Genomic DNA, 62,791 nt, shown 5'->3' on the forward strand with positions numbered 1-62,791 from the left:
AACTGAATTTATACAAGCAAGTTAAACTTTTAGTTAATTTAACTAAAATTAAAGTAATTCATAAATTGAATGAAAAAGTATAAAATTATTCTTATGAATTTTTATAAGGAAAATCAACTTTTTGTTTGATTTAATCGAAAGCATGCAATACATAAGTTATTTGATGAAAAATAAAATATTTATCCACAAATAATGTAACTAAACAACAAGTCAACTTCGTTGTTAACTTTTTAATAGAGAAGTGCAAAAGGATAAAACTTATAATATATAGGAATGAAAGTGAGAAACTCATAATCATTAAGATCAGAATTGATTAGGACTTAAGTTATGGGAAGAAAAATTATAGTTTTGGGGTAAATGTAATTTTCATTGAAAGAAAAAATATAGTACAACAGTGCTTCTCATCAGACATCTCCCTCGACAGGCCAAGGGATGCGCCACAGTCTATATAATGCACACATACTAACAGAGCTAGACAACGTAATACTGAGAATACGTTGACGGACGTCTTCCACAATTAAGTTAGCCACAACAATCGAATGCCTATCCTCATGCTCAAAACGTCTCAGGTTTCTCTCCCTCCAAATATGATAGGCGCACGAACCAACCAGGGCACGGTAGGCTACGTTGATGATGTGCTTCCCTCGCCATTTCCTCGCTCTCCATCCAATATCTCTAGCCCAATCCCGATCAGGCCATTGGAATCATACAATACGCCGAACAGAGCTGAGGCAACGTCTACTGTAGCTGCAATGGAAGAATAGGTGGTTATGAGACTCCACCATGTTGTCATTGCACAACACACAACACCCAAGGTGGGATAGCCATAGTTTATCCATCGTGGCTAACTTCTCCAAGATAGCAAGACAAAGAATGAACATATGGCGAGGAATCTTTAAAGGACCCGAAAGTAGAGAAGTCCATTCTACTTTCGGTCCTGCTGGTATCATAAGCCGATAGAGCTCCTGGGTAGTGGTCTCCTGCTCGAACACCTCCAAACAATACGGTCATTCCCTACATGGATCGTCGGTAATGCCTCTGTAATCTCTAAGCACTCAATGTCAATGATAATAGGCCAGTGCCATTCCCCTTCCCTGATAACACTGCTAAGTTCTGCTTCGCCCGGTAGCTCAAGGAGCTCAGGTCCATGTGGGAATCTATCAATGAGGGGTCCACGGTGGTGTCATGGGTCCTTCCACAGATAATACCTCCGTTCATCTCCAATCTAATAGTCAACCGTTGGTCGAAGTACACAACGTAATCTTAACAACTTCCTCCAGCCCCATGATCCCCCACGATCAATAACAGTCCAGACTAAAGTATCCCGTAACCTCCCATGGTAAAAGCCACTCCACCCAAATAGAGGTCCTGTCGCACTGGATGACGTTACACAATTTTTTGCACATCAGAACGCGATTAAGAGTACCAATATCTCTAAGCCCAAGTCCACCCTCCTCCTTTGGCTTACATGCCTCCTTCCACGCTACTTTAGCATAGGCACTAGTTCCCGTTCCTTTTCAAAGAAAAGCCCGCACACGCTTCTCGATTTTCTTAATGACCCCTTTAGGCAATATGAATGCAGATGCCCAATAGAGGCTCAGAGCCATAAGAATGAATTTAATTATTTGCACCCTCCCTGCATAAGAGAGTGCCCATCCCTCCCAACCATTAATACGTGCAGCAATCTTAGTCAATAATGGATGTCAATCAGAGATAGATAGTCTAGAACAGATCAAGGGGAGACACAAGTACCTCATCGAGAGAATACCCTCATGGAATCCCAGTACCGCTAACATCTCTTCTTTGACACCCTGGGCGGACCGTGATATGATAAGATGGCTCTTCTCAACATTGAGTCGTAGCCCCGACCAATAAGCAAACCGATCCAACCCACGCTTTAGGACCCGAATGGATTCAATATTGGCTCTGCAGAACAATAGTAAATCGTCCGCAAAACCCAACTGGAAAATCCTAGTAGCCTCACATTTCTAATGGAATGTGAAATACATATCCTGCTCAATCAGCTGCAAGAATCCCATATGCAGGACCTCCATCACAAGTACAAAGAGATACAGCGATAGAGGATTGCGCTGCCGAAGCCCTCTAGCACTCCCAAAAAAACTATGAGGCTTTCCATTCATTCCCATCGAGAACGAGGGTGTCATGACACACTCCTCGATCCATCTATTAAAAACCTCTGGAAACCCGAATAACTGCAGTACCGAAAGCAGTAAATCGCACTCTATCGTATCATAAGCCTTGCGAATGTCAACTTTCAGTGCACGTCTAGGTGGCAACCGGGACTGATTATAGCCGGTGAACAGTTCCTGTGCCAACATAATGTTGTCCTCTATGCTCCGACCAGGGACAAAGGCTCCTTGACAGGGGCTTACAATCTTGTCCAACACCATACTCAATCTTTTGACAATTAGCTTCGCAATAATTTTGTACAGTATATTGCAACAAGAAATAGGATGAAAATCACCAACTGACATGGGAGAATGTACCTTAGGGATGAGAGCCAAAAGTGTGCTGTTGATTTACTTAAGAATTCTCCCCGTAGAAAAGAACTCCAACACTGCCTTCATGACCACCTAACTGACAACCGACCAAGCAACTTTATAAAAGCCTAAGGAGTACCCATCCGGTCCCGGCGCTTTATCTTTGTCAATATCGAATACTACAATTTTAACATCATTCACTACGAATGGCTCAACTAGCTGGGTCGCCTCCACCTCCGTCAAGATATGCCGTGCCCAAGGCCTCAGAAAGCGTAAATCCATCACCTGCTCGCGCCTGTCTCCACCTAAGAGGGAGTGATAATAGGACACAAATTCATGAATGACCGCGTCCTGCTCCATGTGTGTCACTCCTTGGGCATCATTATTTGCATGATCCGACGTGCCACCCGTCTCTAGGCTATCTTGCGAAAGAAAACCTTGGAGCACTGGTCTCCCCCCTTCATCTATTCCATCTTAGCTCGCTACTGTAACATAATTTGTTCGAGCTTCGCCACTTTAGCATAGACAATCCGACAGCAGTGCTCGAATAAGAGGAATAGCTTATCTTGTCTGTTAGAGCTAATCAAGATTTGAGCCGCCTCCAGAAAACCCTTCGCCAACTGAATATTATGCGTCAAATCCCCTCTTCTCCACCTCTACTCCTGGAGAATAAGCTTCAGTGCCTTTAATTTTCGAGTTACTGAGAACATAGGCGCTCCAACTATCTCATGCTGCCAAATACTCTACACAGCTGGAATAAAATTCGGTGAGAGAGTAAGGTAGTTGTCAAATCGAAACACACCTCCAAATTATTGCTGATTGTCACCATGAATCACCAATGGCGAGTGGTCCGACATACAAGGGGTGAGGCATGAATAGAAAGCTCACAGAAACCTCGTTGTCCAAGTATCATTAGTGAGCATCCTATCGAGCCGTTTCCATAAATTGCTTGCGCTCACACTCCGATTCTGCTAAGTATACCACTCTCCCTACATAGGTAATGGCAACAGAGCAGCATTTTGGATACACGTGTTAAACTCATCCATAGCCGACCTTATATCTCCAGATGTATCACAGACCTCGCTCATATCCCTGACCGCATTGAAATCACCCCCAATCAGCCATGGAATATCCACACACTATGAAGCAAACGCTTCTAGAGTACCCAATAACTCCCGTCTATCAGGGACCTCAGTGGCACCATACACGACAGTAAGCATAACAATTCATGCAATGTTCTAATATTGACATGACAATGTATAAATTGGTGCCCAACCTCAATAATATCCACATCAACAAAATTCTCATCCCAATCAATCCAAATACGATTCTCCACCAATACAGGATCCATAAACCATTTTCAGTGAGGCAGCAAAAATGATTGAACACATGCAATATTATTCAAACGAACACGAGTTTCCAGGAGACCAATAAAATGCAATCTGAACTCAGCTACAAGATCTTTAACAGCTAGCTGATGGTCTCTTTTGTTCAAGCCACACACATTCCATACTACCACGTTCAACATGGTTCTCCTGTCCTGGGGCTACGTGACTTAGGACCCTGTGGCGAAACGTCTGTATCATCAAGTAATTGTAAAGCATCAGAGGTGTTATAAATAACAAGAGCCTTACCCTTATCATCCCGGCTTGGTCCAACATTAGATATAGGGGTATCACGACCCATAGTCTGCTTCTCCGTTCTGCGTACTGGTGGTCTCATGTCCTCACCTTGTTCTGGCATCGAAGGTGCTCGAGGTGCACTCGTTTTGGCTATGTATACAGCAATCAGTGGTTTGACGTGTTTGGATGCTTTGTTGATTGGACACTCCTTAATTGCATGTCCAAGCATCATACAATGAGTGCATTTCGGGGGTAACCATTCATACTCCACGTCTACCTTGTACGGTGTTTCACCCTCCTTCTCGTCCAGTGTCATGATAATTATGTATTTTGGCAGTTTGAGGTCATATCCAGCATCACGCATACACGAGTAAAATCCAGTCTCGTGCATGCTCTCGTTATCGCATCCGGGTGAAAGGGTTTACCCACTCCACTTGCAGCAGTACTCAATCCTTCCATTGTCCAGTATTCCATTAGAAGGTGCCGAAGTTTAATCCACATGGGCACTTGTGTATGCTTCAACTCCCTCATAGTCATACGCGGTTCCCACTTCTATTGGCTGCCCTTGGAAAAGCCACAGTCGCCCTTCTATCACATCCTCCATATCAATGACTGTTTTAAATTGAAAGAAGAAAAATCCATGAACTGTCGTTGTTACCTCATTTTAAGCTGGCCAAACCGAATGAGCATATTCCATCAGGTAATGATAATACGGCCGTTCCCCAGAAAGTATCCAACTGCAGTAGATTTCAAGCGTTTAGACCCATCACGTACAGTGTCCAAACAAGGACGAACCATAATCTCCTCATTTTGTATTGTGGGGGCAACAAATGATAGCATTTTCCATGTCGAATTATTAAATGTATGGGCGATTTTATCATCGATAATCGGATCTGGATATGCATGCAACTTGATATTTTCTAACGAACAATCCCGTAGGGGCACGAGCCACATTTGGAGAAGCCTATTTCGGTATGCCCACGTCAGCAATGACATCAGCATCTGACGCAATGAAGATAACATCAACAGTGACGTGAGCATCCATCTCACTCGCCACGTCACCCTCCTTGTCACTTGCCATGTCACATTCCACCTCACGCAAGGCTGCCATGTCACCAGTCGATGGTTTCAACCCTGGTACTGGACTTGAAGTCGTTTGTCCTCCCACCACCGGCGCCACCACGTTTGGACCACCACTTGCTGGCGAAAAATCAGAAACAGTCATTATACCCTCGGAAAAACGAGAAAAATCGATCGTCGGCGCTGCAAAAACTGTCTGTTGCAAAGCTGTCTGTTGTGTAGCGTTTTCTGATGAACTAACCAACGGAACCGAAGGCAAAAGCCTCCTCCACACCTGGCGAAGATCACCCAGATGTGGAGGTGCGTTACCCACCTGAAAACTTTCAAAAGAACCACGCAGCGCTGGCCTCTCTCCAAAACGCGCCGCCCATTTAGTTTTTATGTCTTTAAGCGCCACCAGGGCCTTCTCGTCACCATCGTCAACCACGGCATGGGCTAGATGCAAGAACTCATCAATGTTTAGTGGTTCCTCTAAGTGTCCGCCATTGTAGGGTTTGGAAGATGCGCCGCCAAACCCTAGTAGAGGGCGGCGCACCAAAGTTTCTTCGTTACCGGCCAAGATGGAGTCCTTTTGAGTCCCTATGGCGTCAACAGTCTCCCCGATGCCCACAGTCATCGTCTCCATTGCCAAATCATCGGTGATTGCTGGCGACTTTTCACCTTCCGCCCTCGGGAAGACGCAAGTTTTGTGACCAGGCGAAAAGTCGTCGGAAAAACCATCGAGAATAGCCTCTCTATGCTGTTGGCCATCTTCCCCGTGAGTTTCAATGTCTATCTGCAAGTCTTTACCACCATCTTCATCGCCGGCCATGCATGGAGTGCTAGTGTGTGTGTTTCAGTATGTGCTAATGTGTCAGAGAGAAGAGAGAGAACTTGGAGAGTCCATAATTAAGAGTTTGGTGGTATTAAAAAAATTATGTTTTACTAATGGAGCTTCTTTGTATGAGGTCACTATCTAGGTTTTACATGTAGGTTAAAGTGATACATTTTGGGTCTCGTTTACTTTCTTGTATAGGATAAGTTTGGATATCATGAGAAATTGCGATAAAATTAATGCTATTATTAGGCAAGGATTACATGTAGCATGTTTACTTGCTTCGATCAAAATTGGTTAGATAACAATTAATTCAACATTTACTATCCTAGATAAAAAGATAGACAAAAATTATCAGTCCATCGGCCCCGAGTGTATCCCACTTACTATTCACTAATGATGCCTTGCTATTCTGCAAAGTGATGGAGGCACAAATTAAGGAGATAAGGTGGATATTGGCTTTTTATGCAAGGGCATTGAGGTAAGAAGTCAATTTTTCTAAGTCTAGCATGCTTGTGAGCAGGGGTATTTGGGAAGATGTTAAGAGGAGGTTGGCTAGTCAATTGGGGGTGAGCTTGGTGTGTGCCCATAATCACTATTTAGGGTTTCCTGCAGTGGCAGGCTGGTCGAGGAGTGTGCTATTGCACAACATTCAAGATCATTTTTATGGATGGGTTATTGGATGGAATGGTAAGCTCCTATCACAAGCCAGCAAAAGGGTACTAATTAAGTCAGTGTTTCAGTCTTTACCAACCTATGTGATGTCGTGCTTCCTATTGCCGGATTATATGTAGAAAAACTTGGAGAAGGTGATGAGGGATTTTTAGTGGTATACTAGAGGCAACAAAGTGAGGCATTGCATAGCATGGCAGAAGATGTACCGACCATTGTTGGAATGAGGGTTGGGGTTTTGAGATTTGAAAGCCTTTAACATTACACTTTTAGCAAAGTAAGAGTGACGTCTCATTACGCAACCGGGTTCACTCCTAGTCAAGTACTGAATGCTAGATATTTCCCTTAGTGTTCATTTTAGCATAACCCCAATTGAATTTCAGCCATCTCTCACGTGGAGGGATTTTCTTCTGGCAAGGGAAATTTTGGCTTTGGGGTGCGAAGAACAAGCAGATTTGAATTCTCGGGGAGGGGTTCGACTAATGTGGAAGCTAAGTAACTTGTTCAGATAAAAAGTGCATACAAAGCAGTGCTAGGATTGGAGGCTCGTTCAATGGCGTCTTCATCTCGGTCGTTCCCACTATTAGGCAAGGGGTGAGGTCACCTCTAAGCTCGATTGTGGTCTTTGGCAATGCCTCCACGAGTTCGAGTCCAAACCTTGAGTTTCTGCTATGAAGCTGACCCTATGATTGATAATTTGGCTTAAAGGAGGGCGAAGGTGGAGACACTGTGCATGCTGCGTGAGGCCGAGGTGGAGACGCTACAACATCTTCTGTTGGAGTGTCCTTTAACTAGGATCGCATAGGTATTGTCTAACATACCATGGAGACATCTTGGCAACTTGGTGGGGGGTGCTACAACTTGGATCTCAACAGCGGTTAAAAGGCTGGATAGGGAGTAGAAGTCACAGTTTGCATGATATGTAGGGCACTTAAGAGAGATAGAAATAAAAAGTGTATGGAAGGCATAGTGCAGGATCCTCAAAGAGTGATACAAGATGCTCTATTTTTTCTGTAGGAGTATTTGGATGCCTGAAACAAGGTGAATTTGGGTTCATTACATCAAGGCTACTTGGTTGCTTTTGTATCATTAAGGCTGCTTGGTGGTGGTTCTTGTTTCTGTTAAATGTAGTAGGTTTCGATGTTTAGTATATCGGATCTTTGTGTTAATACTTTTTGGTGTGCTGGTGTTTAGTGGCTTTTAGTGTTGATATTTTTTATGTTAATGTTTAGTGGCTTTCAGTGTTAGTGATTTTATTTTGTGTCTTATCGGTGGCTGGTTTGTCAGTTGGTAATACAAATTTCATCATTTTCTTCCTCAGAAACAAAATTATTAAAATAGATATAGAAATTAATAATTCATACTTTCACTTTGACAATCGATGAAATCCCTCTTTCCATAAACATCTCTTACATCTAAGCACTACCATTCCCAAATCCGACGTATTATTCGTAAGATCGAAGATTTCTTGCAGAAAGGTTGTAAAACTAAGTGAAGAAGTTTTAAGTTCAGGACTATGCGGGTTTGCTTTTACATTTTAGTGAGCAATAGACTCATTTTCTAAAATTAGTTGAGATACTGGATAACTACTTTATCCACCCAATCTAACATGAGTCTAAGTAAATTTGCACTTTTATTTGGTTTTGTTTTTTGTTTAATTTTGTTGATAATTCATATTATCATATTTTCTCCTTGTTAATCATGCTACAATATTTTTGAATTTTGTTGATTATATATTTTTAACATATATATTTATTATTTGGATCCTATTTAAGCAAGTACATATACATATATTAATGATCAATTTATTTATCAATATTATTTATATATGTTAATTCCTATATATCTTTGAATTTGTGTCTTTCATACATGGTCATATTCAGGATAGAAATTTCAAAATTTTTCTTAAATTCCGCTTGATCATCCATCTATATGCAAGCAACAACAATTTAATTTTTTTTTGCTATTTTTACTGTTTCGAAATATAATAGTAATTATCTTACGATTCACGTCTACTATCTATCGTACACATTCATATTGTAGTTCTTTTAATGGTGATGAATATATATTGGTTGGTCTATTGTCTTTTGGTATAGAAATATAACAAAACCTTATATATTTGACATGATTAGTTTTTGGTGGGAACGCAAATGAAATGAGGCAAAATTGTTTATGTCAAGACAAATGTGGTTAATAAATCTTTCGGTGATATTTCATCAAACTCTAACGGCTCGTTCTACCTAACCAACTCTGATAACAGGACTTAGAGTAGATGGAGGGCAAATATTGACTCTGATAATATAGTAATACAATATAACTGATGTGGTCATGACATAGTATTAAAGGCATTTTGGCTAAATAATAATCCAAGTAGAAGGTTTCGCGAGTACCCTAGTTATAATGTCAATTAAGATTAGAATTCAATATGTTATGCAAATTGGTTTGCTGGTTATGTATAATTTGGTTAATGTCATATTATGTTGTATAGGGATACTACAATGATACATGCTAATTGAATACCCTACTATATAGAACGATTGGGGTAAGTCATTCATAGCATGTCTTTTAAAAAATCGCAATTCGTAGGACAACGAATTGAAGGGCCATACAACTACAGGTGTCCAATTGGAGGCTAGAAAGAAGAACAAACACATTGAATAGTTATAACCACTTTCTTGGATAATCACATGCTATGTTTTGTCCTGATGTTTCCCACATAGGTGTTGGTACCCCTAAAAATACATGGGCTAGCAAGGGGCTCATATGGACCCAAGCAAGGGATAGGGAGGCTTGGGCCCAAGCGTAGGTGACAGGATTGGAGTCCCTGGCCTAAGGCAAAGGCCTAGCTGGATAGCTTAATAGTTTGCTCGTGATTCAAACACTTCAACATACAGGGAGTCCTTTCCAAGGCCAAGCCCACGCCCAAGTGACGCCCTACTTCGGTGCCTGACCCTAGTGTCCACATTAGCAAAGGGACCCACGTGCCTAGAAGCACCCTAGGCCAACTTAGTTGAGGTATTGATCGCTACCAGTTGGATAACCCAAGTTGAGGAATCTTAGTTGGACGCGCTATCCTAACTACTACACTGAAGACTCGGGCAATCTTATCGCCTTGCAGGCTTAACTCTAAGAAACGACCCTTATCTAATAGGACAACTATGTCCGTTGGAGACGACTCTTTCAAGGGGGCACTAACGGAATCCGAATGAAGTCTAAGGAAGAATGGCCTCCTCACAAACGGCTGGGAGATTGCTTATAAACGTCGGTACCCCCACTTTGAATGGTAACTTTTAAGTTACATGCACATACGATATTGCTGCATATTTATCAACTTACTCTTATTTTACTATCTTTCATCGTTTTCAATTGTTTTTAGTTACAAACAGTTAGTTTTTCATTTCTCATACTGACTTGGGTGTTGGAACTCTAACTTGTTTCTGCAGGTCCCTGTTCTAGAGATTTCAAAACCAATGCGCCAAAATCTAGAGTTGGTCCTTCTCCAACGAGCAACTTTCTGCTCGCATCAAGTGATTGTTATAACTTAATTAGATAAAAATAAAGGTCCGTTATGAATACAATATAACTTGATAATTTTAACTATGTTGAACATAGCGTTTTTATGAGTTTTATACTTATGTGCGGTTTACTGGACACATAAACCTACATGTTCACCACAAATGAGTGTCCATAAAATATTTGTATAAATTATTATTACTAATGTCAATTTTACTTAATTTTCTTCCCCCAATTGTGAAATGAGTATACTAATTATCTTATCTTATGTAATTTTTCTTGCAATGACCTTAAGGAATCATTAATCTAATTCACTTACTTTTCCTATACACACTCTTGGGTTACGATGAATAAATTCCAATAAATTTCCATTACATATATACACACATCATCAAATATATATTGTTCTACGATTATATACTTATTTTTTATATATGGTGTTAATAGAATATGGGAGTTGGCACATTATGAATACATATTATTATCCATATTTAGAAGAAACTATTATAAACATGTAATAACTATATTAGCTGAATTAGAACTATATGTTAGTTGAATATTTAATGAAAATGAGTGTTTAGGTATATATAACCATAAAACATACATGCATCATATTAAAGTAAGATCCACAAATCTATCTGTAACAATTTCTTTTTCTTGGAATACAAAGTGTTGGATGTAAGGAAATATTATAATTGAAGGTGAGTGGTGAATTTGACGAGTGACTAGAAAATCGAACAGAGGCTAATTCTTTTACTACAACGGTTTGTTCAAGCATTTGCACCCACTAATAATGGAAGGCATATTAGAATCCAAAATGACATTTCTGTTCATTATGCACTCATTCAAATAAGAACAAGCAAGACAAATAAATTCGTCCATGAATCTATACCCGAATTTCCTTCTTCATGACTATAAATAGCTAATCTGAAGAGTTGCTTAATGTTTCGTCTATCACCCTCTCAACTTGAACAAATATTCATATATTTGTAAAATCATGGCTAAGCCCTCGCCTAAAGAACAAAAATAGTATCTGTATGCCCATATTTAGATAGAGGAACGTGGCGTCCTCCACAACTTTTGTAAGAGAGTCCTTGCAATGGACAATGAGAATTAATACTCATTAAAAGTACAATAGACGTGCAACCAAGCATGAACCAGGGAATGGTCATTTATCATTTTCCTATATTGTGTGTTTCGTTCTATTGCATGCTCTTCTATAACATGAATAAATGCATTATTACGATACATTATTTTGCTTTCTAGGCAAGGACTAAACAACAATTTTCAACAAACACACACACACACACACACACACACACACACACACACACATATATATATATTGACTGAAGCTTGATACGAGTATTCATAGACGATGCATTGAACAACTGTTCAAATTTAGCTTTTTATAGTGAAGAAAAATGATTGTTCATATATGGGTGCACACTGAGGCTGGCCACCATTTTGCATTTTAATATGCCATCTATTATTAGTGCAAATTCCTAAACAAATGATTGCAACAAATGCGTTGGTCTTTGTTCAATTTTTTGCCCACCCATCAAATTTTACCATCGAAATCCATTTATAATTAATTCTAATACTTCGAGAAAGAAATTATTATAGGTAGGTCTGAGAACCTCCTTTGGATTATGATACATTTATAATTTATGACTATATATACCTATATGTGGTCTCTAAACTACACAGAAATGCAAAAACCCATACAAACACAATAATCAACATATCAAAAATTATCAAAGTACAAGGTTTCGGAAATGATCTTTATGTGTATCTACTGAAGTTGCGGAAAAGATAAAGAGGTATTGGACCTACACAAAAATATTTCAAAAAAATATACGGTGTGAATATTGAAAAAGTGTGGCTATAACCATCTGATATCACTACAAAAAGATGGCCTTATTGGGATGGTTAAATATTTGTCCCAAAATCCATCCCGAATTGGGATGACTTTGGGACGACTTCAAACAAAATTGGGATGGAACATCTCGCTCTAGTACGCACCGTTCCAACATAACAAGGTCATCCCAACATCCATCCTAAAAACGAACAAAAAATAGTAACCGTCCAAAATTGTCCCAAATGTTATTCTAAAATTTTGATGGGTAATAGTTTGGGACGATATTTGTGACGACGGCAAAATCGTCCCTCATTTGGGACGACAATAAGAACGACATTTGGGATGCGCTGAAGATGTCTAATTTTCTAATGGAATGTTCTCCCATATGTCGTCCCAATAAGCCGGCCATAATTCAGTTCCACAATTTCAACAACTAAATTCTATCGCTAATTTTATGTTGTCCCATATTTCATTCCAAATTCAATATTTGAACTCTTCCTAAAAAAGTATATTTTCAAATATTTGGCATGAAAATTGGAACAAATTGTTCAAATAATTTTCAGATTCCCACTACAACCTGAAAACTGTGAAAAATTTGAATTCAAATTAGATTCAATTTTCCTAAAGTGCATCCCAAATTTAAATTCTGGCGGGTTAAAATTTCAAAAATCTCAAAAATTTGAGACTACGTTTGGGATGGAGTTTGGGACAATTGTTTCTCTCCTGACCCAAATTTTGTCCAAACGTGGCATCTCGTTTCGTCTTTTAATAATAGTCTAATTTTTCAAATACAATATATCGATATTCGTAATCTGAATTGGCTTGAAAGTTTAAGTACAGTAATATAACATGAATGTGATCATATCTAATGATCAGATCTAAAATCGGCTGCTTCAATCGAATGATTTAGTGTAATGATGGTATATTATAAAAACAATCATATAAGTATGAACATTGAATTATTATATTCCTTTTTAGTAAAGATATGATATAAATTTTTTAATTTTTATGCAATTCAATTAAGTTGTAATAAAAATAATTTCGGGTTGTAGATGTTTTCTTATAATTTTTTCAAATTGATCAATAATTTTAATAAATTATTTTGGGACAGAATTTGGGATGATTTTATTATAGTTGGGACGGCTATTGTTAAATACAACATCATTTTATTAAGCTACTAGGTTTGGGACGACAATTGGAACTACTATTGCCGTTCAAAATTTCGTGCCCAAACCACTAATATATAATTGGGACTTAGCCTCAAATTCCTAATCCCCTTTCCATCTTACCACTTCTCTCTCTCTCTCTCTCTCTCTCTCTCTCCCCCCCCCCCTCTTCAAGGTGTGTGTCTATGTGTATAATTTTGATTGTGGGATGTGGTGAGATTTGAATAGGAAGATTATTGCTTAGTTGAGTTCAAGTATTTAAAAGAAACTATGTAGAAGTATTTTGGTTTATGGATGTGGCTTTTCTGGATTGCTTTTCCTTTGTTGTGTAAGTATCATATTTGTACTAGAACAGGGCTGGCTTTTCTATTACTTCTATGACTCTTTCTTTATATATATATTAAACAATGACACAACTGTCACAACTACCTCGTTATGCTTGTTCTTGTTTGATTTGCACCACTTGATAGTCACTAGTGTCTATGAATTTGATGCTTTTGGGGAAGCACTACCGAGTCACACCATGAAATGAGCATGTGATATATATGAATTTCCATAGAAGACTACTGGACTAGTTTGCCCCCTCAAGTAATCTTATGTGGCAAAGTGGCCCATTTGGTAATTGGATGTTGATAATGACAATTTCTCCATCACTTACCTGGTCTAGCTGGAACTATATTATCATATGTAATGGTGCCTGTTGAACTCTTTTTTTGATCTTTGGTTGTCAATGCTATCCTTATTGGTTATACATTGCTTCTAGTTGTTTCTATTTTCCTCATGAATTTATCACTTTTGGCTAAATCTCAATGTCATTAATTTTCTATGTTTGTATGCATATCATAGAAGTATTTCATTATAATTATTGTGGTAAGTTTCATTAATAAACCACCTATGCATACCTGGCCCTTAAGCATAGACTCTTCCCAGTTTATCAACCTGAACATCAGTAAAAAGGATAGGGATGTGGTCCTGAACCACATAAATAGAAACTGAAAACAAATGAAAGAAGGTAATTATATTTCGTACAGCTTCAAAATTTTTGCAATTTGAATTGGGACCTCCAAGCACTATAGAACTTTTAGTCATAGGATGCAGTTATGCGACTGAAATAGCTGCAATTTTTTATGCATCACCTTAGAAGGTGTAATGGATCCGAGGTTGCTCTTTATTGATCTTATAATCCCTTGTTACGCTTCTTAAATTTATATTTTATATTTATTCAAGTATTAAATAATAGTAATGCTATAATAACAGACTAGCCAGCTTGATTTTTGTTTCTTTCCTTAGTAACATAATGACTTTTTTTCAACTTTATTTTTATCAATTTGTGGATTATGTATGCTTTTAGACCTTTGTAAAAAGTTGAGTAATAATTGAGCCATCTCAAAAGAATAATTGAACTAATTTGTCCTCAAAAGCAAACCACACTCAAAGTTCTGGGTAATGAAATCCTGTGAATATCCAAATTATCTTTGTTATCACATGGAAATCTGATCTTTTTATGATATTCCAAATACTAAGGATAATATTCATTCAAACAACGTACCATTTGATGTGGTCTATAATAAAAATGCAATTTCAGTTCTGTCTTAATCAAGACAATCCTAACGTGTACATTTGTCTAGCCTTTATCTCAGTCCACTGTTTAGTTTCTTCGGGGAGGAAGCTTTCATTTATGTTAGTTTCTTCGACGGCAGCTAGAGTGGTACGCGAGCAGAAGAGGTAGCGGAAAGTTACATTTCTTCTTTTTTTTCCGTAAAATAAAAAATTTAGTTATTTACTAACGTATTATATTTTACTTAATCTTAGGAGCATATCAGAAGATGCTTGAGGAGTGTGCTTTGTAGCCGACACCACCGGATGAGGGTGGCTCATCTGCTCCCAATGTCACAACTTTAGAGGAGGAACAACTTTGGACCGAGGCGGACGGGGGGAGTAAACGGGGCTGCGCCTTTGGTATTGGGTCCGAGGCTTTGACATCAAATGCCGCTCGCCTGTGGACCAAAGACCATAGAGCATCGACATCCAATGCCTCCTCACCGCCAGAACCTCCTGTCTCAACACAGCTTCGGGAAATCAAACTTATATTGGGTATGCTCTTCGACAAGATACGGATCCAGAGGTGGTTACTGATTCCCAGCTGAGGAGTTCACGCAACAACACGCCGAAGACGCTGCAGACTCTCAACCAACCGGCCAGCATTCGCCCTAGCCATTACATTACGATTTAAACGTAATGTTTCTGTTTTGAAATTAGAATTGTGAACTATACATTGAATTTAAATTATTTTGGCTAATTTTAATTTCTTTTGTATGAAAAATATTGTCTTCAATCATAAATGTAATCCACTAAAATTTCGCCCAGTAAAAAATATAAAACAAAAAATGGAAATTAATTTTTTTAAAAAATTAACTAAAAATAGGGATGGAATTTTTTTACCAGATTCCGTCCCAAATAAAAAGAAATACGTCCTAAAGGCTGTCCCCAATTTAAAAGTTACATGCCAAATCATCTGTAAGTCTGTCCTAAATTTAGATTTTAATTAGGCGTCCCAAATTTTAGTTGGAATGACATTTCATCCCAAATAAAAAAGAAAACACTTTATTGAGGTTATCCCATACGCCATCCAAAACCGTCCGTAAGGCGGTCCCAAACTTATATTTCAATTATTCATCCTTTGGATTGATTTTCGGACGACTTTTATAGGTTGTCCCAAATTTCGTCCCAAATTGTGGGATGCTTTAGCAAAATATCTTAAAACTGTCCGAAATATTTCCCGACAGGGTGTTTTCAGACAGACATCACTTCATCCCAAAATCGTCCGTCCTAAAAATGAAATGGGACTTCAGTCCATCCCAAAATTCATCCCAATAAAACCTTTTTTTATAGTGTATGTCAAGTTCTTTTGAGCATCCTCCAATTCGACACTTACATAGCCTCCTCGACCTAGATAAGTCATAACTACCTTATTCCTATCACAAATAGGGTCAATCCATTGGAATAAATCACATTAGTATCTTGCACAATATAATGTAATGATAGTATAATAATAGAGGACTAGCAAGCCAATGTCCGAAAACATATTGAATTCTAATCTTAATTAACTGACATTTATAACTTGGCACCCATGAATCCTTTTGCCCCAATTATTATTTTACCATGAAGTCTTCAACTGTATGTCATAACCATATGAGCAATATCGCATTACACTACCATGGGAACCACTATTACCTTCAGCCTATTTGAAGTTCTACAGAGAAATTGGTTGGGTCGAACAAACTGTTGGAGTTTAATAAAGTGTTGTTGGAAGATTTATCTATTGTGGTTGCCTTTCATAAGCAACTTTACCCTGTTATGTTTACATGCACACCGAAAACTAATTATGTCAAATATGTAAGTCTTTGTTCTATTTCTATACTACAAAGACAATAGACCGACATAAATCCATTCATCATAATAAGAAACTATGGTCGAATGTTAAACGCAATCTCTACTATTATATATTTAAACCTTGAAAACATAATCTGGTGCATTACACACATATTAGTGCAAATTAAATTCAATTGATCAATCATGAAATCCACATCTTAACTCTACAGCAACTATGAAAGCAAAAAGCCAAAGACTATGCAGGAATAAGCACGTACAATATATTGCACTTGTAAAATCCAACAATTTTATTTTTAAATTTTGCCAAGCAAAATCGTATCATCACCAACACGATTATCAATGTGTATGCAACAACTTTGGAAAACCTCCCTAATATTAACATTTACACAATGCATTGAAAATATATACAATATTGCGACACAAAATCGACCATTAATATACAACCGTATACAAGATTCAAATAGAAAATATACATGCCAATAATAATTAAGCAACCAAAATTCAAGAACATTGTAGCATGATAAACAATTTTCAAAATGTATAATAAAGATTACTAATGAAAACAAACCAAAAAAAAAAAAAGGATATTTGCAGGTTTACCTGATCCTATGTCAAATTGGGTGGATGAAGAAGTATTTTTTTAATACCTCAAGTAATTTGAGAATATTAGTCTATTACCCACAAAAATGGATCGAGAGAAAAACTGATGTATTCCTCAACTCTAAAACTTCTTCTATACATATCTACTGCAAGAAATATTTCGATTAGGGAATCACAGGTCGAATTTGGGAGTGGCAGTGTTCAGAAGCGAGATGTATTTAAGAATGAGGGAATATTATTGATTTTCATAAGTGAATAACATCAATTATTAAATATTCTTATTAATGAGGCTTTTTCTAAATATTGTCTCAATTTATCGTATCAGTCACTTATTACGTACAAAAAATAAAGGAGGCCTTAAAGTTCACTCTAAATGATAGACGTTCTACTAAAATGATTAATATGACATCTAGTGATCATATGACATAAATTTGGTATTTAATTTTATAGATATATTTTTAAGAAGATGACTAAATATGTAAGTATGAGGATGTTTTGAAGAACTTAATTGTGACCACATTGTGTACACTTCATACCATATATATAATGTTTATCCTAAAGTATGCATTACGACTATTTGGTCATATAATAACTTTAGTTACTATTGTATGAGAATGCTTGTTTATGTTCTTGTATAACATGATTGGGGTGCATAGCAATTTATCCCCTATGATATTGAAAATAAGCACATCTCTTTTGAAAAAACTATTGTAATTTACCTTCCTGTTTTTTTTAAAATGAAGCAATTTATCTCCTTATACAGGGAGGTTAATTGCTTTCATTTTAAAAATTATAGGGGATAATTTATTCTATTTTAAAAAGTAGAGGGAGGTAAATCACTATTTATTTTTTCATAACGGGGTAATTTGCTCATTTGCGATATCACAAGGGGATTGCGTGAATTTTCCCAACATGATTGTGTATTATGCAATTAACTGAGAGCTTTGGATTTAAAGAAATTATATTTTTTCCAATTCAAAATTAATAATTTTGTTTCTCTAAAACTAAATTTATGATAGTGTAACGTAGATACTGTAAATCATCGGTCACCCCTGCCACTCTGGTGACTTTGAAGTGGGAATGACACCTTAATTAGGCTGCTCTAAAATCCATTCAATTGAGTCCTTGATATCATTGATCTAAGGAAGGGTTTTTGTGTTGTTGATGGAGAAAATTGGTGTCACAATAGAAACAATGGAATCAAAAGGTGTTCGAGGGATTTTATTCATCATGTAACGGGGAGTCGAATGCTAGAAAATAGCAAGGATAAAGAGGGAGAAAATAGATTTATAAATATAGAAAAAATTGTGTGTGGCGTGTATAGATACGTGAAAGGTTGGGTTCATGGCCCGTTCATCAATGAGTGGTCGGCCGAAGGTGAGAAGGAATTTACCCCCGGGGTTCACTGGTGATAGTAACTGCAAATTTGAGGTAGTTGTTTGGAGAGGTCATATTTGTTTACTCTGTGAATCTGGCATGCTTCTCTAGGTCACTTGGGCGGATTTTAACTAGGAATAGCCTTTTACTTTTTTTCTTGTCTACTGATGTGGTTGTGATTTTACAAAGGATGAAATGGAGATTTTGTCCATGATATGATTGCGCATCACGTAAAATCAATGTCGATTTTCAGAGAGATTTTTTATGCGTGTGAAAGGTCAAATCAATGAATAGTCCCTCCCTTTAAAACATAATATTTTTGGTATTTATAATGGTGTTGGAATTTATATAGTATGGTAGGGTGTATCTATTTATTATATGAGTTATACATATAAAAATTACCTTTTTGCGCTTATAACTAATTGTGTATTAGCCATATATACATCATCTACCAAAAAGAAAATGTTAAATAGTAAATTTATTAATCAATACCAAATTCAACGCTCTTAAAAAATTTTACATTTGCCGCTCATGAGCTCTGACTTCCCCTCCTACTTTATGTGACTTAAAGTATAACAGAAGTTTTATAATGATTCATACATGATAAATTTTAAAGACAAAAGTAAACACATGAATCATATTTTGAAATCTGTCTATATATAGAGAGTTAACGTAACATATTATTTCTTAATAATTTTGAGAAAATACAACGATTCATACAAAAATAGTTACTTAATCAACTTTATTGGTCCTAGTCGAAAATCTATAAAGTTATTTTTAATTAGTGAATTTTGCATTCGTGAAACTAATACTTTTAGGAAACCCATACGAGATTCGGCATCATTCTTTGTACTACTGCTAAAAGTTTGTATAATAAGGTCGTTAAGACATAAAAAAAAAAAAACAAAAAAGTCGTTAAGACATATGTGTTTTTGATTGTATGCACATTGCAGTTTTTCCGTGCAATGATTGTGCAATTGCAAGTGAATTCTAAAACTCTGTGCACAACAGTGCTGTCTCTCATGCAATGATTGTGCAACTGTAGAACATTAGTGAATTTAATTATGTCAGAAGGCCTTATAATTTTCATTCCCTAGAAAAATAGGTTGTGTGGTTTTTGAAATTTGCATTCTAAATATTTTTTTATTTTTAATTTTTGGTGTACCTTTGGGCTGCATACATTCAATTTTCTCACTTCCTAAGGAGAAAAAGGCGTACAGATTGATATTAATTATCAAAGAACTCAACTTGCAAGTGCACGTTTGCAAATTCGATGTTTAAGTACGATTTTTATTAGGAAGTGAGTAATACTACCAATGATGTCTTACTATATTGTCGAGGTTTTATAAATAAATTTGATGTCATGTGTTTGAATTCTACTCGACGTGTGCGTATTTGTTTCATTTTTGTATAAGTGTTTGTTTCACTTTGTTTGAGTTATTGTAATTTATTCGTACTGATATATTGTTCAATTTATTGAAATATTGATGTAATCATTATGTGACCACTTAAGAAAAGTCGTGATTGTCGAAAGAAAAAAGGTGAAACATAATTTGCTACCATGTACTTCTGCCTAACGTATGGCTAACCCAACATGGGGTTTGTGCTTAGTAACTTGTGTGCGATATTTGTTCAAGAAAAAGGTTGCTAGAGCTAGGGGTTCTATGTAGATTCAAGACCCAATATCTCAATACTAGAGCAAATATATATTAACGACAAACTGTTGAGCGACTATCCTAACATTATTACAAAAAATTAATACACATTAAGTGATAATAATTTTGATCTTACTGCACAGTATAAATTTAATAGCAATAATTTTATATAAAGTGTCAATTTATAAAATTAATGATGCATTATAAACACTATAATTATTATATATCGCTAGGTACACTACAAGAAATAATTTCAATAGTAACAATATCTATTCCTTGTAATACAATGGTGGTCAGTATACTTTATATTACTAATTATTTTAATAATAAATTTATACAGTCTTTTTAATTATTAATTCTTGCTAGTGGCAATTTCTACGAAATAATTTTCATTAATAGAATTATGAAACTCATTATTATGAAAAAATAATAATTTATTATATAATACATATAATAAATGATAATATATATTAAGATTGTCATTCGATTTTTTTGTACCTGATGTTATCTTTTTCTCTAATGCCAGTGCATATAGAGAGTACAAACTGAGAGTTTATGATATTCCTCATGGAATCTAATTACACAAGAAAAAAATACAATTTTTTATTACAATTAATTACTATCGTCAAAATAAAAAAATTATAGCAAATACAAACTAACCACAGTACCACAAAGATCATTAGTTGTTGTTTCTACAACTGATGCTGAAAACATGGCAAATGTTTGGCTATAGTTAAAAAATCAAGAAAAATACAATGATTTTAATTGATTGTGGTTAATAGTATTGATTTACAACAGTTTTTAAGTTGTGGTGTTACCATGGCCACTTGCAATTAATGGATTAAATGAATTTTTAGTCCCGTAACTCTTTGCTATTTGCCTTTTCGTTCTTTAACTTTCTTGAGTAGCAATTTTGTCCTATATCTTTTTAATTTTTGCAATCTTTTTGCTCGTTGGCTCCACCGGGAAAAAGAGTGAATTCCGGTAAAAAAAAGAAACGAAATCTCGAAAATTAAAAAGATATAAGACCAAAATGCTACCTAGAAAGTTAAAGGACCAAAAATACTAGCAGAAAAGGACTAATATGAATAAGAGCCCCAATTTTAAAATGTCAAGTGACAAGCACATGCCATTTTCCTACAAGAAGGGGAAATTTCGGCAAAAAAAAAAAAACTAAAATCATGAAAATTAAAAATATGCAAAACCAAAATACAAATCTTATAAAGTTAAAAGAACGAAAACATGGTCTGACTTTTTTTTACTGACTCCCATTTCTCTTTCCTCCATTTAATGTTGTCCAATCTTGATTTAGGAAGAGGAGAGGAAAAATTAATGGTCATATTTGGCACTGTATTTTGCTTATATGTAGGCACAAAGGCAAAGTTCACATTTTAATTCGGAATGTGATTCATGAAAATAAACAGGCCAAGCAAATAATTAATCAATTTGTCCTAGACATTATCCCAAGAAGTAAACAAATTTTTAGTTGATCCTATCCCGATATATCACAATTCTAATCACGATTTAATCTATTTATCCCATCATAGGTGTTGATGAATTTTTCTCAAAAAATTTGTGCTAATTATTAGGATTGTAAGGTGAGTGTTTCTGGGTTCACTAACTTTTCAGACATCGGGACCCAATACCGTTTTCTATTCTTCGATCCTGAAGTGGAAGAATTCAGGCACCAGTGTGGGGTCCTGTTCTCCACCAGCCTGGGCACTGCCCTTCCGCGACCACCTTATGTTGTTCTCCACTACCCCAAACCTACGTTGCTTGAAAATCGCCCTTCCCCCCAAGCTATCTCGACCTTCCTCCAAACCAACGTTTATTATTTTCATCATGGTATCTAATTACACTAGAAAATATATAATTTTTTATTATAATTAATTATTATGTTAAAAAAAAATCGTAGCAAATACAAATTAATCATGATTTTACAACAGTCATTAATTGTTATTTCTACAAGTAATGCTAAAAATATTCGGATATTGAATAATCGTGGTAAATATTAAAGCTTAAGCATTAATTTTATTTGACTGTGATTAATAGTATTGAATAACAACATTTTTAAGTCGTGGTCAATTACCATGGGCACTTGTAATTAATGCATTCAATGCATTTTTGTCCTTTAACTTTTTTTAGTATCATTTTTGTCTTATATCTTTTAATTTTTGCAATCCTTTTTTTCGCTGGAGTTCACCTCCCCTCCAGTACAAAAAGGATGGAGATCTCAAAAACTAAAAAGATACAAGACCAAAATGCTATCTTAGAAAGTTAAAGGACCAAAAATGCTAGAAGAAATGGACCAATATGAACAAAATCTCCAATTTTAAAATGTCACGTGACAAGCACATGCCATTTTCAAAAGAGAAGGGTGAACTTTGGCAAAAGAAGGACTAAATAACGAAAGAGGGTCGGTCAGAGAATGCGTGAGCGAAAGTGCCGGAGAATTAAAGAAGCGCCAGTAAAATATACGCATAATTCAAATTATCCTATGACTATCCAAGGGGTGTACCCTTGGTGTTCCCCGACATTCGATGTAGTATGTGAATTTAAAGATAAAACAAAAATAACAAAATTCAATCATACAAAGGCTATAGATAAATCGAGAGATGGGGTACTTAAGTGAAACTTTACCTCGTTTATTTTTCAACCGGCAATCTGCATTCGCCCCTTTATTCACCCTAGGCTCCAATGTAGGAGCCCTCTAAAAATGGTCCGCACCACACCATGGTAAGAAAGTTTTGATCTCTTTGCTAGAAGAAATCAAAATAAATTTGAAAATGACAAAAGAGAACTACACTATTGATTAGTTTATTCTCTTCATAAAAAATTCGTTACAACTCTACATTTGATCCTGTATCAAGGAGAGATGGAGAATTAGAGGGATGAGAGGTTGAGAACGCGGGGATCGTCATATGAAAATCTTGGAGGCTTGATTGGTATGGCACGCATCCCTAACTCCGATTGTACGGGAGTAGTCCTCAGACTTGAGGAATCACGATAGTCACATGCATACGATGATTGTATCTTGGATCTGTGTGAGAGGTGATTGTGTTACAGACATGATTATTATAGGTCTTTTCCATTGTAGTCGCAGTATGTAGCGAAGACGGTGAGTTTCAAGACGAGGATCCATCCCCTGTCAGTATGTGACAGAGGTATCTCCTATGCACTTGAAAATTCATTCATGCTCTATAAACCTAAGGCCACAGTCATGGATTGAATAGGAAAAGAGGTTCCTATGTCGAGAAACTTGACGTAACGTGATCTCAAGTATTAAGCATAGATGCCTATTCTAGGATGGAAACCCACACCTAATTTCATGCCCGAAACTAAGGTCGGGAGATGGTAGACGGAAGAACCGTACCAGTATGGACTCGAGAGCCTAAATGTTCACACGGACATTCACCTAGTCTCTAGTGCCATGGACCGTTACTAGACAGCCACCCATGGTGATGGATTTTCTTGATTAAGGGTTAATCAAGAATTATTAATTAAATTAAATTTTAATTAATAATAGTATTAGACACTAGCCCAAGTCTACAAGAAAGGTGAATCTAAAGAGTCACACACAAATCACCGAAAAGGAACAAGGAATAAGTAGTTCCACAAGTAATTGGATTACCTACAAAAGCGGGATTCATTGGATGAAAAGAGACCCAAGAATAAATTAATGGTATTAGTTTATATTGGGCTTGTCCTTATTATTTAATAAGTTGGATCTTATTAATTAATAAAGACAATTTGGGCTTATGTATTTGATTAGATTAAATACAAGTTGGGCTCAAGTAAATGGATTTTGATTAAATATGGATTTAAATAAAAATTCATTGGGCTTGTATATTTATTTGATAAAAATCGGCCAACATAAATTATTTTGAGCCCATAGAAAATTACATCGAAGGAAATAAATGGCTAGCAAATTGTAATTTTGAAAAGTGCAATTTTACCTATTATTGGGGATGTCTTTATTTGGAATAAAGAGAAATATACCTTAGAGATATAAATAATGTATCTAGACACATTCTTAATTATCTATGCAAGATATATATATGATACATAATTATTTGGAAAACAATTATGATCATTATTACACAACAAAAAAAATACCCCTCCTTCAACCTAGCTCTCGACCGCCCCCTCTCTCCTGCACACTTGGTGAGTTTTTTCTCTTGTTCTTTTCCACCAAAGAGAATGTTGAGATCCTGACTCCGATGTGGTATGATGAATTAGAGGGTTCCTGTATTAGAGTCTCAAGTGAAGAACATTTCAACCAAATGCTAGAAAACGAAGGTATCGTTTTTCTACCTTTTTATTTTCGGTTCTTGTGTTTTCGCCTCAGCCCCATTTATATTTTATTTTATTATACATCGAACATCAGGAAAATCCAAGGATACACCCCTTGAATTCATTATTTTTAGCGCTGTAATTTTTGTTATTATTCATTTGTTATTTACCACTTCTGCTAGCGCGTTCTCGAGCCCATACCACGCGATCTTTCAAGTGGTATTAGAGTTCGATTTGATGTATGGGTTGATGGTTTTGTGATATTTGTATGTTAATGTGCTTTTACAGCTTTTGAAACATATTTTAATGCTTTTAGTTAAGTAATTATATGATGAAAATAGCTCATTTGATTTTTGCAATTTATTGGATGATTCAAGCATTTGAAAATTTGAAATTTTCTGTATTTATTCTTGCTGTTGTTGTTTTATGTTAAAGAAAAAAGAAAAAGAAAAGAAAAAAGGGAAGAAAAACGCAGCAGCACTGTCGCTGCCGGTGCGCAAGCAAGGGTGCCTGCGCACAGCCTATGCCCGGGCAGGGGCCGCACGGGCATGCTGGCAGAGGGCCAGCGATGGCAGTGCGCTCTGTAGTGCCAACGACCGACGACTGGGCCTTTTTTCGAAATTTTGATTTTTTAGAATTTTTCTTCAATAGTAATTATGTTGTTTTAATTTTTGGATAAAATTAGATTTTTTATAAAATTAAAATTACATAATTAATTCAATTTATTATGCGCATTGGATGCACATATTTTTCGATCACCCTTTTGATTGCAAATTTTGGTCTTGTGTTTTTTTTCTTTGTATGGTTAATTTTTGTGATATTGGATACCATGGATTATAATATTACATGTGATGTATATTATGAGATGTATGGATGGATGATCACGGAGCCCACAACGTCTTAAATGTTTATGTTTATGGTTGGACTCATATGCCTTTGTAATGTTTTCTTCTCTCTCCCTCTCGTTTTTAGCCTTGGAATAATAAGGCTTGCTATCTCTTTTATTATGTATTCCCCCGATTTCTGGTTGGGGTTTCTTTTCAATTGTAATGAGAGTAGCATACTATATTTTGATAAGGATTTTATTTTTGTAATAAGGAAAACCCGTGGAGAACAAGGTCCATGCAGGAGGAGGCCCATAGAGAAGGAAACCCACGAAAAGTTACAAGGCCCTTCTACATGTTGATGTATAAATGACTTTGTAATAGCATAGGACCACCTTAGACTGACCATAACCTCACTGCGGGCTCAGTAGGTTGGGCTTGTGATCATCCTAGAGGGGTATGTTTCATGCGACACATTTAATGCTTTTATTTAAAATGTTTTTAAGTATTTGATATTTATGCATGCAAACATTAATGTGATGACGTCTCGATTAACACTCAAATTTAACTTTCACTTGGTTGGACCAAGTTAAAGTGTTAGGCCCAAATGGACTTGTATCAAAATAGTTTGATCTGTCCAAGGTTTCCTTCCATAATAATGTGGTGAGGAGGCTACCACTACCTAAGTATTAGGGATGGACATCCGATGGGGTAGTTCGGGTCGGGTACCCGACACGTCGGGTTTGAAAAAAATAAATCCGAACCCGAACCCGAACCCAAACTCGACTAAGTCGGATACCCGACCAATCGGGTACCCGTCGGGTTCAGGTACCCGACAGTCGGGTTCGAGTTTTTTAGCTTCATTGATCTGCAGACTCTGAACAGATCTAAAAATCATTGACAAAGCTTACCTTTCCATCAACAATCCCCGCAAGGCTTGATAAAAACATTTAACATGAGGTTAAACCTTATGACAATAATAAGGACACCATGCAATGTGACTGCCAAGCAATCAAAAACCAAAAGCAATTGTTCCAAACTATCAAGTAGAGCATCTGACTAAAATATTGATCCAATTTCAATCATTAATTCAAAAGATGGGCACATACATTGCAAATTTGCAGACTTAAAGTGCAATGAATATGTATCTTCCATCGAACTCTTGTACACACTTGTTGAAATTCTGTAGTTATAGATAATGTAAAGCATCCATTAACTAAAACTCCATGCCTACAGACTGAAAAAACAACTAGCTCATATCACATTTTCATCCTCGAGTCCTCGATCTGTGAAGCATTAAACATACAAAGTGGAAGAACTATTAGAGAAAGTCAAACAGATTAAAAATTTAATATTACACAATGAGGTTCTACCGTTCTAATACCTTGTCAAAAATTTACAAGTACCAGTTAGCACCATTAAATGTCAATAATTGTTGAATCAACCCCCAACTTAGTCAACTCTACAACAAAATAGAAAGTAGTTAGACAAGTAAAATATATAAGTAGAATACATAGAATTGAACAATAATCAAAATACAAGAAAAAAAATAAATAAGTACCTTTCTCAACCACTTCAAGTTCACTCAAATCCTCCTCAATGCTAATTGGTTTGGAATCTTTTCGTATCCAATCTTGAGTACAAATAAGCGCTTGCACTATTTTAGGAGACAAAGAGCTCCTAAAAGTGTCAAGAACACGACCACCGGTACTAAATACGAATTCCGAGGCAACAGTTGAGACTGGAACTGCTAATATACCCCGAGCCATTTTGGAAAGAATGGGAAACCTTTGGGCGTTTACTCTCCACTAATTTAGTATGTCAAATTTGTCTCTACGCATTTCAACATCCTCACCAAGATATTTTAATTCTGATTTCACACGATCCCCTTTTCCACCTGACTTGTACATACTGAACTCTTGTTCTATGGTGAACGTACGAGTCACTTCATAATCAGTGTATTGCGTAGATGTCCCAACTGAAGAGGAAGATGATGAAGAAACACGACTAAATGATGATCCCGGGCTTTCTAGCGTTCCTTGAAGACTATGACCGTATCTCAACTTATAATCATTAAACAACTCGTAAAGTCCATCTTTCACTTGTTCTTTCATCACATTTCTTTGTTCGGGACCACCATACAATTTATCAAAGCTAAATTCAATGAACTCCAATTTATGACGTGGATCAAGGATCACAGCATAATATAAAATCATATTCATCTTCTCAATTGATCCCCAATATTTGTCATACTTTTCTTTCATCTTTCTTGCCATCTCATTTAATTCAACATCATTACTACTTAACCAATATCTGAGAAGCAAGTCAACTTCACATATTTCACGAAAAACCAGATTAGATGTGACATACAAAGCACCAGAAATGCGCATAGTGAGACTGTAAAAGTGCCTTAAAAATTTCACCGATACCTTTGCCCTCTCCCAATCATAATCAGTCGGTATCCCATCAAATGGTTGTCTCGAAAGATCAGTCTTATAGGCAAGATCTACATATGGTTGTCTCGAAAGATCAGTCTTATAGGCAAGATCTACATCTTCATAAGCATCAAATGCGAGCTTAAGGCTTATAGCCGTCTCCAACATCAAGTAGGTAGAGTTCCATCTAGTAGGTACATCAAGAGATAACAATTTTTTCATTTCCAATTTTTTAAATTCAACACACTCTTGAAATTTCTTGTACCTAGCTGGAGAATTCCTAATATACCTGATGGCCCCTCTAATACGAGAGATAGTATCATGTTCACCCTTTAAACCATCCTGCACAACGAGGTTAACTGTATGTGCCATACACCTCATGTGCACATATCTCCCACCTAAGATGTTTTGCCCCCAATTTTCAAAGTTCTTTTTCAAGTAAACGATAGCCCCATCATTGGAAGACGCATTATCAACAGTGATAGAGAAAACCCTGTCATCATTGGAAGACGCATTATCAACAGTGATAGAGAAAACCCTGTCAACACCCCAATCAAGCAAGCATTTTTTTACTCCTTTACCTATTTCTTCACTTTTATGCTCGATAATTGGACAAAAGTTCAAAATTCTTTTGTGCAAGTTCCAATCATCATCAATAAAGTGAGCAGTGAGACACATATAATTGACTTTTTGAATGGATGTCCAAGTGTCTGTAGTGATGCAAACCCGTTGAGCATGATCTTTAATGAACGACTTCAATCTTGCTCTTTCATGCACATATATATTGCAAACATCGGGCATGCAACAGACAAGAAATGCCTAAATCCAGGATGTTCGACTAACTTAAATGGAAGTTCATCCACAACCAGCATGTGACACAAAGCTTCTTTAGTTTTGTCTTGCTCAAATCTCCAATTAACAAGAGGGGCATCTCTATCACCAATGCGAGTTGGTTGGAAAGACAATCTATTTTGATTTCTGGTGATTTCTTGGGGTTTTTTCTTGCAAGATTCATAATGATTCTTCAAAGATCTAGTTCCATGTGCTTTTGGATCGGCTTTGATCTCTCTACTACAATATTTGCACCTAGCCTTTTGGACATTATCCTTTTCACAATAAAATTTAATGAAATGATCTCACCACGGTGATCTGGAAGTCACTACCCTCTTTTTTCTTTTTTTAGAATCACCTAAAAGATCTTCCTCCTCATCCTCTCCCTCCAACTCCTTATCAATATTATCATCTATATAATGCTCAAGATGATCACCACTAACCTGATTTTCCAATCCATCCATATTTACAGTTTGGGCATTCGGTGACGAGTTAGACTGAGATTGAGAGTGACTTCTAATTCCGTCCATTGAGAAATCAATATTTCCAATCTGCAAAGTATAAGAACGAAAAAGTAAAGCTTCGTCCAATATACATATATATATATATATAAAGCAGATGATATTTCAGATTGTTTCATGCACTCTCATATAAGAGGTATGAGCAATCAAATTCAGATAAAAAAACCGCATCCAATCTACATATATTGAATTCTCACCAACTAAGTCGTCCAACTGCCAGAGAAAAGAACATGAATTTCATTTAATCGAGAATGAATATTGTTGCACCAAGCATGTAAAATTCCATTGCACAAACAAATGCAGGAGGCAACATTGATAAATTTTGGAGTATACCAGCATTCAACTTATGGTTATGTTAGATTATATATCTTAATGAAACATACATAGAAGAAAAGATTAACATTGTAGAAACTCACACCCAGGATTCAGTGGAACTTTATTTTGTCAAAGATCTGTATTCTTGAAAGAGAGGGTAAAGTTTACAATTTCCAGTACTCAACATGGGGAATAAAGATGGACCTATCAAATACTTGAAATGCAGTTATAACTCTATTTCATAAAGCTATATCACAACAGAAACCAGAGAACAGTAATAGAAAATAGCGAGAACCTCTATAGCAAAGCAATTTTCTGTTTGTGCATACAAATTACAATGATGTTCCTCCAATTGGATACCAACTACTAGCAATTTTTTGAGAAAAGGATTACAAATGGGTGTGGATGCATATAACCAAAAAGAAGAAAAAGTTCTTCATTCACGGCACAATGTTCATTTCACCAAAGATCCATGATCAATTTAGAGCATTTCAAATTTTCAAGCATAATCAATAAACACTTCAATTTGGCATTTCAACAAACACTTAACATTCATAGAAAGATAAGAAATGTACCTTCAAATTAAAATGCAAGACAAACCCAACAACTAACCAAAAATCTAATCTAATTTCACAAAATATGCATAATCATTAGATCCATATTATAACTTCATTATTAAAAAATTACCTAGAAAAATAGCGACGACGAACTCTATCGGCGAAGAAGGAGAAGTCGCGGACTCGCGGTGGTGGCTCGTTCGCGGTGGTGGCTCGGTCGTCGGAGAAGGGAAGAAGAAGATTGGACCGTTGGACTTGGAGACTTGGAGGAAGAAGAGAAAGAAGAACCCCGAGGAACCCGTCTGTGATTTGTGAAGAGTAAAGACAAAATTGACTTATTTCTCTTTTATCCTGATCGGGTACCCGATCAGGTTCTTCGGGTAGCATCCTACAATCCGAACCCGAACCCGAACCCGACTACTCTTAGACGGGTTCGGGTTAACCCGAAACCGTGAAAATACCCGATAGACCCGATCCGATTCGTTGCTATCCGATTGGGTCAGGTCGGCTCCCGAACAACCCGACCCATTCGCCCACCCCTACTAAGTATGGTCTAACGAGTCGTGGTACATTTAGAATAGAGGCAAGCTGCACCATTATTGTGAACAAAGAAACACGGTCACTATTTTCTTGTCTCACGAGTCGTGGGGGGCGACAGTTGAGGTGTGATTTGGTTTATGGGATTGAGGTCGACACTAAGTAAATAATAAGCCAAAATAGACTTTGATCTAAATGGTATTTTGATATGTCCAAGCCTTCCATCTATAACAATATCATGAGAAAGCTACCACTATTTAAATGTGATCTCATGAGTCGTGGTACATTTGGAATATAAGGCAAGCTTCATTATTGTTATGAACAAAAGAAACATGCACATTGTTTTTCTGTCTGACGAGTCATGGGGGGCGATAATTAAGGTGTGATTTGGTTGATAGGTCAGGCTTAACACCAAGTAGCATGATTCACTTGGAGTCTTTTGGATCATATGAAGAGGTAAGGCAAAATATCTTCGAAATCTCATGGAATGAGAATGGCATTGGTTGCCTCGCACAAGGCATTTTCCATGTGAATCGTAAAAGCGAGGCATGATAAATTGTTCTTGTGAATCCCAAGCCAACTAGGAAAGGATTTTTTGAAACTTCACTTGAGAGTGGTGGGATTTTGTAGAAATAGTCGGAGGGGTTAACAACTAAAAGACCAAGCTTTAGCTCAAACACGATATTACAATAATCTACTTATTTTTCTGCTTTACGTTTTGAATGCATGTCTATGATTCGCTTTCCAATTTCTATTCATTTTTTAGATTTATCTCATGGAACACAATCAATAAATTGGCTGCAAAAATTGGAGGATTGTCATCGATTTCCAAACCTGCCTTATGTTATGTATAAGCCACTTCCATCGAACTTGTAAAAGGAGTCCTTAATTAAAGAACGCTTGATGTTTGGGATCAAGGCATGAGGACAAGCGCAAGGTCTGCAGCATCATACCTGCTTGCATCATCCATGAGCAGTATGACAGGCTGGATGTTATTAGCTCAATAATGCTCCACATAACTCAAATTTATGCGACATCAAACCAGCATAATGGATATGTCGTGAGGGAAGCATTTTTTCAAGCCAAGATGACTGAGGGTCTTCTGTACATAAACATGGGGTTAAGATGATGTCCAATGTGGAGAAGCTTGATGGCCTCAATGTGGTTCTTGAAAAAGAAATATACGTTGACGTAATCCTTCAGTCCCTTCAACCCTCCTTCGACCTATTTATCAAGAACTCTGAATGGGCTTGTAAAGACAATTTCGTGAGTTGATAAAAAAAATGGACGAACTAATACAAGACAACGATTAAAGAATCTGCTATCAGTATCAAATTTTGAGGCTTCAACCTCAAGAGCGAAAGGCAAGAATGCCGAATGCCGAATTAGGAAGAAAGATAGAGCAAGGTCAGCCGTTGTAAGCACTTTGAGCGCTCCTGTTGCCTGGATGAGCGAGGGTGAAGAGAAATGGAAAAATGGTACGCCAGTCAATATTTACTCATGACATTTCATAAATTGCCAAAGGAGATTGGAAGAGGGGGTATCGCGAACTCCTCTCCACCCAAGCTATGGCATTTGTTGAGCAAACATAATTACCATTTCTATTCTCAAGTATTGGACACTTGCTCTAGGAGCACATTTCTGCAAATGGTTGCAGGAATGTAAAGGAGTAGAATGCTAAGACATATAGTCTTAAAGCTAGACGATGGCTAGACCATCACTGCAAAAGCTGTAAGACTAAGTGGTCTTAGTAATTAGTATTTATGTTGAGATAGTATACAATTATGTATCTAGCATGATCAAGTTTTTATTAGTCATTTGTTGGAAAAATTAGACTATAAACTTGATCAATAGAAGATTCTTTTGTTTTGGTTCTGCTGAGTTATGAATTACATACTCCATGTCATAATTAGATTATGCATGCTCAAAACAAACGGCTAAATGGATAGTCAAGAACAAAAACTTACAGAGAATGGCATGCATAAGCGACCATATCTCACTAGTTAGGATAAGTAGTCTGATAGATTCAAAGAGTCTAGTAACATATGATTTGAGTTTACTAACTTATGAATCATTCCTAAGAAGGAAGAAAGACATGAAAACACTTTGTGGGACAAAGAAATGCTTGTCAAACAACCTGTTGGATTGGATCCAAATAGACATCTGTGGGCAACTAAAAACACAAAGACCACTAAAGGGTTCACAAGTCAAAGGACTTCTGGAAAGTTCGAACAATTACACTTGAAGTAGAGAACCAAACTAGTTACGGAGACAAAGCCTTCGATTGGATTGAGGTGGTATGTATTTAGTGGAAGTTCTTGAAATATCCAAATGAGAATGAGATTCTCATTCAGTGAAATTCTTCCTAAAGAGATAATGCTGAAATATCTCTGGTTCGGAAGAACTCGAACCTTGATTCGACATGGTTCAGTCAGTGTTTTACTGAATTACCTGGGCATCTGGACATGGACTTTCGAAAATAATCAAGATGAAAAACATGGCATTTTCTTAAGGTCGTGGTCTGGACACAATATTTAATATGGATTAGCAAGCCTGTATCCTACAAAAGGTCTTAAGCATGAGGAATGGTCTTGCATATGCTAAGAGACTAATGGGAGGCTAATTAGACTAGGGGTCTGATTTATACAGGTTCATTATCAAATAATGCAAATATCATTTGTAATCAAAACTTCACTAACCAGTATTCCGTTGTGTCCATGTAGACCATAGGATCATAAATGGTACCAAAGTGTGAATATGCAAATCTGAGTAAAACGCAGTGAAGTAACGCCAGAGTGCACCATACGAAGAAGGTTCCACATTTCACAAAGCCGAAGGCCAAACGTTAGCAAAGTGCTGCTACACATCCTGCACTGTTGTACCTTCAACAAATAGGTGCGGAGTGGTCTCCACTTCATGCCTGCCTCTACAGGAATCCAGTCCTGGAATAGCCACCATAAGAAAACGGACATCGTTGGCAGCAAGGAATAGTGTCATATATCTGTAAAGAGTTGCCGCCGAGTAGAAGCCACTTGAATAGCCTCCCAAGCTGACGTCGTGGAAAACATCCCGTTACTGGCTACAGTCCACACAATTCGTCCCTCTGCCCCTCTGCAATAGGAATTTAGCAAATAACATGTGCAATCTGTGATGGGATTGTTCTGAAGATTCAGGGTACATTCCATTCTTCCTTATGCCAATAATAGCATACCGATTGCATAGTATCGGGAGCTTCATGCACAAGTTGCGCTAGAGGTTTCTCACCAAACCAGTTATCATGCCAGAAAGACACTGGCCCATGGCCCAAAGTCCAGAAGATGAGAGATTCCACCACATCCCTAATGCGACACAGGCAGTGCCAAACAGAGGAATGGTTGCGATTATACAGCACATGAGTAGGATGAAGGGTCCTATAGTAGCGGTCATGCAAAAAAATTCCGACCATAAGGATGATTTTAGCCAAAATCGCCACCAAAGCTTCATGGAAGAAGCCCGAACATAATCCGCCAAACTCCGAATACCCAAATCACCTTCTGCCACTAGACGACACATCTTGTCGCATGAAGACCAATGAATATGCCGGCGGTCATTGTACGAGCCCTAAAAGAAACCATTGAATATGCGCTCAATGATTATCAAGACAGACTTAGGCAGATCAATTACTTGAAGCAGATTTAAGGGCTTGGCCTGCAACACACTTCGAATCAAGGTCAGCCTCCCTCCATGGGATAGATTCGTCATTGCCCACCCCGTAGCATGTCACGTAATTGGGAGATGAGCGAACCAAACAAGCATGCCTTCCTATTGCCCTTGTACAGAGGGACTCCCAAATATGTTACTAGGAGATATTTCAACCGGTAACCATAACTTGCTACACGTCCTGCAACTGTGACGACAGCACCCGCCGGCCGATAAGAAAAGAACTCTTTGAGCTATTTGTAAAACACATTCATTAACAAGGATAAAAAAGTAATTTTTATACATATAAGTCATGCAATATGTAGACTCTACTACATTATATAACTTTCAACACCACTATAAATACCCAAAACATTATTATTTTTTATACAAGTGACTATTCAATGATTTGACTACACATAACCCACTCTCTGTCAAAAAATATCTCTCTAGAATTAATTTCACATGGTGAATATTATTTTGAGAATAAAATTCCCTTTCCATCTCTTAGCCCAAAATCACAACCACTTCACAGACCAATATTTATGTGAATCTGAAATAGTAGGTGGGGTTCCATATAAAATCTTAAAACTTTAATTTTATGAGTTGAAGAAAGATGCATTATACTGACCAATATTTATGTGAATCTTACATAAATATGTGATAGATGAATCATCTGAGTCAAATCTATTACAAAATAAAAATATATAAATCAAAAAGTTGTTAGTATTTGCTAAAATATGTGGTTGCATGGTGCAAATACAAGAATAATTAGAATATAATACAATACAAAATGTCGGAAATAGTAATACATGTCAAAAAAATTTACAAAGATGACGCGTTTGATATATGGGCAATGGAGCGGATTGAGAGACTTCCTCGCCCTGCTATAAAATGAGTCGGGGCAGGTCTAATCCTGTAAAGCAGAGTAGTTTTTCTTTTCTTGAAAATTCAATTATTAATTTCATAAATATGTATTAAAAATCGATATACCATTTACAGATAAAATTGTTTCACCACCTAACTCAAATATTCAAGTTTAAAAAAAAAATCTCAATTACAAATAAAATTCTTAACACCAACCCATACAAATTTAAATTTATAACAGTTTTTAAATTCAAATAATTCATATCAATCACACATTAGTAAGACCTTCTTCGTCTTCCTCCTCGTCAAGCATTGTCAAATTGGTTAAATTTAGGGTTTGGGTCCTTGCGAAGGCTACGAAAATTAGTTAAATTACATACAAAATTTTAAAAAATATATATCTATTAAATTAACTCTTCAAGGGTGGGTCTCAATGCGGCTCCTCATGGACTCAAGATTTACCCCGTACTTGGGTGTGTTCTAATTTTTAGGACCAGCTATATGCTCCGATCTCCTTTTTTTATATCCGAACTCGCCCTATTAGAGGGGGGTCCGATGTGAATTTTTTCGGTCTCCAATTGCCACTCTAGATACGTAACATCTTTCATATTTTTTTTCTAAACAAAATTAATACAGCAGGAGATTATATTTAAGAGTATCCATACTTTATAAAGACTAGCAAAAGCACTTTAGAAGTAGCTCAATATGTCAATAACTCCTAGCTCAAGAATCTATCCATCCTTACTGCATTTATTGTCATACATGCTCCGATTTATTAATTTAGCAGTTCAATTAACTCATAGCTCTCTTGATTTCTCAACAAGCTTTTAGTCGAGTCTTCAACTGCTTATAGATAATGTGAACTTTGCTCTTAATTCTCCGAAAGGGGTAATGAAAGCTCGTTATTAAGTTAGAGCTATTGAGCTACTAAATGAGGCTAGGGAGCCCTACCATTTACGACATTACATCCAATAAGGGCTCCTAGGAGTTTCATAAAGGCCAAAGCTGTCGAGACTCTAAATACATTGAAACCATATTCAGAATCTTTCCTCATTTAAATATAAAAAATGGTCAACTCGCGATCGATCAATTTGTTAGAAGGAATTAATGGGTCGAATTTATATAAAATAAATTCAAGGCTAAATGAATTTTAAGTATATCCAATTTAATAAAATCTTACAAATTAAGCCCAATAGATATTTAATTCAATTAAGTACACAAGCCCAAAATGTCTCTTATTAATTAATAAATCCAATTCCTTAATTAATAAAGATATTCCAATTAAATTAATTCAATTAATTTAATCTTACTGTGTGAGTAATCAATTAGTTACACCTTACGGAATTAATTCCAAATTACTTTCTTGTTTTTATCGATGATTTGTGTGTGACTTTTTAGGTTCATCTTTCAGCTAGACTTTGGCTAGTTTCAAAAGTATCAATTAATTAAATCTAATTTAATTAGTCGCTCTGGATAAACCCTTGATCAAATAAAGCTCGCTACCATGGGTGGCCGTTTAAGAACGGTCCATGACACTCGAGACTAGGTGATAGTCCATGTCAACATTTAGGCTCCCGAGTCCATATGGATATTATTCTTCCATTTATCATCTTCTGGCCTTAGTATATGGCATGAAATTAGGCGTCTATGCTTAATATTTGAGATCGATGCTAGAACTTAGATTATCCACCTGAAAACTATTTTTGCCATAGTTATAAACCATAGCACACGTTTTGCTATAGTTTTTAGCCACTACAAATATTTTAACTGCACTCGCAAAAAACCACTATCAATAATTGTTATGTGGCCGTGATCAATGAATATTTGCTATAATTATTTATTTTTAACCAAGGTAATTAGCAGTTATTAACTATTATACTTCTTCGAGTGTAATAAGCATAATTCTACAAACACACTAATCATATATTAAATCATGGTCATCATAATTTTACAAAAGTAGAGTGCACTTATGTATTTTTATGTATAACGTATTTTAAAACGTAAAAATTACTTAATTAATATATACACGTAAAAAAGTCATCCGAAATCGTACGGGTAGATGGTGTATTTTCTTCATCCCTCTTGCTTCTGTTAGCAAACTCAAGCGTGCAAAAATGTACTAGCAACGACACGAAATATTACCTAACTTCATAAATGAACACACCAATATGCAAGCAACCATCGCTTCAAATTCTTGAAAAATAATCTAGCTACAAAAGGGTTGTCAACCATTAAAAAATTATGTATGTTGAATTTTAATAGACATGATTAAATAATATAAAGATATATGGGATCAAGCATTTGGTTGGGAAATTATAAAAAACAAATATTTTTATCGAATATTCTATTGTACTTTATAAGTTATCAAATATTTTGAAAAATATTTTAAAACCGCAACATGTCAAGCATTTTTAAGGAAATAATGCAGAGTATAGTACGAGAATGCATTTCTGGAGTGCTTGATGTACAAAAGTCAAAAGGATATTGTTTGGAGTGGTTTGGCGCTGGAGTTTCAAACAATCATAACGTTTGATCAGCGAGGAGTCATAAAGCGATTTACCTATGCAGGGACCGTGTTTTCCAAGATAATCTAATCCTGCAAGACTATCGTGGTGAGAGGTCACTGTAATATTTTCGATCACTGTCAGAATGCTTATTTATTTATTTATTTTATTTTTAAGCAGACTTCAGTTAATTTATATATTTTTTTGTTAGTTGTCGTCTGGGTCACATATCTTACCAAATTATTCTTAGGTTTTAAGGTGTTTTTTAGATCGAATTTTATAATTTTTTGAGACTGTCCAAAATTAACCTGTTCTACTAAATTAGAACTATTTCTTCCAAATACCTGTAAGTTCTATTGAGGGAATTCATTAAATAATAAACTTTTTTTTTTTCCAATATCAAACTCTTTAAAAATTGAAGACGAGTCTCTTCAATTATTCTCTCAAATTCTATCACTTCCACTCCATCGTAAAATCATTATAAACAAATGATTTTAAAGTAACATAACTTAAATCAACCACTAAATAATTTCAAAATTTTCATATGACTTATTCTTTCCCCTTCTCCGGCTATGATATATAAGGGATGGTGGGGGCTGTGGGCGTTGGTGCTTCACTTGTCCATGAAATATTGATCATATGGGGCTTATAAGATACTTTTTTAAAAAGAAAAAAAAAAGTTAGGTAAAAAAGTTAGATTTTTTAAAGTTTTCAGGGTAAATGTTATATTTAGTCCTTTAAGTTTTTATTTAAAATCATTTTAGTCCCTCAAGTTTATTTTTTGACTTTAGCGTTTCTAAACTTTAATTTCTGTTTCAGTTTGGTTCTTTGAACATTTTTTGGCGAAAATGTGGCCGGAGTTTGACTTTTTACAAGTAAAATGGTCAATTTAAGTTTGATTTTATTATTTTAATCCACTAAATTTGTATAATTATCAAATCAGTCTTTTTTTAGGAAAAAAATCAATTTTTTTATATTTTTATATGGTGAAATATGATGTAATTATCTTACATGAAAAATGAGAACTTTGAACCCTTGTGAACATAATAATCATATTGTTTAACATAAAATAACATAGTCTCTCTCTCTCTCTTTTTGTTCTTTTTCAAAGGTGACCAAAAACAGTGAATAATTTTTATAAAACTTATGTACCTTGAAAATATAATTAAAAATTTTAAGTCGATTTTTTAATTTTAGGAGTTAAAGATAACTCTAATGAAATTAAATCTTAACAATATTTATTAATACTAACAATTATAATTTTGAATAAGAAATTGGTGAAATGTACGTTTAACTAGATTAAAATAGGAAAGTTTCAAATATGTGTAAATTCATTTTAAAAGGTTATTATAAAACTTAACTATATATTTAGAAAATCTCTAAATGAGTTAGATATATATGAGATCCAACAAAAAATTTAGTTAAAAAGTATAATATATGCCAACTTTCTGTTCAAAAATCTAAATACTTAATAAGTATTGTTAAGATTTAACTTTTTAAAACGTATCTTTAATTCTTAAAATCAAAAATTACTGACTTAGATTTTTTTAATTGTATTTTTAGATTAGATAAGTTTTGATAAAAAATTACATGATATTTGTTTTTTAAACTACTGAAAAAAGGGACTATTTATTTTTAAGTGGAAAAAATATTTTTGTAGTCCGTTAAGTATGCTCAATTTTAGTTTTAGTCCTATAAGTATGCTCATTTTTTATTAACTCCAGTAACATGCAAAATTGATTAGTTTTAGTCCTCCGGTGGATTGAATTTATAATTTGCGCCGGGAAAGTGACATGACATGACACCTAGATTCGTTTTTGTTGATTTATAATCCTATATGGCTAAAATTATGATGTGGAAGACAAGTTGGCCATCTTTTGTGCAAGTTTGGAGAGAAGAAAAGTCACCTTTCTTTCCTTCAAAAGATGGCCAACTTGTCTTCCACATCATAATTTTAGCCACATAGGATTATAAATCAACAAAAATGCATCTAGGTGTCATGTCATGTCACTTTTCCGGTGCAAATTATAAATCCAATCGATCGGAGGACTAAAACTAATCAATTTTGCAAGTTACTGGAGTTAATAAAAAATGAGCATACTTATAGGACTAAAACTAAAATTGGACATACTTAACAGACTAAAAAAATATTTTTCCCTTTTTAAGTTAAAAAAATATATTATTATTATTATGTTCACAAGAGTTCAGAATTTTCATTTCACATAAGATAATTACAACATACCAGCATAAAAAAATTATAAAAAAGTTTTATTTAAAAATGGACTAATATAATTTTACAATCTTAAGGGACTATTATTGACTATTTTACCCTCCAAAGACTCAAAATTCAGCACATTTCCATCAAAAAATAGTTAGAGGGACCAAACTAAAATAAAAATTAAAATTTAAGGATGCTTAAGTCAAGAAATAAACTTAAGAATCTAAAGTGATTTTAAACGAAAGCTTAAAGGACCAAATACAGCATACTGTACTCAAGATTTTATAAGACTCAAAACATCATCTTTCTAGATTTTATAAACTCTTATTAAAGAAAATTGTCAGACAGTGTTCAAAAGTTTCTCAACTCTCAAACATTTTTGTAAGATGTAAAAACTTATAAAATTAGCCAAACACCCTCTAAATTACCTATTTAAATTTATGAAAGTAATAAAATTAAAGGCTAAATTATTTTTTTAATTCCGTAAAGAAGAGGGAGTTGCTTCTTCGGTCCTATAATTTATGAATTCTTTTTTCTCAAAATTGTTAAAAACTTGGCAAAGTTAGTTCCAAAAGTCTTTTTTTTTGTTTAAGTTTAGCAAGAAGTTATTTGTGAATTCTCAACTACCCCATGGTACCAAAAAAGCAACGATCCGTTCTTTGTGGAACCCAAAAAGCAATTTAGCCAATAGAAATTGTAGACATTTTTTTTGTTTCGAACTAGTTGTTATAGCATGGTCTTCCTATGTCTATAAAATGAATAGGACAAATTATAATAATCTCTCTTGAGGTTTAAAATAATTACAAAGACTCCCTTATTGTTTGGCTCTTCTGATGTTTGATTAAATTATATGATCTTTCGATGGAGGTATGAAATTGTCAATTATGTCCTTACTATATCTTTTTTTTTTAAAAATTAAAAAATAATAAATAAATTAGACGGTGTGGATGAAAAATTCAAAAACTAATAAAAAATTATCCACTTCATCAATAAAAAAATTTTAAAAAATTAAAATAAATAAAATTATAATTTTAATTGTCGGCAATGGCATTTTAGTTAATTCACCACTAAAATAGAAGGAAACGTAAAGGAGACTAACGGAATTGGGTAATTTTAGACGATTCGTTAAGATTAAAGGGTTATAGTAATTTTTCAAATTAAATAACGGGATTATTTATAATTATATCAAATCTCAGGAAAGATCATTGTAATTTACCCTAATAATATAATATTTCATGCTTTAAAGCATATTATATATAAGAATAAAGTAATAAACAAACACATCACAGTTTTTTAAGAAAAATGAAAAGATTATCAACTTAAGAATATTATTAACGTTTGGTGCAGTGGTATCACAAATTGCCCTATCTATTAAAATTTAACTCAATGATGTAATACATTAGCTTAGTAAATAAATTGAACTTGATAGTAATTGAAATGATGCATAATCATAAAAGTCATGTATGTTTAATTATAGCATACTCTATAATAGTGTGCATGAATGAAAAATATAAATATTAAATAATAATAATAAAATGGTATAAAATATTAAAATTCTAATTTAACAATAAAGCTTCACTACAAAAAAAAAAATAAGGGATTTGTAACGGCCACATGACCGTTCCAATACACATGGTTTTTTGTACAAATTTATAACAGATAAGTTGTACTGATCTAATGTTGGAGATAATATTAATTTCGTGAAGTTGTAACGGCTGAAGCCATTTAACAGGGTTTAATAGGCCGTGAAAATTCTCACATATTGCAACGACCATTACAACATAAAAGCCATTATAACTTGTAACGATGCTTGTAATTGTCTTTCAAATTAGGGATGCCCAATATTTCTTATAATGTTGGCTATTACAAAACATATATGAAAGGTCGGTACAAACCTTTGAAATAAGAAGAACGTTACAGAACTCGACAATTTTTTTTGGCTGTTACTATTTTCATATGGCTTATGGCACAATTATGTTTCTTTGGAACGGCCAATTTAAAAAAGAAATGGCCGTTACAAGAGCCGGGATAAAATCATGAAAAAGTCCATGTTGGTCTGATGTTACAGAAACCGTGTGTATATGGATGGTTATTTAGCGCATGTGTATTACAAAAGCCGTTTCAATACGTGCAGTATAACAACTACATTTTATTAATGACTATATTTCAACGGCTAAATTTGTCGTTCCATAGGCCGTTACAATGGTCAGTACAAAATAGCTTATATATATTTGTGTTGCAAGTTGTTTTCATTTCATTTCATTTGTTGTGGAATTGTTTATTAACCAACATACTCTCAATATCTCTCAGTTTTTCTTGTATATACATTTAATAAGGTAGATTGCTTAATTTTTGGACCGTTAACTACTGATCTCTTGAGTTCGATGTCCAGGCAACGACTAATTTAAGCATTTTTTGTGTTAATTAATTATAGTTCACTTATTTTAGTTTTATGATTTTTTTTTTATTTATATGTTATGTATTCTTAATTAGTGTGATGTAATATTTATAAATTTATAGATCGAATTATATAATTATATATACATATGTGTGAATACGCAGTGAATATATATATCATCATATTACAAGAACTAAGGAGATGGATATATTATAAGAACCTCCTGGGATGGGAAGGGCAGGTCTTACATTGGAGTTTGAGTATGGGGTTAAGACTATCATAAAATGGGCCAAGTGTAAGCGTGGACATATAGATGGAGACAAAATTAGGTGTTCTTGCCGGAAGTGTAAAACCACAAAGTTCAGAATACCCGATGATGTCAGTTATCACTAGTATATGCGAGGATTTATACAGGAATATTATAATTAGAGTTTTTATGACGAGGAGAAGGTGTAGGAGTACTTTGATGCTGTCACTGCCCCTTAAGTGCTGGAAGAACCCCAACTACTTATGAGGAGGGTAATTATTCACACTGGGGTGATGATAAACAGATGGATTGGGCGCAAAGAATGGTTTTTGTGCAGTCGGGCTTAGTTATATTTCTTCTTCTCACGATGGTGTGCCTGATGATGATACGAAGGCTTGTACTATTGATGCTAGTCCTAGTTCATATTATTATGGAAGTGGCTCCTATGATTATGTGTTGGGATTGGGAGACCATTTTTATGATGTAGTGCATGTTGCCGATCAACCATTGTGAAACAGTTGCATCCAATCTCAATTGGCATCTGTTGCTAAGTTAACGAATATCAAGACGGACAATCATATTTCTGAGTGATCATATAATCTGATATCTCAGTAGGCTAATAAAATATTGACCCCCGATCACACCTTGTCAAGAGATTACTACTGTACCAAGAAGTTAATAAATGATTTGGGTTTACCGATTGAGAAGGTTGATGCATGTTGTACTGGAAGAACGATACCGATTTGAAATACAGCAAGTTTTGTGAAGACGCTAGGTACAAGCTGAACCGAGAGCGAGACCCCGCCGCAAGAAGTCCCCATATGTCGTCCTTAGGTACCTTCCGGACCTCTCTCTCTCTCTCCTCTCTCTCTCTCTCTCTCTCTCTCTCTCTCTCTCTCTCTCTTTGTGACATCTATCCACCTTTCTCGCCCCCACCACCACACCCACCACTAGCCCTTCTTCGCGCGCCACCAGCATCAGCCCTACTCACCACCATTCGTATGACCCCACCTCCCATTTTAACAGGTGTATATTTTTTCTAATTTTATATCATAAATAAAAAAAGTTTGAAATTATTAAAATAATTCTGTAATTTTTGTAAACTTTTTCATATTTTCTGTAATTTTTTCATAAGTCTCTATAATTCTAATAAATTTCTATAATTTTGAATTTTTTTTGTAATTTTAAAAAAAAATTAATCATTTTCTATCATTTGTTTTTGGTATTTTCTATTTTTTAATTTTTTTATAAATTTTCAGTGATTTTAAAAAGATTTCCATAAAAATATTATGTTATGTAATTTCTGCAATTATAATTTTCTTTAATTTCTGCAAATACATTTAAACAATGGACCTTAATGTAATTAGTAAAAAATTTTGAACCTTCATACAATTTTTAGAAAAGAATTGGATCTGAATGAAATTTTTAGGAAAATTATGCGTTTTAGGAAAAAATAGATCGTAATGTAATTTTGGGCAATATTTGGACCTTTATTCAATTTCAGAAAAATAACTGAGTTTAGGGTAGGAACCTCCGTTAAAATCTAAAATTTTTTGACTTTAAAATTTATATTTTTTGTAATACTTTTGGGACTTCAAAATTTAATGCAAATTTTAAGAAATTTTGGGTAATCAGTGACTATTTTAATATTTTTTATATATTTTAGATCAATGACTATCGATGTTCCATGGGAACGAGATCATGGACGGGGTTGTAGTCATGGATGCGGTCGTGGCTTCCACCCACTGTTAGGACGGATGCAACCCCAGCACCCCCATGCGGCGTCCCAGCCACCACCGATGTTAGTGGCGTCAGATGCGGCAGGGCCTAACAATACACACGTCCCGAACAGACTATGGGATGCACCACCACCACCACTACCACCAACATTCCAAAGATATTATATCAGCCCCCGAGATGTGAGGTACATATGTTAATTTGTTAAATTATTTTATAAAATTCTATTTAGAACTTTTTATTTTTTTAATATCTAATTATTTTACGGGTCAGATGATATTTTCACACGGCGATCCATGCTACGTTCAAAGGATATTATTCGCATCCTTGGGAAAGCATATCGCTGATCTCATAGGAGCAATAGTTATTTGGTTTCAAAATTTAAAGGTAAGAATAATATTTAATTTTAAGTAATACCTATATTTTTTATATAATATTTACATATATATTTTTAATATGTACAATTTGCAGTTGTCTTACTAATGGGACTACGATGATGAGTCGATGTTCTAGGTCGTCAAGTCGCAGGAGGGTAAGTTCCTGCAGTTTGCTGACTCCCGAAATTAGTTAGCCCGACCGTTGTGGCTGGCCGAGGAGATCTGGCGCTAGCTTCTGGAGTACTAAGCGAGTCCAGAATTTCAAGCACAGTCGGCAAAAAATAAGGTCAACTGGGCAGCTAACCCTGACACAGCTACTATCGTCCATGAGGGGGATCGTCCTCTATTAGAGCCCACAAGCATAAGATGATAAGTATTTTTGTTGGAATGGGTGACCAAAAGTCAATTGAATTGGCAGTTTTAAGAATCATTCAATTAGTCTTTATTTAAGCAATATTGTCCGGATGAATATGGTAAAAATTCGTCGTTGACACACGTATCTATTGTGCTTACCAAATTACGTCAAGTATTGCTTGGACGTCACAACAGATATCCACACACCACTTTGACAACTGTGCCACAGTTGGACTGCGCATTGGATAACGGTCATGAAACCAACTATTTAGCATTGGGTCTGAAATGTTCCTAACCGAGTACCTAGAGATTGCGCATCGAGAGTCCTACTCAGACTTGCATTAAGAGTCTCATTCATCTAATGAGTGTTGTATTGCATCGGCGACATACATGGGACGTCTATGCGATCTTAATCGGTCAATTGGCTAGGTGTCGAATCGACTGAATTGACTCGCGGGGAACATCATATGGAAGCCTGAGAGGCTTGGTCCGTATGACTTGAGTCTCAGGCTCAGATAGTACGGGAGTAGTCCTCAAACTTAAGGAATCACAACACTCACGTGCATGCGATGACTGTATCTTAGATTTGTGCGAGAGGTGATCGTGTCTAAGACATGATCATCGTAAGCCTTGTCTAGTGCAGTCAATGTATGTAGCGAGGATGGTGATTTCCAAGAATAAGATCCGTTCCCTGTCAAAATGTGTTAGAGGTATCTCCTATGCACTTGGAGATGTCTACGCTCTATAAAGCTATGGCGACAGTCATTGGTTGAATAGGAAGAAGAGGTTCCTATGTCGAGCAATTAGGGCGTAACGCGATCTTAAATATAAAGCATAGACGCCTAGTCCAAGATAGGAACCGACGCCTACTTCCATGCCTTAGACTAAGGCTGAGAGACGATAGACAAAAGGACTATACCCGTATGGATTCGGGAGCCTAAAAGTTCACATGAATTTTTGTTTAGTCTTTATTGCCATGGAACTTTGTTAGACAGCCACCCATGTTGATGAGCTGTCAAGGGTTGATCAAAAATTATTAATTAAATTGAATTCAATTAATAATAGTGTTGGACAGTAGCCCATGTCTAGCTAAAAGGTGAACCTAAAGAGTCACAAACAAATCACCGAGAAGGAACGAGAAATACATTAAGAATTAATTCCATAAGTAGTTGGATTACTTATACATGAGAGGGATTCATTGAATGGATAAGCCCAAGGATAAATTAATTGGATTAATTTATATTAGTCTTGCCCTTATTATTTAATAAGTTGAACTTATTATTTAATAAAGGCTTATTGGGCTCATACATTTAATTGAATTAAATATATGATGGACTTAATTAAGTGAGCTTTAATTAAATTAAATTTAATTAAGATTAATTGGGCCCTTGAATTTTTTAATTAATTAAAATCGGCCCAAACCCATTAAAGTTGGTGGAAATAATTAGAAAAAAAAATTATTGACTAACAAATTCACTTTTGGAAAGTGTCATGTTAGTCATCCTTTATTTGGAAGAAAGAATTTTATATGAACCTAGACATATTTTAATGCAACCATACAAGGTATATATGTGTATTAGTTATTTGGAATAACTAATGAATGAATGAATACATATCAAAGCAAGAAAATAATTTCCTTTCCACCAATTCCACCATTCTGCCGCCGCCTTCCTCTCATACACACTTGGTGTGTTTTCTCTCTAATTTTCTTCTAATAAGTAGAATTAAAGGATCCCGATTCCGGTGTAGTGTGGGCGCAACTTTAGAGGATTTCTACGTTGAAACCTTGGGTGGACTAATCAAACAAAGAAGGTGCCTAATAAATCAAAGAGGTAATTTTCATTTACAATTTTTGTACCTCTCGTTTTCATTCACCCGTTAGCCCCGTTTAATATTTATTTTTGTTTATTATTATTAACTACATTGAATGCCTGGGAACTCCAAGGGTACACCCCTCGGAATTATTATTGCATTTCTGTTTTAATTTATGCATTTTTATTACTGCCGCTTCCGCTTGCGCGTTCCAGGACCGATCCACTCGCACCTTCGGAGCCCCGTTCGATGTAGGGGCTATGGTATTGTGTGAATAAGCATGACAATATGTTCTTTATTGCTTTTGAAGTATAATATATATTTTGCTTAATCCTGAACAATTATGTCAGAAAATTAATTTGTTTAATTTTTGCATTTGTTGGATGATTTTTAGTATTTTATGAACATTGAATTTTTTGATAAAATACTTGTTTTAATTTAAGTTTAATGTGTGGAACTAAAAAAAAATGGCACTGTAGCAGTATACAGGGCGAAAGCCTGCGCGACCAGGTGCGCACGAACATGCTGGCAGGGGAGCTAGTGTGTGCGCGGGGCCGGTGCGCTGCTGCTGCTGCTGAAGGCTGGGCCGTTTCTTTCTAAAAGTTAGATTTTTCGATTTCTGCACATCTTCTGAAAAATTTGAATTATTGCTGATTTAATTTTGGAGAAAATTAGATTTTTTCTAGAATTAAATTGCTTTACTTAATTTGGCTTATTTGCATGCATTGGATGGACGAGGCTTAATTAATTAATTTGGCATATTTGCATACATTAGATGCACGAGGCTTAATTAATTAATTTGGTTTATTTTCATGCATTGGATGCACGAGACTTAATTAATTAATTTGGCTTATTTGCGTGCATTGGATGCATGAGACTTAATTAATTAATTTGGCTTATTTACGTGCATTGGATGCACTAGGCTTGATCATCCATTTGAGTTGTAAATTTTAAGGTTATTGTTTTTTACATACAATTATTTGTCGTGATATTGGGTATAGTGATATTTTTGTGATGTTCATTTCTTGTCTACCATGATTAATTGTTATTATGTGCTAGAATGAATGTGAATGGATGATCACAGAGCCCGTAGACCGCATATATGTCTTTTCATTTTTGTTGGGTGGGCCCGTGTGCCCTTATGGTTTTATTTTCTCTATCCTCTTCATTTTTAGCCTTGAAATAATAAAGCTTGCTATCTCCCTTCTAATGTACTCCTCCCAACTTCTGATCGGAGTTCCTTATTCAATTGTAATGAAAATAGTATAAGACATTTCTGGTGAGATTTTTACTTTAAGCAAGCCCATGGAGAAGAAAGCCCACGGAGAAGGCGGCCTATGGAGATATCACAAGGTCCATCTATATGTTGATGGGTAAATTACTTTTGTAAAAGCATAGACCACCCTAGATTGACCATAGACTCACTGCGGGTTCAGTGGTCGCATAGGTTGCGCTTGTGATCATGCAACAGGGATATGCTAGGTTTCATTGCATGCAATGCATTTGTTTAATGCTTTAATGTCCTTGGGATCATGTGAAGAGGTGAGCAAAAGATCTTGAGAATCTCATGGGATGAGAATGGTATTGGATACATCCCACGAGGCTTTTGCCGTGTGAATCATAAAAGCGGGACATGACAAATTTGCTTGTACATCCCAAGCCCACTAGGAAAGGATTTTTCGAAACCCCACTTGAGAGTGGTAGGATTTTATAGAAATAGTGAGAGAGGTTAACGACTAAAAGACCGAGTCTTAACTCAACTCAACATTGCTATAATCTACTTACTGTTTCTGCTTTACATTTAGAGTACAAGTCTAGGATATCGTTTTTTAATTTTCTTTATTTTGAGATTTATTTAATTGGAACACTATCGATTAAGATTGACTACAGAAATCGGAGGAATTGTCCTCGATTTTTCCTCCGATTTCTAAATCCAGGCTTGTGTTATGGAAAAACCACTTTCATTGGACTTGCAAAAGGAGTCATTGCCTAAGGAACGTTTAACGTTCGGGATTAAGGCATTAGGACAATAGCAAAGTCCGTAGCGTCATACCTGCTTTAGTCATTCATGAGCGGTATGACAGGTTGAATGTTGTTTGTTCAATAAATGCTCCACATAAATCAATTTATGAGGCGTCGAACCGGCATATAGGATATGCTGCGATGGAAGTATTTTTTGAAGCCAAAATGATTGAAGGTCGTCTGTACACAAACATTGGGCTAAGGGGCAATCCTTTATGGAGAAGCTCTAAAACCTGAATTTTGAAGGAGATGTATGTTGACATTATCCATCAGGTCCCTTCATCCCTCCTTCGTCCTATTTGTCATAAACTCCAAATGGGCTTGAGAAGTTTATTTCATGAGTTGATAAAATGGTTGTACTTATTCGAGGCAATGATTGAAGAATCTGCACCATCAATATTGCACTTGGAGGTTTCAACCTCAAAAGCGAAAGGCAAGAGAGCCGGATGTCGAATAAGAAAGAAGGATGAAGCTAAGTCAGTCGCTGCAAACACTTTGAGCGCTCCTGTCGCCTTGATGGCGCGAGGGTAAAAGGAAAAATGAAATAGTGGTTCGACAATCAAAATTTACTTATGATGTTTACAGGAATTGCCAATGGGCATTGGAAGAGGGAGTTTTGTGAACTCCCCTTCAACCAACTATGGCATTTGTTGAACAAACATGATTACTGTTCTTATTCCCAAGTATTGGACACTTGCTCTCGAAACGTGTTTCTGCAAATGCTTTGTAGAAATGAAGTAATACAACGCTAAGTCAAGTAGTTTTAAAGCAAAGAAATGGCTGGTGCATTACTGCAAAGGCAACAAGACTAAGTAAACTTAGCTGTTAGTATTCATGTTGAAATAGTATGCAGTTATGTAACCCAGCGTGATCAAGTCGCTAGTCAATTGTTGGACAAATTAGACTATAAGCTTGATCAATAAAAAATTCTCTTGAGTCTGCTGAGTTATTAAATTGTCATACTACATAATTGAATTATGGATGCACAAAATAAATGACCAAACGAATGGTCAAGAATATAACTTACAGAGACTAGCATGCATGAGCTAGGGCCAGATCCCTCTAGTTCGGATGAGTAGGTTGACAGATTAAAAAAGTCTAGTAATAGATGATTTGAGTTTACTAACTTATAAATCCTTTCTGAGAAGGAAAAGAGCAATGAAAGCACTTTGTGGGACAAAAAAAATTATCTATTGAATTGGATCCAAAATAATTATCTGTAAGTTACTAAATACGCAAATACCAGTAATCACAAGTTTAAGGACTTCTGGGAAGTTTGGAAAAATTTGACTTGAGGTGGAGAACCAAATTGATTATGGGGATAAACCCTTCGATGAGATTGAGGTGGTGCGTATTTAGTGGGAGTTCTTGAAAAGTTCAAAAGATGAGAAAGGAATTCTCATTCAGTGAAATTATTCTGAAAGAGACGATATTAAACTGTCTCTGATAAGAAAGAAATTGAACCTTGATTGGACATGGCTCGATCGGTGCTTCACTGAATTAGTTGGGTCGTTTGGATGTGGATTATCGAAAAATCATTCAATTGTAAAACATGACGTTTTCTTAAGTTGCAATCTAGACATTATATTTGATATGAATTGGCAAACCTGTGTCCTACAAAAGTTTTGAGTATGAGGAATGATTGTGCAAACGTGAAAGGACTAATGGAAGAAAAATTAGGCTCAGAGTCTAAGTTATACAGGTTCGTTATGGAATAATGCAAACAACCTGTGTCCTACAAAAGTCCTAAGTATGAGAAATGATCCTGCATATGTCAAGTGACGAGTGGGAGGAAAATTAGACTCGGAGACTATTTTATACAAGTTCGTTATGGAACAATGCAAATAACCTATGTCCTACAAAAGTCTTGAGTATGAGGAATGGTCCTGCATATGTCAAAAGACTAGTAGGAAGAAAATTAGACTCAAAGTCTAATTTATACAGGTTCGATATGGAATAATGCAAACATCACTACTAATCAAAACTCTAACTGGCCATAAAACACTGATTACCTGAAGGTACGAGCTGCTGAAACCAAACAAGGAGAAGCGATGTAGGACATCGATCCGGATAAATAGCTTGGAACCATAAAATTTACTACGGAGTTTGAACTAGGTTTGAACGTCCTACATACTTGTTTTGACAAGATCATGAGGTACATGACTTGGTCACGAACAAGGTGGAAGGTAGTGGGAGCTCAGTTGTGTATTAAGTGTTTTGGATATTAAAATGTCTTTGATCATTTGAAATGATAGAAAGATATTGTTGAAGTCTAAAACATGAACGTTGTTCATCAAATTCTCCATAATAGGAATTGGATTCCTAAGGGAAAAGCTGTCCAAGATTCAGTCGTGGTACACTGATGAGGATCTTAGATGTTTGACATCCCCTATATCTTTGCTTTAAGCCGCATGGAATGTTGTTTGATGAACTGAACCCGATGTTGCTTATGCTTTTTGAGCATAACAATAGATATCAAGTGTACACTGATGAGGCAACACACAGTTGTTGAGGGGCTATATTTAATATCGAAATAAGAATTAAAGAAGATCCCTTGACGCACATTAATGGAGAGTTGATTATGAAAGGCTATAGCAATAGTAGATTCCAGGATCATATGAATAATATTTAATCTCAAAACAAGCATACATTCGAGATTTATGATAATGTGGTAATATTGGAACGGTTCAAAGTGGAATACCACAAGGAACTTTATCATGAAAAATTGGATGCATGAAAATTTTAAAATTATATTGAAAAATGGTTAGGACCGAAAAAGAACGCCCAATTGTTAGGTGTGCTACCTTGTATAGCTGCGCTAGTAGTCACCTCAGAGAATGAGAACTGAGTTATAGCACAAGGTAAAAGGCTCGAGATTGCATCACAGGTGCAAGGAAAAATCTTAAACACCATTATATGCTTGAAGTGATGATAGGAAGATGTGACATGCGGTTGGACCTAACATCGACAGAAAAGAAAAGTAGACCCACAAGACCTAGCCGGTATCGCGGATTGCTCATAATTAGTTTAGTCTGAAAACATGAGTAAGCTTTAAGGTCAAGTGAATGCTTAAAATGAACCTAGACAATTTTAATGTATCCATACAAGGTATATATATGTGTATTAGTTATTTGGAATAACTAATGAATGAATGAGTACATATCAAAGCAAGAAAATAATTTCCTCTCCACCAATTCCACCATTCAGCCGCCCCTTCCTCTCATACACACTTGGTGTGTTTTCTCCCTAATTTTCTTCTAGCAAAGAAAATTGAGGGATCTCGATTCTGGTGTGGTTTGGACACAACTTTAGAGAGTATCTACGTTGAAGGCTTGTGTGAACGAATCAAACGAAGAAGGTGTGTAATAAATCAAAGGGGTAATTTTGATTTACAACTTTTGTACCACTCGTTTTCATTCAACCATTAGCCTCGTTTAATTTTATTGTCCTTTATTTTTTAACTACATCGAACTCCGAAAACTCCAAGTGTACAACCCTTGGAACTATGATTTTATTGCGATCTTATTTTAATTTATGTATTTTTATTATCACCGCTTTCTCTTGTGCGTTCCCGGGCCGATCCACTCGCACCTTGCTGTGCCTTTTAATTTTAACCTATAGTATTAATTTAATTTAATTTTTAAACTTTTTAATTATTTTTTAAATGATTTTTGAACAGGAGGATCAGATAGAAGTGTTTGAGAAGTACTACAGAAAGAAGGAGGATGGCCAACGGAATGGCCCGATGGCAGCAGACATCACGGTAAGTATAAAAAATAATCTAATTTTGGAATTAAAAAATATTTTTGTAAAATCTACTCATCTAATTTGTTAGTAGAAGCTATTCCCAAAGATGATGAAGGAACGTCAAAGCCAGCACAAGAATAATCAAGACCCTCCATTGTCATCTTAAGGTTCGGTGGCCTTGAACGAGCAACAGGTGTGATTGTCAGCAGTGGACGGCTACAATAGTGGTCGAGTGCTCGATCTCAGCTCCAGGGCCCACCACACTATTGCTGGACTATCTTGCGCCAACGGGTCTGCTGCTTTATGTCACCATAACCGCCATGCCCCAACCTTGATGATTGGATAGCGAGACTCGAGGAGTGGATATTGCGCGTGGATCGCACCTGGCCTGATCCTCCAGTGCCCCAGCCTCCAACTGCTCCCTTGGAACCCAACAACGACGACGGAGAACCCATGATCAAAGGGGGTGCTGAGTTCGATTAGTTTTTTTTTTTTTTTGACCTTGATGATTGGGTAGCGAGGCTCGAGGAGTGGATATTGCGCGTGGATCGCACCTGGCCTGATCCTCCAGTGCCCCAGCCTCCAACTGCTCCCTTGGAACCCAACAACGACGACGGAGAACCCATGATCAAAGGGGGTGCTGAGTTCGATTAGTTTTTTTTTTTTTTTATAAAATACAATTTTTAAACAATATTTTTATTTTCTTGTTAAATTATATATTTTTTATATAATATTGCACAGTTAACAAAAAATCAATAACTTATTTTAAAATGTTAAGATAGATTAAATACAGTTAAGTATTATAAAAAAAATTATCATTGCTTTTGTGACGACTTTTGGATTAGGTATAACTATCATAAAATCACGCGGCCGTTTCAAAGACCGTGTAAAAGAGAGTTATCAATTTTAAAAATGATTGTCCAAAACGCCGTTACAAAAGCAGTAACAGAGACAGTGACAAAAAAAAAAAAAAAGCATACGAAGGCCACTACAATAATAATTAAATCAAATTTGATTACGCCATTCCAAAAACAGGCCCACATACATTTATGCACTTAGACTACCTTTCTAACGCCTAAAAAACCACGGTAGGGTGTCCTGTTACAACGACCATTACAAATTAAAAAAGCTATCACAAATTAATAACTTGGCTGTTACAAATGCCGTTACTATAAAATGATTTTTTTGTAGTGATTTAGGGTGAATGGTTAATATTATAAAATAAAAAATAAAATGATCAACGTATTTCAAGTTTTTCAATTTTATTTTCATTTTATTTTATAGTTATGAATTATACATTGTTATTTATTTATCTTCTTTATAAATATAAATATAAATAATAAGGGTTAATTGTACTTAGATCCCTTCTAAAATTAAAAGATTATATTTTTCCACAAAAAAATTTTAAAATTATACTTACACCCCGTTAAAAAATTCTCCATTACACCCACTAGAAAAAAGAATTAATACTGACTACAATTATAGTGGCTATAGCTAAAAGTCATAGTAAATGACTTCTATTAACTATGGATAAATAAAATAAGCCATGGTCAAAATTTTTATCATGGCAAATATTTTATCCATCCTCGCAAAAATCACAAGCAACAATCGTTCCGTGGCCGTGGTCAACAACTATTTGCTAAGGCTATTTGTTATTAACCATATCAGTTAAATGTTATAGTTCTTCTAGTGATTTGACCCCTTTCATTAGGATTTGAACGAAAAATGTGTTGGTAGCAAAGAAAAATTACACAAATTTTTACTTTCCTTTAATTTAACATTCTCATGTATATTTTTATACTTATAAAGGGATAAATATAGTGTATATATATATGGAGTCGGGTTATTATCATTATATTGTCTTCCTTATATATACAAAATTATTACATAAAAATATTAAATGTGGTCTAAAATTAGAAATTTATGTAACTTATTTTCTAACGTCAGTATTTTTTATCTAAACCCTGACAAAAGGGGTCAGATATAAGCAATAACTTTTCAGAGGAGTGTAACTGTGATTTTAAAACCTCTTTCACGAAGAATATTGTTTCATATTGTCAAAAAAGATCTAATTAATGTAATGAACCTAAGTACTGATTTATATTATAAACTACAAATTATATTAAAATATATATAAATAAATAAATTACTAGTCTATTTAATTGATTGATTCAATAAAATAAATCGTGCATTAATTTATTGACTGACGAGTACTCTATCTATACTATCTATGTTTAGTATTAGTTAAAAGGGTAGAATGTAGATAGGCCCAACGTATGGCTCATTTGCACTTTGTCCTTTAATTTTCTTTTTTATACTTTTTTACCCAACTTTTTTATTTTATTACATTTTTTATTTATTGGGGAATATTTTATACTTTTTTACCCAACTTTTTTATTTTATTACATTTTTTATTTATTTTGGAATAATAATAGAATTTTCCATCTGCGTGTGTACGTGTAAGGGCGATTTTGAGTTAGGTAAAATTGTAAAGGTTAAATGAAAATAGTCCCTAAACCATCATTTGTACTTTTCCTCCGAACCTTTTAATAAAAATAAAACAAATAAAAAATAGAAAAATAAAGAAAAAATTCAATACATAATTTGCAGATAAATAGCTTCACATTACAAGATAAAATCAAATAGAAAAATTATGAACTTTATGCAATATCAGATGTGTGAAACCCCTAAACCGTACAAGAAAATTGTAAATTTTAATTCACAAATAAAAAACTTCAACACACATAACATCAACAGTACGTGAAACAAACCCATATGAGAAAATAAGAAAAACTCAACGATCCAAATGAAGAGATTGAATTTCAACAACCCAAATAAAAAAAAATCACGAAAGAACATGCAACAAAATAAAATACACTACTATTGTATAAAAAGAAAAAAATTAAACAAAAACAATAAAGGAAAAAAATTGTGTACCTCCATTGGCGCCACCATCAAGGATATGTGTGTATTTCAATCCGTGCCAATATTATATTTATCTTGTAATGTAAAGTAGTTTATCTGCAAATCAAGTATTAAATTTTATGAAAATTTTCTCCTTTTTTTTTTTTTATCTATTTTAAGAACTTTTGTCCATATTTTTTCTATTTTTTTAAATTTTCTTTGTTTTGTAAAAAGGTTGGGAGGTAACGTGAAAATTATCCCATACATTAGAGGGCTACCTAATTCTCCCATAAATGCAAAGAGCAATAAACAATTATGCCTTGAACAAACCATGCAGCATGCATATGCTTCATGTCATATGAAAAATCTTGTTCAAATTATAAACAATTATGTAACAATACTGTGTGGTGTTTATATTTTATTTTTATGTTTTAATTTCTTAAGCATTTTTAGAATTGATTTTATTGATATATGATATAATAAAAGTTTTTGTTTGTAATATTACATACTAATTTTTTATACTTATTTTTCTAAAACAATTTTACTAGCTTTATAGAACTTTTTAAGCATTGCATACTAATTTTATTTCATATCACTCGATAACACCCCGATACACCATGAGTGACAAATGTAATATAATTATACCAATGGATATTATTGTCGATACATAAAAAATTCTTACCCAAATCAATCAGAGTAAATGGATGAAAGACTTGTCATGTTTTTGGTCACTTCCTTAAACTATACACCAATTACACTACAAGTATATTATATTTGTTATATAATTAGTTTAAATTCAACCAAATCTATTCTGAATTAAAATACTCCCGGTACGACAACTTTTAGGTTACGACCAGCTATCATGAAAATAAAGAACGAGGATAGAAAAATAGGCCAACATACATAGAAATTATCTGTCACTTTCACTCTCTTAATGCTTCTATTCAAGTCAACAATGAAAATTCCGTCTGATATATGGCTATATATATAGACTCGAGCAAACATTAAACTTCTGTAACAATTTCGGAAATACATACGGATGGATATCTATGGTTTTCTGCTCTGCTCAGTCCTTCTATCATTTTGTATCCATTACCTTCTTAGCACTGGAACATTCAAGAAGAAGAGGCTTCCTCCAGGCCCGATAGGCCTCCCAATCCTTGGAAGCCTCCTCACAATTGGTAACAGGCCCCCTGAATCCCTAGCCAAGCTAGCCAAAATCTATGGCCCCCTCATGACAGTGAAATTCGGTATGCTAAACGTCGTGGTTGCTTCGTCTGCAGATATGGCCAAAGAAATCCTTCAAAAGAACGATAGGGCTTTCATCGGCCGGCCCACTCCAGAATCATTGGCCGCGGGAAAGTTCCAAGATATGTCATTGGTGTGGTCGTCGGGCTTAAACCCGCACTGGAAAAAAGTTCGGAAAATCTGCAACATCCAGCTTTTCACAAATCAAAGAATGTACTCACTGCAAGAATTGAGGCATCCGGTCATAAAAAAAATGATTGTACGAGTCATTGAAGCCCGGGAAGCCCGAGAACCGCTTGACATCGGGAGGTTAGCGTTTGGTGCCATGTTGAACTTTTTATCAAACACGATGTTTTCAGGCGATTTGTTTGATATGAAATCGGATGGGATAAGAGAACTAAAAGAGCTGATCGGTGAGTTAATGGATCTTATGTTAAAGGCTAACGTTGCAGATTTTTTCCCTTTCTTGAGGCCATTTGACCCGCAAGGGATCACGCGTGGGATCACAGGATTGCTCCATAGAGTGCACAAACTCTTGGATGATATCATTGGGCAAAGGGTTAGGCGCAGGACGAGTGATCAGTCGGACAGGTGCGGGGATTTCTTGGATGTTTTGCTTGATCACACCGAAATGCATGGCCCCGAAGAACTTAACTACCAAAATATCAAGATCTTGTTCCAGGTAAGCTTTTCTCATGTTGGTTGATTGTTGTGTACGTACGTACTTCCTGATACACAAATTCGGAAAATTTTAAATTGTTCGGATTACATTGGTCCAGTCAAATCAATTACAAATGAAGTGTATCAAACTCGTTATGTGATTGGTCACTTTTCTTAAGTTGTACACCAATTAAAAGACAAGTATATTGCATCTAACATATCACTGATTCAGGTTTGTTCGAGTTGAATCCCTGGGTAGAATTTCCTTAGAAACACATGAAACAGACCTTGAATGAAGCAAAAAGAAAAATTGCAATTTCAGTCATCTAATACATTTAAGGGCCGCAATTTTGGTTTTGTACAAATTATTTTTCGCAATTTAGTTCCGTAACTTCATAATTTTGAAAATCTTAGTCATTTTTCTGTCAATTTAGCCGAAATATTGCATAAACTGTATATCTTAAACACTTTATATTAGTTTCTAAAGGAGAGAGGGCTTTTCTATTATATTTTAAAAAATATAGAAGTTTTGCCTATAAATATTGCACATGCGATTTTTGGTTATTTTCCCAAAATATTGAGAGGTGTTATGCAATTACCCTTTTCTTCAAATGTTGAAAGCTAGTCTTGATCATTAGTTAACCATTTAAACTAACGGTCAGGATTAACATGGATAAAATTTTAGAAAAATATGGATTCAAAATTGATGAAGTCGGATATTGAGCATCACAATTTGATTTAGTGGGTAAATAAAAAGTGAATTTCTTTCAATTTTAGTTATTTTCACCCAAAATGATGCCTCACGCCTCTTTTCCCATGGCAAGTAAGGGGTTGTTATATTTTTGTCTTTATATTTAGTTTGTTGCCTTTTTTCCTTCCAGGAAATAAAATTCCTCCGTTGTTTAGATAGTCAATTAACGATCAGGAGTAAATTTGAATTTTGAAAAACAAATTGAAGACTAAAATTAATAAGATCGAAATATAGGATATATAGCAAAGTGATTGAATGACTTAACTTAGGATATTTAAAGTGAACTTACACCTTAATTTTACATATTATACATATGTTTAAAAATTGATAGGATTTATTCGTTGCTGGCGCCATGACCACCAGCACCGTCATCGAGTGGGCAATGGCGGAGCTCCTCCACAACCCGGCCATCCTCACCAAGGTAAAACAAGAACTATCCAACAAAATCCCACCACGAGAACTCATCCAAGAACAAGACATTACCCACCTTCCATATCTAGATGCAGTCATAAAGGAAACAATGAGACTGCATCCCACAACACCGCTTCTGTTGCCCCACTACACCGAGGAAGAAGCTGAAATCCAGGGCTACATCATCCCGAAACACACTCAGGTCTTCGTCAATGTATGGTCAATATTAAGGGACCCTGCTTACTGGGATGATCCAACTATATTCAAGCCCGACAGGTTTCTGAACTCTAGCATTGATGTTCAGGGTAAAGATTGCAAGTATATCCCGTTTGGAGCTGGACGACGTATTTGCCCTGGATCCAACCTAGCGATGAGAATGGTGAGCCTGATGGTATCTAATCTAGTGCATGGTTTTGACTGGGAGCTGCCTGGTGGATTGAAGTTTGAGGACATGGACATGACAGACGGGGTTGGAATAGCACCGCATAAACATGAGCCCCTAGTGGTTATTCCTGTAAATGCTCATTAATTCTAGTTGAGGCTTTCTCAATTGGAAAATATAGAAAATACTACAATAAATGTTTTGACCGAGTGTTTGAATTTAAATAATGTTAATACACTGCGTATTGCAATTTCTATTAAAAAAATTATCACATTTTTTATTTTATTTAACATATATATTATGGAATAAATGACCAAAAAGTGAATTGGAACGGCGATTTTGAGAATTATTCAGCAATCTTTATTCAAGTAATATTGTCTTGATAGATATGGTAAGTACCATACTTGGCATATGTGTCTGTTGTGTTTACCAATTACGTTAAGTTGCTTCAACATCACAACAGAGACTCATAGATCATTTTAATAACCTATGTAGTTGGGCTGGGGATTCGATGGCGGCTGTGAGACCAATTTTTGAGTGTTGGTTTGGAATGTTCCAATTCGACTACCTTGGGACTGGGCATCGAGAGTCTATTGAGACTTGCACTGAATATTACATTCATTGGATTAGTGTTGTATTTTATCGGCAACAGATGTTGGCTGTCTAATTAAATTTTGGTGGGTTAATTGACAAGATGGTCAATCGACAGACCGACTTGTAATATGGAAGCTTGAAGGATTTGGTCGGTATGACTAGAATTCTTCGCTCCGATATTACAGGAGTAGTCATCAGAATTGAGGAAACATGAAAGTCATTTACACATGGTGGTTGTATCTTGGATCTGGCGAGAGGTGTTGTGACGTCCGTAGAATTTTTCACGTAACTGGGAGACTAATTGGTAATTATTAGAAATTTAAATTTAATTAGTAAATAAATTATAGATTGAATTTGGGATATAATAAAACTTGAACGGATTAAATTGAAGTTCATTATAATATTTGGAGGCAAATTATATTAATTAAAAAAAATAGAAATGAAGTAATGGGTATTTTGATAAAAGTTTAATTAAATAAATAAAATAATAATATTATATATAATAATGTGTATATATAAACATATATATAATAATATATATATATAAGGAGTGAGGAGAGAGAGGGAGAGAGCTTTGAAAATGAGGCGGTGGGGGCCTCTCTATTTACCCTTCTCCATTTTAAAACTTACACTCACCCACATTTTACATTTTAAACACACACTCATACACACACAGCGACGCACATACATTTCGGAAAACAGAGGTATGGATGTTGGATTTTAATTTTTAATGATTTATATAATTATATATTTAATTACTCTGTTTATTAAATGTTGATTATATTGAGTAATGTACTATTTAATTGGAGTACTTTATGATTTTGGCTATTGAAATTAATGTCGAATTAAATATCACATTTGCTATAAAAATGATATAGTTGGATAATTAAAATATTTTTATTAAATTTAATTATTCTTATAGCTAATTTATACAATTCCATCGGAATGATTAACCAAATACGTAATTCTATGTATTGTTGTTTAATTAAATTATATAATAGCGATAAATTGATTGAAAAATCATAAAAATATATCGAAAAATTATATTTAAGAAATATTATGTTATTAAAAAGGACAAATGAGATTTCAACGATAATATAATTTGCGGATGTTATTAAAAATGATAGTTATGAATATATAAGGGGTTAGATTAAATGAATTCTTATGAATTAGTTGATAAATTAAATATATATTTGAGAAGCTTAGAAAAAGTAGTTATTTGAAAGAAATGGAACAGGGGTTGGACTTTAATATAAGTGGAATACTAAAATAATGGTAGGAAATGTACGAACATCATATAATATTTTATTTAGAGTTATAATATTATAAATATATTGGTTATACGTATAATATTCTATTATAGGACGTGACGACAAAGTACCGGGTTGAGCAGTCCCTCGTGAAATCAAAGCATTTTGGGATTTAAGGTAAGTATAGCTAATTGGATTTATATATATATATATATATATATCTATATGTGTAGTATTGTATATATTATTTATATTGGTTTCTTAGTTGCAATTGACTGATGTACTCCAATTAGAGTACGTAGGGCCCTTAGCCAATAAACGATAACGTTAGATATTATGTCGTGGATTGATTTGCAGTTGTGAGTATGTAATACTGCTTATGTCTGATGTTGCTATATAACTAATGACTGTTAGTCAATGTGACTGCATATACGTGAATTGTTGCCTGTGTATATATATAAACTAATTGGCTATACTTATTGAGTAGGCAGCTCATTCCTTGCCACGTACTTTTTCAGGAGATAGGTCACACTGATTAGCCACATTGGACTTTGAGCGGTGCTGTCGTCTTTATTAGGTGGGTCAACCGTGACATCTGAAACCAGAGTTTTTGATTGTTGGGTTGTTAGATATTCTGGTCTTTTATCGGGATTTGTGTTTTAAGTTGTGGTATGATTTTCCTTGAGGTTATGTACATGGGGACATCTAGTGAAGGTGAATATAAACTTTCAGAGGTATCTATTACCTTTTGTGGAATATCTAGATTATATTGATAAATTAGAAATTTTTACGGGTTGAAAGAGAATTACTTATAGAATGAGTTCTGATTAAAGAAATGATGAAATAGTAATAATTAGATGTAGCGAGCAGGGGGTGCTACATTGGGTGGTACCAGAGCAGGTCTACATTTCTAGGGTAATGATTGTGAGATGTCCCTAATGATTGAATTGTTTAATGTAGGATGGCTTCTCAAGGTGGACGTGCTGACCCAATAGCTAGTAGGGAAGAGTCAACGGAGTCCGTTGAGGGCTCAGTGGCACCTGCAAGTGCAGGTGGGGTGGAGGTAGGTCAAGAGGGTGTTGGTGCTGATGCTCCTATTCCTCCCGGTGGTTCTCCAGTGGCAGGATTACCACAAGAGTATGCACAAATATTTCAAATGGCTTTTCAAGCCCAAGCACAAGCCCAAGTGCAGTTACTTGCACAGGCGCACGCATCCACTCCAGTGCCAGCACCAATAGTCCCTACTAGTGCTACTGGTGAAGAACTCAAGAGGGAGATTGTGAAGATAGTGGGACCCCCTCGAGTATGGCTTTAAGGCCTGTAGGAAGCATTTCGTAGCTCAAGGATACCTCCTACCAGAGGAGGAACTTTACTTCTAAATTTTGATGTAGTGGTGGAGAGTGTCCCTGACCCCTTTGCCAGTCCTCCTGCTCCTGTGGCCAAGCCTCCCCAAGCTGAATCAAGTTACTCCTTTATCTTCCTATTTATTTTTGGATGACAGTTTTTCCTGGCTTGCTTTACTCAACTTTAGGGGGAACCCGCAGAAGAATATCTAGACTACATTCTGGGGGATGTCGAGGTCGAAGTGAAGAATCCCCCCTGTTAAGTTACGTTGCCGATTCCTACTACGGTGGACGTCCCATGAGAGGGACCATCTGAGCCCATGGAGGAGTACATCCCTAGTGCCCCCCAAAGATCCCCAAGAAGCCCTAGTTGTTGCTGCCTCAGTTGATGATAAGGAGAAGACCCCATCTATGGGGTAATTTGACGAATGATATATTTGCCCCCCCTTTCTTGCAAATCATATTTTTCTTTTTTGTTTAGTCTGCTTTTTCAATCGCCACATGTGAGGGTGAAACAGTTTTTAGTTTCCTGTTGTGAATGCCTATTTCTCTTTCTTTTCTTTGCTAAGTTTCAGCCAGGGGAAATATCGAAATAGGTCTTGCTTTTTGCTCATTGTGATTTCGAAGCTTGCTGCCTATTTAATCATTGTATTGCCTGCCTATTTTTCGAGTTGATGTTGTCCAAATATTTTGTGCTCCATCTTGGGGGGGGGGGGGGGT

General features: G+C 35.4%; 2 protein-coding genes across 2 annotated transcripts; one reads left to right on the forward strand and one right to left on the reverse strand.

The window, feature by feature from the left end:
- Nucleotides 27,180-53,154, reverse strand: LOC110012126 (zinc finger BED domain-containing protein RICESLEEPER 1-like). Its single transcript, XM_020694552.1, has 4 exons — nt 53,083-53,154; nt 28,947-29,188; nt 28,096-28,344; nt 27,180-27,993 (listed from the first exon to the last, which is right to left on the reverse strand). Exons 1-4 carry the CDS (start codon nt 53,152-53,154, stop codon nt 27,180-27,182), a joined length of 1,377 nt encoding a protein of 458 aa, XP_020550211.1.
- On the forward strand, nt 56,431-59,128 carry LOC105156707 (7-ethoxycoumarin O-deethylase-like). Its single transcript, XM_011072929.1, has 2 exons — nt 56,431-57,362; nt 58,423-59,128. Exons 1-2 carry the CDS (start codon nt 56,472-56,474, stop codon nt 59,029-59,031), a joined length of 1,500 nt encoding a protein of 499 aa, XP_011071231.1. The 5' UTR covers nt 56,431-56,471; the 3' UTR covers nt 59,032-59,128.

The sequence above is a fragment of the Sesamum indicum genome, linkage group LG1, assembly GCF_000512975.1.
Source record: "Sesamum indicum cultivar Zhongzhi No. 13 linkage group LG1, S_indicum_v1.0, whole genome shotgun sequence".
NCBI lineage: Eukaryota > Viridiplantae > Streptophyta > Magnoliopsida > Lamiales > Pedaliaceae > Sesamum > Sesamum indicum.

What these genes read in the sequence shown, in the direction of transcription:
- LOC105156707 (XM_011072929.1), top strand. Translation starts at nt 56,472, where the DNA reads ATGGATATCTATGGTTTTCTGCTCTGCTCAGTCCTTCTATCATTTTGT. An exon ending in ATATCAAGATCTTGTTCCAG is followed by an intron (nt 57,363 to 58,422) that starts GTAAGCTTTTCT and finishes AAAAATTGATAG; the next exon opens with GATTTATTCGTTGCTGGCGC.
- LOC110012126 (XM_020694552.1), bottom strand. Translation starts at nt 53,154, where the DNA reads ATGGGTTCTCCGTCGTCGTTGTTGGGTTCCAAGGGAGCAGTTGGAGGC. An exon ending in GCACTGGAGGATCAGGCCAG is followed by an intron (nt 29,189 to 53,082) that starts GTGCGATCCACG and finishes TATACTTTGCAG; the next exon opens with ATTGGAAATATTGATTTCTC. An exon ending in CGTATTAGAGGGGCCATCAG is followed by an intron (nt 27,994 to 28,095) that starts GTATATTAGGAA and finishes TGTACCTACTAG; the next exon opens with ATGGAACTCTACCTACTTGA.